The sequence below is a fragment of the Maylandia zebra genome, linkage group LG12 (assembly GCF_041146795.1).
Source record: "Maylandia zebra isolate NMK-2024a linkage group LG12, Mzebra_GT3a, whole genome shotgun sequence".
Lineage (NCBI taxonomy): Eukaryota > Metazoa > Chordata > Actinopteri > Cichliformes > Cichlidae > Maylandia > Maylandia zebra.
This window is the reverse complement of record NC_135178.1, coordinates 38,184,709-38,256,797: the sequence shown is the minus strand read 5'-3', so window position 1 is coordinate 38,256,797 and position 72,089 is coordinate 38,184,709. Positions and strand designations below refer to the sequence as shown.

Below are 72,089 nucleotides of genomic sequence, written 5' to 3'. Positions count from 1 at the left end.
TGACCAATGTTGGGCAGTTAATTATATAGTTACTTCTTCAAAAAAGTAACTGAGTTATGCAAACAAAGCTTTTTGCAGCTGTTTACCTAAAAATGCAGCCAAAGCGTTTTTAAATAAACATTTCAAACTATTTACAGAACAATCAGCTGTTCTGCATCAACTCTGATGCCACACAAATTATTTGTGCCGCTCCAAAAAATAATTTCTGTAGTCAGTGTGAGACAGTATGAGATGAAGGAGAACAACAGCCTGATACCTGCAGGCCTGACAGCAGCAGATGTGTCACTGCTGTAACACTCAGCAGGCGCCTCATTGTTCTGACACACAACAACAAAACTACACTACACACTGACTACACACTAACTACACACTAACTACACACTGACTACACACTAAATACACACTAAATACACACTGACTACACACTGACTACACACTAACTACACACTGACTACACAATAACTACACACTGACTACACACTAAATACACACTGACTACACACTAACTACACACTGACTACACAATAACTACACACTGACTACACACTAACTACACACTGACTACACACTGACTACACAATAACTACACACTGACTACACAATAACTACACACTGACTGCACACTGACTACACACTGACGACACACTGACGACACACTGACTACACACTGACGACACACTAACTACACACTGACGACACACTGACTACACACTGACTACACACTAACTACACACTGACGACACACTGACTACACACTGACGACACACTAACTACACACTGACGACACACTAACTACACACTGACTACACACTGACGACACACTGACTACACACTGACTACACACTGACTACACACTGACGACACACTAACTACACACTGACTACACACTGACGACACACTGACTACACACTGACTACACACTAACTACACACTGACTACACACTGACGACACACTGACTGCACACTAACTACACACTGACTGCACACTGACTACACACTGACTACACACTGACTACACACTGACGACACACTAACTACACACTGACTACACACTGACTACACACTAACTACACACTGACTACACACTAACTACACACTGACTACACACTGACGACACACTAACTACACACTGACGACACACTAACTACACACTGACTACACACTGACGACACACTGACTACACACTGACTACACACTGACTACACACTGACGACACACTAACTACACACTGACTACACACTGACTACACACTAACTACACACTGACTACACACTAACTACACACTGACTACACACTGACTACACACTAACTACACACTGACGACACACTAACTACACACTGACTACACACTGACTACACACTAACTACACACTGACTACACACTGACTACACACTAACTACACACTAACTACACACTGACTACACACTGACTACACACTGACTACACACTGACGACACACTGACTACACACTGACTACACACTGACTACACACTAACTACACACTGACGACACACTAACTACACACTGACTACACACTGACGACACACTGACGACACACTAAATACACACTGACTACACACTAACTACACACTGACTACACAATAACTACACACTGACTACACACTAACTACACACTGACTACACACTGACTACACAATAACTACACACTGACTACACAATAACTACACACTGACTGCACACTGACTACACACTGACTACACACTGACGACACACTGACGACACACTGACTACACACTGACGACACACTGACTACACACTGACTACACACTGACGACACACTGACTACACACTGACTACACACTGACGACACACTGACGACACACTGACTACACACTGACGACACACTAACTACACACTGACTACACACTGACTACACACTAACTACACACTGACTACACACTGACTACACACTGACGACACACTAACTACACACTGACTACACACTGACGACACACTGACTACACACTGACTACACACTGACGACACACTGACTACACACTGACTACACACTGACTACACACTGACGACACACTGACTGCACACTCACTACACACTAACTACACACTAACTACACACTGACGACACACTGACTACACACTAACTACACACTGACTGCACACTAACTACACACTGACTACACACTGACGACACACTAACTACACACTGACTACACACTGACTACACACTGACGACACACTAACTACACACTGACTACACACTGACGACACACTAACTACACACTGACTACACACTGACGACACACTAACTACACACTGACGACACACTGACTACACACTGACGACACACTGACGACACACTAACTACACACTGACTACACACTGACGACACACTGACTACACACTGACTACACACTAACTACACACTGACTACACACTGACTACACACTAACTACACACTGACTACACACTGACGACACACTGACTACACACTGACGACACACTGACTACACACTGACTACACACTGACTACACACTGACGACACACTAACTACACACTGACGACACACTAACTACACACTGACTACACACTGACTACACACTAACTACACACTGACTACACACTGACGACACACTGACTACACACTGACGACACACTGACTACACACTGACTACACACTAACTACACACTGACTACACACTGACGACACACTAACTACACACTGACTACACACTGACGACACACTAACTACACACTGACTACACACTGACTACACACTGACTACACACTGACGACACACTAACTACACACTGACGACACACTAACTACACACTGACTACACACTGACTACACACTAACTACACACTGACTACACACTGACGACACACTAACTACACACTGACTACACACTGACTACACACTGACTACACACTGACGACACACTGACGACACACTGACGACACACTGACGACACAAGATTAGTGCTAAACATTGCAAATCTCTCACATCTCAAACACGCCGTCACTCCTAAAACTTCCCCCTCCCTAAACAATAAATGCCATGTTGCCATATCATTTTGTGATTGGTCCACATGGTACATTTTTCCACCAATAGGAGAGGCTGGGGGAGGGGTGTTGTTTTTGCTCAGGGGGTTTTCCTTAAAAAACGCAGTTATTACCGTTTCTTCCTGCAGTAAATATAAACAACGACAGTATTCAGGAAGAAAAACAAACATTGCAGATATTTTATCATAACTCTGGTTTTACGTGGCCGATCAACACAATTTAAAAACTGGTATAAAGTCCACACTTTGTCCGTCAGTTGTTCGTCTGTGCTGCTCACATCTCCAATGGTTGTACACGTTGTCATTAACGTGGCTTCACTCCACATCAGCCGCTTTGCTAGCTAAACACCGGTGTCGGCACATAAGGACGCTGTCAGAGCCTGTCAGCGACGTTGATTAGCTGCGTATCTATACGAATGTGAATCGCATCATTGGCTGGACTGTGGGATAAGGTGGCATCGTTCTGATCCCATACGGGAGCAGCCAGTCACTGACTAACATGCAGAACAGGATTGTTAAAGTTTTCATTTTAATTTCAATTCAGGTTAGATTTTTTTTTCTGTGCGCAGAGACGTGCCAGCAGTGCGCAATTGCGCACGCACGCAGCTTAGAGGGAACATTGCTGATGAGGACCTCAGAGCAACCGCCCTGTTCACAGCGAGATCAAAGTGGACCTGAACCTGGACATTTCCCCACGGAGCCCTGCTGTGACACACCGTCACAGATTTAACAATTCAAGAAAGGCATGTTTAGCACCATCATAGCTAACTGAGCGGAGGAGACGACAGCTGAGCGTCAGTGTAGCGGGGTCGCTGTCTCCTGCCGTTCATGAGCGGTCCGTGCCTTTAGCAGAGAGTAGCTCTGTTGGCTGGCTGGTCTGAAACAGGACGTGCCTCTTGTTCGCTGTAATGTTCGGGTTTGCAGACACGTCATGATGAGGACTGTTTGAGTCAGGTGACCCGGTGCCATCAGCACTGTGCATCTCATATTTCATGACTTTGGGCGTATTCATCAAATACTGGCTTTTGGGGCGTGTTGGATCAAAAGAAATAAATATAACCACTTTTACCTCGAACCGGAGAAGCCACAGAAATTAAAGTAGCTACGACACACTGGATCGCCTAGCAACACAATTGTTTTTACACATGTTGGCGTGAAGGCTGCTGTAATGTGAGCCAGCTGGGTGAGTGATGGATAAATATGTAGGGACTGTAACTGGAATTAAAGACTTGTGGTTACTGCGGGGTCGAAGATGGATGTTGAGCTGGAGTGAGGGCTGGGCCATGTATCGAATATACTTAACGAGTTTGTCCACATACGATGGTTAAAATGGCGTTATCGTAACCATCGAGTATGGGTTGCCATGGAAATATTACGGTGTCTGCACGTTTTTTTTTTTTTCTCCCACACACTGCGAATGCATCATTAATCCCCCCGCCAAACCTCAAAACCTTCTACCTAACACACCGTGCTGAGCGTGCGTGTTTCAGTCATACCAGATAGGGAAATATGGCGACGGTGGGAGTTTCCACACGCCATGGGACACAAACCTGCTGTGTCGGTTTTATCATCGCTGTTTGGACTTCAGCTTCTGTCGTGTGAGGTTTTTTATTTGACTGTTTCACATGTTATAAGCACAAAGGACGACCTTTGTAACCTCAGTTGTTTGTTTTGTTTCGGTTTGTTAAAGTCGAGTGTTGACCGCAGACAGACGGTTGTGACAAGCCTCTGTGTGCAGCTGATGGTTCGTAGCGTTTTCAGACCAACAGAATCAGCCCCCGCCTCTGATACCCACTGTGTCAGCTGTGTCTCATTAATCAGCGAGTTCTTGATCGCGACTCTTCAGCTGCTCTGAGCGTGTCAGGTGCTTTGATGTTGGTCCACAGCTGGAGCTCATGGAGCTGCCACCACAGACCAAGCCAGCGGCGGCCCTCGTTTACGAAGGCTGAAGATGAGTCCTTCCACCGTCGCCGTCGTGTTTGCAAAAACATGGACGTGATAAAACCACTCCCTGTAAACTGGTCAGGGACCACCCACCCGGACGCTGCCTCCATGTTTTTACTGCCTGACAGTCAGACAGACAGAGGACACTGGGATTGTCCTCGTGTGGACACTTGTGAGGTCGGATGCAGGCTGAGCGTCTTTGAGTGTGAGGAAAACATTTAATCCATGTTTAGAGGCCCCGCCTACCGTCAAATCCTCACGCTGTGTTTGTGTGTATGTGTAGTTGCAGTATCACGCTAGCTTGGCCTCCAGTTTGTTGAACCAGCAGTCGCTGAAGCGATCAGCCAATCAGATGGGAGCATCAGCCAAGAGACGGCCCAAAGTCCAACCCAGTACTCTGGTACTGCCTCCACAGTGAGTACTATTGCACAAAATACTACAACAGTGCTACAGTAAACTATTTCACACCTTTATGCTGCGGTTCCCCTGGTTTATCCTTTCATACTAACACACGGGCACCTGTCACACCTGTCACAGGTACGTGGATGATGTCATCTCTCGCATCGGCAGGCTGTTTCCTGATATGACCATTGAGCTGTTTAGACCCAACGGGACGTCGGCTGTGCTGCTGGTAGTAGAATACACATTTAAACACACTTTGTGCCCACAGGTGTTTTCAGATCAGGTAACATGTGTCTGTCTCACCTGTCTCCGTCCCAGGTGACTCTGGGGAAGGTGCTGAAGGCCATCGTTGTGATGCGGTCGCTGTTTATCGACAGAACCATCGTTCGAGGATTCAACGAAAACGTTTACAACGAGGAAGGAAAGGTGAGTGTTCGCCTGACAGGTAACAGCTGATTATGTGTCCCAGGTAACCACGGTAACCTGTTCTTTTGTCCTCGTCAGCTGGATATCTGGACCAAGTCCCAGTACCAGGTGTTTCAGAAGGTAAGAGATCTCAGATGCATAGAAGTTGATATGTGGGCCTAGCATTCGGAGCCCTGATTAGCCAGGTGCTTGCAGGTAACAGACCACGCCACCACCGCCCTGCTGCACTACCAGCTGCCTCAGATGCCAGACGTCGTTGTGCGGTCTTTCATGGTGAGAGTAATCGGGCACCAGAGTAATCTGATTACCCTCTGTCGTTGCCTGTCTGTGTCTGACCCCTCTGTGTCGCCCTCTCAGACCTGGCTGCGGAGCTACATGAAGCTCTTCCAGTCGTCATGTCAGCGTTGTGGCCGTTTCCTGCAGGACGGACTTCCTCCCACGTGGAGGGACTTTAGGACCCTGGAGGCGTTTCATGACACCTGTCGCATGTAACAGGACACTTCCTGTTTATCTGTAAAGTTTTTCTTTATGTAAAGGTGTTTCAATAAAGTTTGTTTTGTACAGATGTGTGAGTGAAGCTGTTATTGATGTCTGCTGAGCCGTGAGCCTGTTCATGGCTTAAATTTATTTATTTATATATTTTTACAAAGTTTGCTTTCTGTATGCAAAAACCCCCAAAGTTGAGTCAAATTGATTTCTGTGCACAAACTTGGCCAAATAAAGGTGATTCTGATAATATTGCCCAGGGAAACATGACTGCCAGTATGGGCAAGACTCCAGGTGCAGGCTGTGTAAAGATGCCCCTGAGACAATCCAGCACGTAGCAGCAGGGTGCAAGATGCTGGCAGGCGGGGCATACGTGGAACGCCATAACCGAGTGCATAGTGGCATAGTGTACAGCAGAGGTGTCAAACTCAATTGCATAGGGGGCCAAAACTCAAGGCACACTTTAGGTCGTGGGCCAAACAAGATAAACATTTTTTAAACACACTAAATCGATGTTTTTTAAACATAAATATGAATAAAAACAGGCAGAAATATTATTCCAGAATAAATAACTTAAAAAAATTAACTTTAACTTTAAATATTTTGCTCTCCATAAAAATATATCCTGTCACAATTATGCAAGTTAGAAATATGAACATGCAGCAAAAACCCCAGAAAAAATAAATGAAAGCAAACACAAGGTTCCAGCCGCATGTAGACGGAGCAAAGTGCGCCGACTTGGCTCAACATTACTTGGCAACAGGGAAAGTGAGGCAGGTTGCACTGGTGCATTTGTGACAGCTTCACTTGAAACGCTTTCACCACATCACACATGTCCATGAACTGACAGGTTTCCTTGCTGAGCTCAAAAACTACTGAGAACTTTTCCCCAACTCAGCCAGCGGACCTCTGTGTGATGAGGAATGTCGGCAAACTCTGAATCTATTTCCCACATAAAAGACTGAAACTGACGGTGATTTAATCCTTTAGCTCAGATAAAATGTACGGTCTGCGTCACGGTGAGCATTACATGCTCCATTTTAAGGACTTTACTACACAGCCTTTCCTGGTGTGTGATGCAGATATGCTGTTAACTCACCAGTACAGTTCTCCTGCATCCTTACTAGATCTTACATCCTGCACAACACCAGCGCTCCATCTGTTATCCCAGCGCAGTTTCATGTCAGTTACACTTTGAAATACTTTTAAAAAATGTCTTTTCCTGTCGTTGTCCCGTGCATCGATTCAATTTCCAATATTCACTCCCCTTACGGATGAAGATGGTCAGCTGTGCAATGTCCATCATGTCTGTACTTTCATCCACAGCAAGAGAGTATGCAAGAAAGTTTTTGCTTCTTTCACACAACTGTGTTCTTAAATCAGTGGCCATCTCACAAACCCGATCAGCAATCGTATTTCTGCTCAGGCTCACATTTGCCAAAATCTGCATTTTGTCTGGACACAAGACGTCGCACACCTTCATCATGCAGCTCTTCAGAGTGGTACCGGGCTGATTTGGCTCCTCTGCTACAATAAAACTTGCTTTCACAACAGCTTCACTTTGTGATTTTGCACTGGTGAAAGTCATCTGCTGAAATGCAGAGGTGGGTAGTAACGAGTTACATTTACTCCGTTACATTTACTTGAGTAAGTTTTTGAAAAAAATGTACTTTTAAAGTACCTTTTTTGCAAGATACTTTTTACTTTTACTTGAGTACATTTATGAAGAAGAAACGTATGGGCTCAAAATGTGGTCATTACAAAGCTTTCTTTGTTATGAATTAGCATACATGTTTTTATTGAAGATTTGAAGAACTAGCAAAAAAACCAGAAACTCTTGTAGAGGAGTGCAGGTGCATCTACTACAGGTAGAGCTGCTGCAAAAACCCACAGAGCTCAGCAGCCAGCGCAACAAATTCTGGATCCTTGGCTTTTAGTTAGCAGTTAGCATTAGCAGCACATGCTGCGTCCGATGTGAAAGGACCTTTATGCTGCGCACTGTGACTCACAGCAATGGTCCCAGGTCAGCCCTGACTTTGTGTTAAACTAATCCTAAAGTAATGATGGTGTTTCTAACCACTGATATACCACAACTTTTTCCTTTCAACAGCTGCTGAAAGTTAGGGGACCTAGCTGCTATCGGATATTTATATAGAGATCCTCCAGCTTCAAACTGTATTACCCTTCAAGGACCTGCAGTTCAAAAAAAGCGCCCCTCCGACAGCCAAACCCATCTGTTCTCTGATTGGATTGTTTAATTTGTGATTGACATGACATTGACCAATCAGATGAAAGGAAGAAAAATAGGGTCAAAATTCGTACTTGTAACTTGCAGGGATTTTTTTACGGAAGCGTAGAGCTGCCACCCAGGCAAAAGAAAAATACAAGTGTATCACGTTATAACGTGAAAGGTTTATTGTTCTAACAAGATACTTTTCCTGTTTGTACAATATACTATCATGTTTGTACAATATACTTTTCACGTTTGAACAACATAATATCACGTTATTACAATATACATAATTATCACGTTCGTACAATATAATTATCACGTTCGTACAATATAAATATTATATTGTACGAACGTGATAATTATATTGTTTGAACAATAAAATTTTCACGTTATAACATATATTTTATTGTTCGAGCATGATATATTGCCGTAAAGATACGGAAGTGTAAAACATAGTGAAGTGGGTGACAGTGCAGATCAGAGTGCGAGAAAATGGCTCGTTTATTGGAATTAATTAAGTTCTATTTTATGCTTGGATTGAGGCATGGGGAGATTTTGCTGTTATTGAGCAGTTTGGACAGTATTGTGATAAGCATGCGGACACTTAGAAGAAACCTAAAACGCATGGGACTGTACAGGAGAAAGAATGAGTCCGATCCGATTGAGGTGGCACGATTTCTTATTGATCAACTGGAGGGACATGGGAGGCTCCATGGATACAAACTACATCACCTGAACTGCATTCAGGCAGGTTATGTTGTCACGCAGAGTACTGTGAGACATTTACTGAAATATCTTGACCCTTACGGTGTTGAGCAACGACGCAGAAATCGCCTAATGCGACGCACGTATGTAAATCCTGGACCAAATTTCATGTGGCATGTTGACTCCTATGACAAACTGAAGCCTTTTGGAATCTGTATAAATGGAGCTATTGATGGGTTTTCGAGAGTTATGATTTGGCTTCATGCCTATTCAACAAACAATGATCCCAAAGTCATTGCTGGATATTTCATAGCAGAAGTTGAAAAGAGGACGGGAACACCTGCTAGGATTCGCTCTGATTTGGGAACAGAAAATGTCATAATGGCCGAGATGCAACGATTCTTGCGCTGGACTATGGATCCGAACATCAGAAACTGTTTTATTACTGGATCCAGCAATCACAATCAGCGTATTGAAGGCTGGTGGGCCTTTCTGAGACGACATCATGCTCAGCACTGGATAAATCGTCTTCAGGAACTAAAAGACCATGATTGCTTTTCTGGATGTTTTTTGGACAAGCAGCTCATATTGTTTACGTGCCTGAACGTCATCGAGGTATGTAACCATGTTTATATTCTTTTAATGAGTCATTGTGTGTGTGTGTGTGTGTGTGTGTGTGTGTGTGTGTGTGTGTGTGTGTGTGTGTGTTAGAGAGAAAGAGAGACACGGAGAGAGAATAAAAAGTTTGCTTTAACACCTACCATGCACCATCCCTATTATCACTCCGTTGAGGATATGAAAAAAAATGCATATTTCACTGGCCAGAAACATATTGTCTAAAACAATTCACGTTTAATAATTACTTAAAATTTTCCAAAGTATCACGTGTCTACCACTGTTATTCTTGTTGTTGAGTATTTTTGATAAACTCTGTTTTTCCGACTGTCATTGTGTGGTGCTTTTGATTGATTGATTGATTGATTGATTGATTGATTGATTGATTGATTGATTGATTGATTGATCGTACTTTATTCATCCCGAGGGAAATTGGGTTAAGGTTGCCAGCCGTGCCAGCGCCGTTTTGGGTAACATGTTGAGCCAAGAGAAATGTGTTCTTTTACTGATATGAGATTTTTTAATTTTTAATATTTAATAGGAAGAGCTGCAGCAAGTTGCACATATGTGGAACACCCACATAATACGCAGAAGCAGAAATGCAGTTGCTCCAAGTGGACGTCCGATTCTCATGTACACCATCCCTCATCTCTTTGGAGGACAGGATCATCTGAAAGAGGTTTCTTGGGAGGCAGTGGATGCTTGTAAGCAAGAATGTCAACAGAGAGGACCTTATACCTGTGATGAAGCCGTTTTCAGCTTGTGTTGCCTTATAATGTCAGAGAACTTCTTACTTCCACCAAGCACAGCAGATGAATCCATTGAACTGTATCTCTTCCTGAGAGCCTATATACTGAAGGACTTATAAACCTAAATATAATTGGGCTTTGGGAATTTTTACGCATATATTTTTGGGTACAATGTTTTATTTGTGCAATAAACAATAGAAAAGACATTCATTATTATTTTGTTTGGATTTTCGGTTCAAGATAGTAGCAAGCAAGCATGTCTAAATATATTTAACCAAATCTGCGTACTCCAACCTTTTGGCATTTCCAATTATTTTTTAACGGAATTTCTATTATATCTGATTTCTGTTTTAAGACTGTCAAAAAAACATTTTTTAAACTGCTGATCCTATACATTATCATTCATGAAATATTGTTTTCAATTTTACTGAACACATTGTGCAACTGCTATTCATCCACGAACAGTTTCTTGTAAACTGGTAAATGTACAAATTCTGCATTATTTAATAATTAACAAATAGTGTTAGATGTTAACCTCCCTTTTATTTGTGTTCAAGGAGAAGAAAACACGGACTCTTGATAAACACTACAAAACTTAACTTATGTGCCAATTTTCTGTCTTTTATTCCAGTCAACTATTGCATCAAACACATTGCCTTCCAAAGTTATTCCCTTAAAATATGTTCTAAACAAATGACTGGTGGAAAGGTAAAAAAAATATACTTGAAAATAATTAATATTAAGTCTTTTGAATTATTACTAAACAAAACATCCCCTCTAGCAGACATCTTGTATCCTACAAAACTGCACCACAGACCTGTGGAAAAGGACCTTGACACATGATAAGAACTAATAATAAGCATAGTTCACCACTTGCTGCTAACCATATGAACTTATTAAACATAATTAGTTAACATTTAAACTAGTAAAACTTTTAAGTATGAAAATTTAAACTGAAATTTACATTTTTCATGGTGGAAACAAATTGATGTTATCCACAATTTTTGAAAATAAATTCAAATATGAAATAAAACACTTCCCTGAAATTTAAGCTCTTTCTTTTTTTATACAATGATGTGTTCCCTGTTTGTGGGTTTAACAAACTTTAGAGCTTCATAGCCAGTCATTGTTAGTGCAAACCTTTCATTCTTTGGTTTAAACATGATGGACTTTAATCAAGCTATGCTGAACTCATAAGAGCTTTTAGCAGCCAAAACATTGTCCAGTTCATTTCGTAGTTCTGGGTAGGACGTGTATGTCCATGGTAGTTCCAGAAGAGGACTGCATGTGCGTGCCACAGATCGTTGTTCCAGTCCATCCACAGGCGTGAACAGTACCTCAACCTTGTCAACACAGATGACATCTGACCCAGTAAGAAACCTGAACATCCTTCTGAGCCCTGTATCATCAAGTCCTCTGATGTACTGGTGCAGAAATCTGAAGCTCTGCTTCTCTGCTTGAGTGGTGGGAGAGGCAGTAAGCAACTTCAAAAGCTTTCTCGTTGTTGGCTTTTTATCCTCATACATTTGTAGGACATCTTGTGGGCTTTGAAAAGCTTCTTTTAGGAAGTAGCTTGCAACTAAGGACATTTTCTCTGCGGCATATGCTGGTTTTTGGATTAATTGTTTGTGTGCGACTTTCAGAAGAAGGCCTTTTAAGTTCTCTTTGGTTGGAAGCACTGATACATCCAGGCGATCCATGAGATCCAGCACTTCATCCCTGTCTTCATCTGAAAGATCTTCTTTTAGTGCCCTTGTTATCAGATCCCTATCTGATTGACTTAGGTAAAAGAGAAGACTTTCAAACAGCAGATCATCTGATACTTGATTCTCACCGAAGATGAGTGCCACTGTGAAAACAGGAGCAAGGCGACAAGGGAAATATCCATGGTCTTGAAATCCCTTCAGTAAAATTCTACCCATGGATTTCCACTCTTCTTCCTGCCATTTAGGAGACAGTGATGGCACTCTGAACTCCTCTCCTTCAGCTGTGTTGTCCACAAACTCTGACCAAAATGCAGCATACACATCTCTTGATACGCCATGTGCGTCAGCTCCTTTTTCATCAATGTAGGTGTATTTTAGAGGGTGTATGAGGAGTGTTGGATCTTTGAACTGGCTGATCATCTCCTCCAGAATAGTAACCCTGTGAAGTTTGATGGTAACACAGACAACATCATATGATCCTGCAGAGCTTATTGCTTCATTGCTTATAGATGTATCTGGACTACTGACTGCTGTGTTTGTTGGAGGAAGTGTAATGGATGTGATGACCAGATCATCTTCCTCAAACTGCAGGAATGGTTCATCTATTACAGTGTCATCAAGTTGACAAGGCAGAGGCTCTCCAAGGTAGGGTCCAATCATTACCTCAGATGTGTCTAATAATACATCTTCATCAGCATTCCTAGATTCTGATGATGAGATCACAACAGTGTGAGAAGCTTCTTCATCTCCTTGATGTGAGTCAGTCAGTTGTGTAACATTGTTTACATGTGTTTTCCCTCTATCATAAACTTCTTCATCATCTTCATCATTGGAAAATCTTCTTGTGCACAAGTAAAATCTCAACATTCCCATTTTAAGTGCTGAATAGAGTTCTCCAACTGTGACATCTTCATCAAATACGGCCTCTTCCTGATAGTCTAATATGTCATGACTGAACACTTCCCATCTTCCAAATTTGCTTTTTCCACTTGGAAAGAAAAGATCTTTAGCATACTGTAATATGTCAGCTTTTTGGAGTCTTTGGGCACATCAAAGGTCCTTGTTCCTCCTCCTCTGCGCTTTCTCACTTGCTTACCTTCATGGATCCACCCTAACTCAATTTTTCGTGTCTTTTTCTCAGCCCATTTGTTGTTTTTTGCATATGTTCTTTTTCTCTTAGAAACAAATGCCTCCTCATGATCAGGTTTCTTCTCATTTTCATTGATTCCCATCTTTTCCTTCAATTTTTCGAGCAATGAGTTTTTTCTTGATTCCTTAGTACTTGCACCACTGTTTTCCAAGCAGAACCGTCTGGCAGCTATCCGGTCACCATATGTTGGGATGTAATCAGACAGGGTCTTGTCATCCATGAAATCAATCACTGTGGCATCAATCTGTAATAACAGGGATATTTATTACTATACAGAAGTACAAGGTATACCTGCTGCCACACCACATGAGGTACCTCACTAAAAAAATGTATGTAAATTTCACATGTGTTTTGATAATTGTCTGTTATTATTTTAGTGGCAGCCATCAATATTTAGCATTTATTCTTTTCCTCTCTCTATGGCAGCAACATTAATGAGATTCTCTAACATGTTATTAATAGAAATATTACAGTATATACAACGCCCACCTTTGAAAAAGTAAATTAGTATTCACGTATCTTTCAGTTGCACAGAGCACAAAGGGTTGAACTCACTGTTTTTTTTTAATTGAAGACAAATATCAATATAAACACAGTTTAATTCATTTGTTTTTAGATAAACAAGGAAACATTGTGCATCACATAATATAGCGATATATTTAAGAAACCTGGAATCTGCATACGGGTTAAGTAGTAACATGTGGTCATACAACGACCCAGTTTTATACAGCGGGTTAATTTGTTTTACATTTTCCATTCCATATTAAAGATCCACACCAATGCAGCCTACCGTTACGTCCTTACGCAGTCAAAGCGAGAGAAGCGAAAACCGCTGTGGTTGCTAACTTAGCAATATGTCACATTTTTAGACGCTGTAACTTCGTAAAAAGCGAGTTTTACAAGTTTCCCCCTCAAGAGTGCACTTACGTGTTCTTGTAGCATTCGTAAGAGACAGTCCTCAGGTACACCACGATTCCGAAGAAATCTCAGAAGTGGGCTATCAGTGTTTGTGTCCATGTTGAAAGCAGGGCATTCAAAGTTAAGTGCCAGTTCTGACGAGCGTGCACTCTCCACAACTACCATGGATTTGGGTTTCCGAATGCAACACGTTTTACGTTCTTACAATAAAAAATGTTATTGTAATGGTATTTTTTTTTACGTTTGTACAATATATGATCACGTTCGTACAATATAATATTTATATTGTACGAACGTGATAATTATGTATATTGTAATAACGTGATATTATGTTGTTCAAACGTGAAAAGTATATTGTACAAACATGATAGTATATTGTACAAACAGGAAAAGTATCTTGTTAGAACAATAAACCTTTCACGTTATAACGTGATACACTTGTATTTTTCTTTTGCCTGGGTGGCAGCTCTACGCTTCCGTATTTTTTGGCTAAGTCCACAACACTAATCTTTTTTACACACACACAAATTCTTTTTACACATACAAATCCTGATTTACAAGTACAAAACTGATTTACAAGTACAAAATATTTATGACCACATTTTGAGCCCATAGGAAACTGTACTTTTACTCCGCTACATTTGCAAAATTCGACTCGTTATTTTTTCGTTCTTTTTTTTTAAATTAGTTTAACACATTAGATAACATGCCGCCAGTGGAGTTTCCGGTAACTTTTTTACCAATGAGATGTGGCCATGCAGTCACATGACCAGTTTGAAACTGTGGCGGGCAGAGCGGCCCAAGCGTTTCAAAGTAGCGGACACACAGAAAGAAGAAACCCATGAAAACATGGCAGAGTCTACGCTAGAGCTGAAGAGGATGAACACCCTTGGCCTCACATACAAAGAATGTTTCGCTTAAAAGCAGCACAAATGAACAGCTATATCTGCAGTGTTGGTGTCTTCAGTGAGAGCCAAAACAACAACTTTTCAGCGTGAAACAACTCAACTCGTGTAACCTGAGGAAACGGTAAGTTTTCTCTAAATATCTTTTTAGCTGTGGTTAGCTGGATGTCAGTCTTATGTTACAGCAGCTGTGTCGAGCTCGAGCTGCGAGTCATATTTTCGGCGCTACGTTGTAGTGAGATAAGTTTGTGGGTGTTTTGTGCAGCTTCAGCTGTCCTTTTAACTGCTCGCTGGTTAGCTAGCGTGAGCTATAAGCTAACAGCTAGCCTGGTTAATGACGCTAGAGTTCAACGCACATGCAAACAGCTCGTCTCTACTCCTTTAAGGTTCTTCTGTATTGGCTTCATGATAGCATTTATTTATAAAATAAATCTGACATTTCAAACAGTTACTGGCTACTTGAGTAGTCTTTTTGCCAAGTACTTTTTTTACTCTTAGTTGAGTAACTTTTTTGACGACTACTTTTACTTGAGTAATAATATTTTAAAGTAATGCTACTCTTACTTGAGTACAATTTTTGGATACTCGACCCACCTCTGCTGAAATGTCAGATTCTTCTTTAGCTCTTCTACTTTCTGTAGTTTCTGCTCTGCATTTCGGTTTTTCAGCTTGTCCTGATGTTTTGACTCGTAGTGCTGTCTTAAATTAACAGCAGCTATCTTTTTCTCATTAAAAGTAATCAAAAGTACTTTGGGGACCTTCAGCCCTCAGAACTAATACTTAGTAAAGCAACATCCACCTAATTTAAATGTATAATTGAGCACAGGGAGAGGAGCTACAGTCCATGCAACTCTGGCTGGGAACCACCACAATTCAATTCAATTCAATTCAATTTTATTTATATAGCGCCAAATCACAACATAAGTCGCCTCAAGGCGCTTCATAGATACAGAGAAAAACCCAACAATCATATGACCCCCTATGAGCAAGCACTTTGGCAACAGTGGGAAGGAAAAACTCCCTTTTAACAGGAAGAAACCTCCGGCAGAACCAGGCTCAGGGAGGGGCGGGGCCATCTGCTGCGACCGTTTGGGGTGAGAGAAGGAAGACAGGATAAAGACATGCTGTGGAAGAGAGACAGAGGTTAATAACAGATATGATTCAATGCAGAGAGGTCTGTTAACACATAGTGAGTGAGAAAGGTGACTGGAAAGGAAAAACTCAATGCATCATGGGAATCCCCCGGCAGCCTACGTCTATTGCAGCATAACTAAGGGAGGATTCAGGGTCACCTGGTCCAGCCCTAACTATATGCTTTAGCAAAAAGGAAAGTTTGAAGCCTAATCTTGAAAGTAGAGATAGTGTCTGTCTCCTGAATCCAAACTGGAAGCTGGTTCCACAGAAGAGGGGCCTGAAAACTGAAGGCTCTGCCTCCCATTCTACTTTTAAATACTCTAGGAACAACAAGTAGGCCTGCAGAGCGAGAGCGAAGTGCTCTAATAGGGTGATATGGTACTACAAGGTCATTAAGATAAGATGGGGTCTGATTATTTAAGACCTTGTATGTGAGCAGCAGGATTTTGAATTCTGGATTTAACAGGAAGCCAAAACAGGAGAAATCTGCTCTCTCTTTCTAGTCCCTGTCAGGACTCTTGCTGCAGCATTTTGGATTAGCTGAAGGCTTTTCAGGGAGTTTTTTGGACTTCCTGATAATAATGAATTACAGTCGTCCAGCCTGGAAGTAATAAATGCATGAACTAGTTTTTCAGCGTCACTCTGAGACAGGATATTTCTAACTTTAGAGATGTTGCACAAATGGAAGAACGCAGTCTTACATATTTGTTTAATATGTGCATTGAAGGACATGTCCTGGTCAAAAATGACTCCAAGGTTCCTCACAGTGTTACTGGAGGCCAAGGTAATGCCATCCAGAGTAAGAATCTGCTTAGATACCATATTTCTAGGCTTTTCAGGGCCGAGTACAATAACCTCAGTTTTATCTGAATTAAGAAGCAGAAAGTTAGCGGCCATCCAGGTCTTTATGTCTTTAAGACATTCCTGCAGTTTAACTCATTGGTGTGTGTTATCTGGCTTCATGGACAGATAGAGCTGGGTGTCATCTGCATAGCAGTGTAAATGTATGCTATGTCTTCTAATGATGCTGCCTAAGGGAAGCATGTATAATGTAAACAGAATTGGTCCTAGCACTGAACCCTGTGGAACTCCATAATTAACCTCAGTGTGTGAAGAGGACTCTCCATTTACATGCACAAACTGGAGTCTATTAGATAGATATGATACAAACCACTGCAGCACAGTACCTGTAATACCTACAGCATGTTCTAATCGCTCTAATAGGATATTATGGTCGACAGTATCGAACGCTGCACTGAGGTCTAGCAGGACAAGCACAGAGATGAGTCCACTGTCAGAGGCCATAAGAAGATCATTTGTAACCTTCACTAAAGCTGTTTCTGTGCTGTGATGAGCTCTGAAACCTGACTGAAACTCTTCAAATAAACCTCTGCAGATGATCTGTTAGCTGTTTGACAACTACTCTTTCAAGGATGTTTGATATTAAAGGAAGGTTGGAGATTGGCCTATAATTAGCTAAGACTGCTGGGTCTAGAGATGGCTTTTTGAGTAAAGGTTTAACTACAGCCAGCTTGAAGGCCTGTGGTACATAGCCGATCATTAGAAAGGTGGCTATATTGGTCGCTGATTTGTTTTTGTTTTGTTTTTGAATGTCAGAAATGTATATTTGTGAATGTGGAGATGTTATATTGGTTTCACTGGTAAAAATAAATAATTGAAATGGGTATATATTTGTTTTTTGTTAAGTTGCCTAATAATTATGCACAGTAATAGTCACCTGCACACACAGATATCCCCCTAAAATAGCTAAAACTAAAAACAAACTAAAAACTACTTCCAAAAACATTCAGCTTTAATATTAATGAGTTTTTTGGGTTCATTGAGAACATGGTTGTTGTTCAATAATAACATTATTCCTCAAAAATACAACTTGCCTAATAATTCTGCATTCCCTGTATTTAATACATTCTGATCTTTGCCCTTTAACAGGTGACCTGCTGATATGTGATTGAACAGCTGAGCATTTTCAATACAGCTTTCATATTTTTCCATGTTTAATTCCTACAGACTGGAAATCAGCAGATCAATACTTGATATTCTATGGATTCTCCTCATTGATCTAAGGCTTGTTTCCATTTACTTCATATTAATCGCAGCTGTATTACCGATCACCCAATCAATCGATCAATAATCAGATCCAGTTTATTTATACAGCACATTTAAAAACAAAGTACAAAAACAAAACAAGATTGTAAACAAAAGACAAAACCACTCACGTTAAAACAAAGCACATCAACTCACACCGATCAAACGCTACTGGAAAAAAAGTGTTCTCAAAAGAGACTTGAAAACAGTGAAGATGCCTGTCTATTACTCAAAGGCAACGCATTCCAAAGTTTGGGAGCCACAGCTGAAAAAGCTCATCCTCCTCTAAGTTTCAGACAATTTTTGGGACAAAGCAGCTGGTCAGCTGATCTAAGGGCCGCGAGGGAGCATGAGGCTGAAATAGATCAGAAAGGGACGGAGGAGAAAGACTGTTCATGAGCCAAAGTTAGGACTGCTGTGATAAACAGGAAGTCGAGGAAGAGAGGACAGGATCGGTGAGATATGTTCATGCCTGTGTGTGAGAGACGAGCAGCAACATTTTGAACAAGCTGAAAACGTGAGAGGGACGCTTGGTGCACGCTTCGTGGTCCCATATATCCCACAATTCATAGCGCGGCGGTAGGTGTGGATAATTTTGCCGCAAAATACGGCAGAAGGGAGCGGCCAAGAGTGAACTGTCAAAAGTAAGTACTGAATATGACGTCACTTATTTATGTGCGAATGTTTAATAACGAAGAACATTAAAACATTGCTGTTGGCCACATGTCGGCACAGTTATGTGACATTAGTGATGTTTGTGCTTTCAGCGTTAACTTGGTTTCAAAGCCTCTACATATATATATCTCATAATAATCGGACAATACATATAATATTGTCCATATTATATTTACATTACCACAGTGGGATGATTTTAGTCTCATGACCGACATCAGCTAATTGTTATTTACTAGCTAATCTTGAAATGACTGTTGAGGAATGAAGCCCAACAATCATGTTTTACAGTCCCGTGGTCTCAGCCTCAGATACTCATCAAAGTGACGTCATGACAAAAATGAATGACCAACAAAACATTTTTCTCCTTCATTTCTGTCACACAAAGCTGTATGTAACATTTCTTGCGGTTAGTATCATGGTTGCTAGGCAACCTGAACAAAAATGACATCACTTCCGGTTTAGGGCAGGTCATGGCGGACCTGTGATAGTTCGTGCTGACATCTATTCCAGTGTAGGAAGTGTTTTGAACAGGTGATCGGCAAAAAAAAAAAAAAAAAAAAGAACAGCTGATCGGCAAAGCCTGTTTCTGGAATATTATCAGAATCAGAATCAGAATACTTTATTGATCCCTGGGGGAAATTATTTTTTGTTATGTTATGTTATGTTTTTGTTGCTGCAAGCGCTTTTTATGCAGTTTTGCAAAGCTATATGTGGAAGGCAACTGTGACCTAGGACAAGCTGATGCCATAAGATGTAAGTACAACTTCTCCGGTTTCATATGCAAAAAAAATTATTGCGCTAGCTCACGTGGTTGCAGTGCTAACAGGATTTAAAAGTAGTTGCACAAAACGGAGCGTGCCCGCTCTGATCGGTTTTACAGGGTTAATCATACGCCCAAACAGGTGAGTCACCCGAGGGTGTTTTTTGTTATCCAGCTTCACTGAACCAGCCAGCATGCTCAGGTCATAGGACAGCGGTCATCAGCTCTGTAAGTCAGTAAGTTCAGGTAAGCATCAGTCCAGAATTTACCTGCTGCTTACCTGGATATTAAACATGAAGGACACAGGTTGATGACATAATCTGGGTGGTGTTTATGTGAGTCTAAAACTAAAAGGTCCTGAAGAAGGACTCCAAACAGATCACCTGATGTAAGTCATCAGGCTGTGATTTGAACAAAGAGGAACAAAAACCTGTGAAGGTGATGTGTTTGTTTCTGCTGCACAGGTGTCCCACAGTAACTCCTCCCTCATTCAGGTGGACTAATTCGTGGTTATCCTAAACACAGTGGCGGACTTGATGTAATTTGATCACTCTGACCACCGTCCCAGAGGAAATCCTCAACACTTTCATGCTGTTTGCATCACATCATTAATTAATTAATGTCATTTAATGGTCGGGCATTGCATTGCACAGCTACAAGCATTTCACCTCATGTCATACTGTGTATGGTTTTGTGTGTGACAAATAAAATTTGAATTTGAATTTGATCAACAATCCAAACTGTTTTATGGCTCTCTTCTCCCCTCTGGTGGATTATATGTGCACTGCAGGCAGCTCAAAAAAATGAGTGACATCTTTCAGTTAAAAACTTTAAATATAACAACAAATCCAAAGGTTTTCTGCTGAAACTGTGTGAAAATCAGTTTTATTCCATGAATCCCTGTCGTGGTCAGTAATACGATTTAAAAAGATTTAAATCCTAGGAATTAAAATAATAATAAAGAAACATGAAATCTGCTCTCGTGGCAATCATTGTGCTACAGGTTTAAATAAAGTTTCTAAAATGTTTGAAACTCAGCAACATTTTAAAATCTATGATTTGAGTTTTATGCTTCAGAAAATGTTTGATTGTTATAACCAGACAGTGTTGAAAAAAAGTAATCAGTAACTAATTACTGATTACTTCCCCCCAAAATTAATCCCGTTACTTTACTGATTACTTATTTTCAAAGGTAATTAGATACTTAGTTACCTTTTCAAAACATGATTTACAACCTGAATAGGTAAAAAGCGATAGATCTTTCAGGCCAATTCGACCTTTTCTACATATTCCAGCATATAAAATGTGTTTACACTCAGTCTTTCACATAGATGCAAGTAAAACACAGCAGAAAATAAATAAACTCAGACACAGCAGTCCTGTTGCTCTATTTTCACCTGTTTAGCAGGAGTGGGGCAGGCGGAGGTTTGCCCTGGTGCAGGTATGACACAGCCGTCATGTCAGTGGAAGGATCTGGGAGTTTCTCTGGGAATGTCACATTCCTGTGGTTTTCTTCCCACGGAGTGAACAGCAGACACTAATGTTTTTGTCACTTTTTACAGAATCAATGTAAGGTCTGTACTTCCACGTTTTAAATGCTGCACTGTCATACTCTCGCTGCACTCGATATATTATCCATTGCTGATCTGCACACAGCTGTTGCCACGAACGTCGTACTCACTTACGTCACTGTCATGAGACACTCTCACAAACGAGATCATGGTTTAGTAACGCAGTAATGCAGCATGCTTACGGGAAAGTAACAGTAACCTAATTACCTTTTTTGCAATAATAAACTTACTTTACTTGTTACTTGAAAAAAGTAATCGAATTACAGTAACGTGTTGCTGCCCATCTCTGCCAGCGAAGTAGGCCAGGTGTGCAGCAGGTGATGTGTTTGGCGGAGTTTGTTTTATGATTACATTTTTAAAAATGTAATTACAATTTTTTTTTTTTTTTTTTTGTAAAGAGAAAGTCCAAATGAAGTTTGTTAAACCTAGTTTGGACGTTCTGACCAACATCTGCTTCACAGGCGATGGAGGCTGGAATGGGGCAGGGCCAAGCCTGTCTCCTCCTAATTCTAAACCTGATCTTGATCCCTGTTCTGGTCCTCAATCAGAGCCATATGATGGGCTCTGTGCTCCTGTGCCCGGACGGTCTGATGAGGCTCTGGTCACCATTGACTCAGATGCTCTGATGGCCTCGCCTAAAGGAGAGGCTGCAGGTCGGAAAGGTCCAGACCCACAGCTGAGGGACAGCAGCTATCTTGAAAGACACCGCAGGTACTGACAATTATTGTGAAGGCCACTTCCTGTGTTGTGATGTCACTTCTACTTCCTTTCAAGGTTCATGGTTCAAGGTTCCTTATTTGTCACATGCATAGTTATACAAGTATAACACACAGTGAAATGTAGCCTGACACGCTCCTCGACATGTGCAAAAAAATTGGGGGGGGGTGTAGAGGAAGAACATTATATATATATATATATATATATATATATATATATATATATATATATATATAGTATATATATATATATATATATATAGTATATATATATATATATATATATATATATATATAATATACATACTATATATATATATAATATACATACTATATATATATATATATACATACTATATATATATATATATATATATATATATATATATATATATATATATATATATATATATATATATATATATACATACTATATATATCAGGCTGTGAGGCTCCTGAACTCTCTGCCCCCCTCTCACGGACAATAACCATATCCAACTTCTTAATAGCAATGAACTGGTCTGCATTGGTGCATCATATCTTTATTCTCTTCCCCCTCCTGCCCCCCCCCCTCTTTCTTAAATAGATAACTATCATATCTGATATCATATCTCACAGTACAATAATATTGAATGGGTTGCATTGTTGTATTTTGTCATGTTTCTCAGGTCTTTGTCTGAATTTCTACGAACATTATTGCTAAGGATTGTCTTATTGCATTGGAGTCACACTGGGTTAAATATGTACACTTGGGTTTTAAGGGGTATTTATTATTTTCTTCTTTTTTTTGGGTTGTATGGAAGCCCCAAACGCAATTTCATTGTTCTTGACAATGACAATAAATAAATAAATACTAAATACTAAATAAATATATATATATACATTGGGTGAATGTGCAGTAGTAGCAGCAAGCAGGTGAATTCTGTACATTAATATGAATAGACATCTGACTATTTTACAGGATAGACAATATAAACATATTTAAAATTAAAGGAATTGAAATGTACATTGTGCCTAACCCTAACCCTTTGAAAGGTAATGCGAATAAAGGTTTTTGAATCATGGTTAGAGGACAAAAGTTAAGGGGTAGAGCTTCTGTCCTCAGGTGACAAATGTGGATGATGTCATGTCTCTGACAGGAAACGCATCACATAGAGCTGCAGCATTGCTGTGTTGCCTGCTACCCATAATCCAAGGCAGCCATGTTGACATGGTAACAGTGCTAGAGATGACGGTGATGCTCTTAGAGACAGTTCATGAAGTAGTCCCAGCCGAGGACCCAAATGTACAGGTAAAGCAGAGGGGCTGATCGCGCGATATGGCAGTCTCGCTTCTGTTAGTCTGCCCCAGGGCAGCTGTGGCTACAACTGTGGTTTGCCTGCACCAGTGTGTGAATGTGAGAGGGAATGAATAGTGGAATTGTAAAGCGCTTTGGGTGCCTAGAAAAGCGCTATATAAATGCAATTCATTATTATAAACACCAGGAAATAGACCCAGCCCAAGATGCACAGAACGAAAACGAGCTGTGATGGTTGGGATGTCATCAGATGATTCAGTCTGAAGGATGATGACTATAATGATGAAGGTGCTGTGATGTGATTGTCAGCTGTGTCCTCCTGCCGCCCTTCATGCTCATTGGCTGTCGCAGAGTCAGAAGATCCGGGATGCCGGACACAAGATGGCGGCTGACCAGTAGCAGAGGAAGGTGAACAGGTGAGACGGAGGTCAGGTGATGTCCTTATGGTACTGGTCACTGTTATCAGTACAAAATGAACACATAACTACAGGGTATCGAACACATCTGGCAGGCAAGGAGGTGCCTCACTGATGGAGACGAAGAAGAGGAGCAGGAGACGGACAGATGGACACTGAAAGTAGAGTGATGACATCATCCTACTGTCGCCGTGGCAGCTGTCCACTTGGTTTAGTTCAAGACTTTTACTTTGAAAGGAGTAATTTCCTGTATCCTTGCTTAGAGGATGATGATGATGAAGAAGATTGGTTTTTGGTTTGAAATTAGGTTGTGCTTCCTGTTTGCGAGCTGCATGAATTCAAAATAAAAGTTTCGTGAGGTTTTCACATAGGGTCAGAGGCAATGCCTAAGCTTTGGTCTGAACACCTGAAAGATGTCCTCAGACTCGCTTTACGTTCATGAAATGATCGTCAGGTCCTCTACATAAGCAGCATTACCTCTGGAGCAGCAAATTCCATACCATAATTCACACACTGTCCATAGCAACATCAGCGTGACTGGGGAAAAGCTTCAGATCAGATGTTCATGAGGAGTGTGACGGGTTTAAACTTGAGGTGAGAACTCTAAATCACACCCTGATCTTTATGAACCGAGATCAGGTTCTATGCTGCTGCTTCATGATGGTTGTGGAGGAGGAGAATGTCAGCTGTGTGCTCCTTCTGAAAACCTTTTAAAGTGAAAGGACCAATCAGTTCCTTTATAATGAACTGATGGGTTTTTTCACTGAGGAAGGACAAAGCGGAAGGACTATTCAACTACAGACACAAACAGTCATGGGCACTCTGACCCCGCCCCCCCCGTCTGTGGTCAACTGCAGTGGTTTATCTGGGTGTTACTTTGTGTTTGTGTGTGTGCTAATTGAGCTTTCTACAGGAACTGGTACACGCTAACCATGTTCACATGTTTAGTTTCTTTAGATCTGTCAGATGATCGCAGCTCACTAACCTCCTTATCTTCATGTCTGTACGGCCCAGCCACCACGTCCAGCTTATCCACAGGACACCAAAGCGTTCCGAGGCCAGCCAGTGTAATCTCTCCGGCTTGTCCTGGGTCTACCCCAGGAGCCTCATTTCCTTGGGACATGCTTGAAACACCTCAGTCAGGAGGGACCCTGAAAACATCCTTGCCAGCAGAGATGGGTAATCTGATTACTTTTTTCAAGTAATAAGTAATTGATTACAATTGCAAAAAAGTAATTAGATTACTGTTGTTTTCCCATAAGAAAACTGCGGGGGGTTTTTTCTCTTTTTCTTTTTATTGTGTCCTGTCTGGCACTGTAGCAATCAGAATTATTGTCTAAGGCCAAGAAAAATGCCCAACAGAATTAGTTTCCCAAGTGGGCCTTTTGCTATACTGGTCCAGTTGATTGTCATAGTTTATTTGATCTTTATTAGTTATTTTTATTCTAAGTTATTGTAATCAGGCCAGACTGGATGGAAAAGAAAAACAAGAATAAAAGTTCAGAAGAAAGTTAACCGAAGGAAAGGGAAAGAAAAAGGAGAAAAGAGATGGAGAGAAACGATAATGAAAATCTGCTTCATCACCTTTGTCTTTGTGTCTTTTTTGTTTTTCCTCTTTTTCTTTTCCTGGATCACCTTTTGAGAAAGAAAAAAGAAAACAAGCAGAAGAGAACAAGAGTAATAGAATAAACAACATCACAATGATATATGGGAATATGACAGTAAATACTAAATATTAAACATTATTGTGCAGCACATAAGATCGACAGCACACAGTGTGCTTTGAGGTAGGAGCCAAAAAGGGTGTAGTTTGTGGGTGTGATCACCCGTGTGTACACCTGTGAGCATGGACGCGCTTGTTTTTAAAAGGTTCCTTCATGTAATGATCTGCTAGAGGGTGTGGGGGGGCCACAGCCCCGTCCTCCAGGGCATGAAGCAGGTATGGAGGAGATCAAAACTCCAGACATCCAGAGGCCCCCAGAACACAAGAGACCAAGGAAGACCAACAGAGGGGCAGCCGTGTTACTAAACGGTGATGTTGTTTGTGAGTGTCTCATGATGATGACGTCCAAACGTGCGACGTCCATGGTAACAGACGCGTGCAGATCAACAATGGATAATATGGAGTGATGGAGAGAGTATGACCATGCAGCGTTTAAAGTGTGGAAGTAATCACATTACTTTGAGTTTGATTGTATAAAAAGTGACACAAACATTAGCGTCCGCTGTTCACTCTGCGTGGGAAGAAAAGTTCTTTGTACAGCGAAAAAAAAATTAAACTTCAAAACTGAGCGAGCAGCGAGCACGCTGCCAGGGGAATGTGACACTCACAGAGAAACTGTCACAACGGGACTGAACGGACTCACGCGCAGGCTCTAGGTCGTGAAAGCACAAGAGTCTTTATTATGATACACCAGGTGATTATTTACAAAAGTGAGGGGAAAGCCGGGCTCCGGGGGTCCACACACGAACGGGAAAGACGGCGATAGTCACACACACACACACACACACTCCGTCCACTCCTCACGCTCCTCTTCACACTCCAATCACTCGGGTAACACAGGGGTTGGTCCAGGGAATCTGTACACAGAGACACGAAGGGATTGTAAGGCAAATCGCTGTGAAAACACTCTAGAAGTAATTGAGCTGGGGTTACACTGACGAGGGTCGGCAACGGTCCAGCAACGAGAAACACAGAGCTGCCATCTTATAAAGGAGCTGGAACACTCGTGATGAGCCACAGGTGCGTGGGCCAAGGGCAGGAGCCCACAGGTGAGCTCCGCCCAGGCAGAGGGAGGAGGGAAAGAGGGGAAGGGAGAGAGCAGGAACAAAAAAAGAATACAAAAACATATGTAGCCATATGTCTGTGAAGGTTCTCAGTCATCCAGGTCATCGTAGTTGAAGGAGCTTGCAAAGAAAAGCGTCTGGACTTCTTTAAGTTGCTTGAAGACGTTTCACCTCTCATCCGAGAAGCTTCTTCAGTTCTAAGGTCAAATGGTGGAGAGTCCCAGATATAAACCTAGTGGGAGTTTCCCCCCACAGAGGGACAAAAGGACCCCCTGATGATCCTCTAATCGCCTGAGCCAAGGTGTGAAACTGGGTGTGGGTCCCAATCAGCCAGAGTTTCGGGTGAGCTCATTGTGAAACCTGGCCCCACCTTATCATGCGAATTCCTGAGGTCAGATGGCCCAGGATGTGAGTGGGCGTTAAGGCGTCTGGGAAGGGATCTCAAAACTGGATTATAGATGGCAGAGAGTTGGTGTCGTAAACCCCCGCCTCTGTTCAAAGATGGTCGCTCACAGTGGACATAGATGCTTCTTTCACTCCTCTTTCAAACCATCTGTCCTCTCTGTCCAAAATGTGAACATTGGCATCCTCGAAAGAGTGTCCTTTATCCTTAAGATGCAGATGGACTGCTGAGTCTTGTCCTGTGGAGGTGGCTCTTCTGTGTTGTGCCATGCGCTTGTGAAGTGGCTGTTTGGTCTCTCCAATGTAGAGGTCTGGGCATTCCTCGCTGTACTGTACAGCATACACCTGCATCATCAGCAGTTTTGGCTTGCGTAAAAATTACCGTATCATCCGCATACATAATCGTGTCCACATTTTTGCACACATTAGGCAAGTCATTTACATAAAGTGAAAATAACAGGGGGCCTAGAATTGAACCCTGGGGGACACCTTGCGTACAGTAAAGGGTGACTTGCTATTCTTTATTTGCACGCATTGTTTTCTATCTGATAGATAAGATTGTATCCATTTAACAATGTGATTACTAAAGTTAAATGTCGACAGTCTAGACAAGAGCTTAAGATGATTCACAGTGTCGTACGCACGCTTGAAATCAAGAAAAACAGCCGCAACATAACTGCTCTTGTCTAAGTAAGACTTCACTCTCCGCAATCCGAATTGCATAGGGTGCAAACCCGGATTGGAGTCATTAAGATGTTTGATGATAGAGTTAGGAACCCACTTTTCTGCTATCTTTGAAAAGATTGCTAATAGGTCAATAATTAGCAGGGTCTGTTTTATCACCCGATTTATAAATTGGTGTAACTTTTGCCACCTTCCAACTCAGAGGAACGACTGCCTGCGTGATTGATAAATTAATAAGATGGGTCACAGGCACCAAAAAACAAGATTTATAATGCTTCAAGAAATTGGTATCAAATCCAAACTCATCCCTTGTGTTAGAACTTCTTTTGGAGTTTGTACGTGCTGCTTTGTCTGTAGGGGCCACCGTAAATATACTTTTATTTATTCACTCCACATAAAATGTAATAAATAAATCATATAATACAAAAAACAACTAATCACAGTTCAACTTTTAACTATTTAAATTTTCAGCTTTTTCCTTTTAAGCAAATTTAAAGTGAAACAACACAAAACACCACAAACCACAACACAATTAAATATAAATTAAAATATGAAAACAAAAAGAAGATGCACATTCTCTGTCATATGGACCTGCATGAATAAACTTTCTGAATCCTTTATCATCTGCAACTGAAAATAGTTGTGGATGATTACTATACCTTTCTAATGTGACGTTGTTGTCCCTGGCTCTCTTTCTCTCTCTCTCCCTCCCGCTCTGTTCCTGTGCTACTGCGAGGGTAACTACTGCCCCGCCCCCCTCTACCCAGCACAAAGCACAAGGCTTGCGTGCAGAGTGAAGCGGGAAAAAAGGAGCGAGAGAGAGAGAGAGAGAGAGAGAAAGGGGAGGGGGGGAGAGACAAAAACCACGGCTCCCAGTAAGGAGCCGGCTCGCGTCGTTCACTTCAACGAGCCGGCTCTAAGAGCCCTTTCGTTCGCGACCGACACATCACTACAAGACAGCGAGACCAAGACGAGACTAAGACCAAGACCACGTAAAAGTGGTCTCGAGACATCCAACTCTAAGTAATAGTAATAAATTACACAGCAAAAGTACATTCATGTAGTTGTAAAAAGCATGATAATATATCAAGTAATCCAAAGTATTCAGAATACATTACTCTTATTGAGTAACGTAATGGAATATGTTACAAAATACATTTTGGGCCATGTAATCTGCAATTTATAGTGGAGTACATGTTAAAAGTAACCTTCCCAACACTGTTTAATAGATCTCTCTGCTCTCTTCCACAGCATGTCTTTATCCTGTCTTCCTTCTCTCACCCCAACCAATCACAGCAGATGGCCCCGCCCCTCCCTTAGCCTGGTTCTGCCGGAGGTTTCTTCCTGTTAAAAGGAAGTTTTTCCTTCCCGCTTTCGCCAAAGTGCTGCTCATAGGGGGTCATATGATTGTTGGGTTTTTCTCTCTATGTATTATTGTAGGGTCTACCTTACAATATAAAGTGCCTTGAGGGATTGTTGTTGTGATTTGGCGCTATATAAATAAAACTGTATTAAATAATTCTTCATTCTGCAAACCCAGCATGTGATTTGATCATGTGTGTGTGTGTTGTTTCCATTGGGTTTTGAGAGTTATAAACTTATTTTGGAAATCCTGCAGTCTGACCTCATCATGTGTTGCAAAAAATAACCTCTTCTCTAAAAGGAAGACATGACGTCATCAAACAGGAAGTATAGTTTAGTTATTGTAAGAAGAGCGCCCCTGCTGATCAAATATCACCATGAACATGTAACGTCAGCTGCAGGTAATTTCGTCACGCTTTGCTTTGTGCAGAGGCAGGGTGGGCCTGCTACTACGCATGCGCACAACTCTCGCAATCTGAGCATCTCCTCACTGATGACAAAGGGTGCTCCGGGGACGTGCTGCGCGTGACCGCGTTCTTTGCTTGCTCAGATGCAGCAGAGACATACAGGTGGAGGTGAGACTGACGGAGCTCCGTGTGTGTAGGTCGGTGAGGTGGAGGATGCGTGCCGTGGGCTGCAGCAGCTGATCACCGGTACCGAGACGAAGAGCGCGAGGAAGGACCAGAGGAAGAACCATGAGCTGCAACTGGGGCACCGAGCTGTGGGTATGTGCACGAGCCGCACCTGAGAGCTTCGCACCGGTAACCTGTAACCGTGTGTGTGTGTGTGTGTGTTTGTGTGTGTGTGTGTGCGCGCGCGCGCAGCCTCGTTCTTCTGTCTGCTCTGCCATAGCAACACGATGAATGACGACAGAAGCGCGAGCTACAACCTCCATGATGGTGCAGCACGCGACTCTTACACACACGTTTTTATATCATAGTGAGGACATCTAATTGACATAATGCTTTCCCAGCTGCTTCCCACCCTAAACATAACTCTGACGCTAAAACCACATCTTCAGTCTCAAAAATGTCTTCAAACTCGTGGGGACGGGTGCTTTGTCCCCGTGACTGTTGGCCCTCACAAAGATATGTAAACATAGTACACACACACACAGTCTAGACTCTAGAGAGGGTCCGGTCCTGATCCTTGGAGCAGATTCTGCTAGTGAGTTACCATGGTAACAGCATCTGTGAACCTAACCTGCTGACAGGTGTTCTGCCTCCCCTCCTGCTGCACCAGAAGCAGCCGACTGACCTTCTGTTTTATAAAGTGGCCTCAGTTCAGTTCAGTTTTATTTACACAGCACCAAATCACAACAGCAGTCGCCTCAAGGTGCTTTATATTGTACAGTAGACCCTACAATAATACATACAGAGAAAAGCCCAACAATCATATGACCCCCTATGAGCAGCACTTTGGCGACAGTGGGAAGAAAAGCCTCCCTTTTAACAGGAAGAAACCTCTGGCAGAACCAGGCTCAGAGAGGGGCGGGGCCATCTGCTGTGATTGGTTGGGGTGAGAGAAGGAAGACAGGATAAAGGCGTTGGTCGTGTCCAAATTCATGGGCTGCATCCTCCTGAGGACCCGGCCTTCGCGGTCTACGTGGGCCGGGTCCTCAGAAGGTCGGGTAGGCCGGAAGTAAACGGCTGGGGAAATTGGACGGTCTAGCCTTCTGATTAGCGTCACCGCTGTCTCTGTGGAGTTTAATAAACTCGGCCGACTGCTCCTTGCTATCTAAAATATAACAGGACACTGGTGTAAATTCTCGACCATCTCATACTTCTGTTTAATCAGATTTCTTTTTGACGTTTAGTCAGCTGTGTAAAAACCAAGGAGGAACCCACCCGGGGGATTAATAAAATTTTATCTAATCTAATCTAATAACTTTAATCTCAGCCAAACTGATTTACTCATGAACAAATAAAACACTGAAAAAAGACCAACAATAACATTTTTAGGTTGTCTAAGTGACTTATATATTACGTTTAACCTGAGTAGCGAAGGTCCGCGGTGATCTGAAAATGATGTGCCGGGAGTTGTGACGTTCTCGGCGGCTTCAGTGACCCTCGAGCTCCCGGCTCGCTATGGAGCTGGTGGGTAACAGACGTCTCCGAAAACGTCGAAGCGCTTTTGCAAATATGCGATATCTTGATAAACCGAGCAGATATTTGATGTTTACACAGCTACTTTCTCGCCTGAAAATATGTTAAAAGTTTATTTTGTGACCCAGAAAGATTAATAAGAGTAATTTTAAAACTTAGTAGCGGCCGCCATTGTTGGAAACTTTGGCTGGGCCGCGCTATGAATTCTGGGATATGGTAGGTCACAAAGGACACACCCGACTAGGGCTGGGTATCGTCACTGATTTCTAGAATCGATTCAATTCCAATTCACAAGGTCCCAAATCGATTCGATTTAAATCTGGGAAATTTTGACAGTCAGAAATATTATAATTCAGATCAGCACATTTACATATTTTTGTATCAATAAAAAGGAAGCTGACACACGCAAGACTTTATCACAGGTGTGAGCGTCACAGCAGATGCTTTTGTGTCAAAGTAGCTGAAGATAAAACGCAGAAAAACATGAAAGTGGTTTTCCTGGCCTGGGATTTTATAAAAATATTCTGCAGTACATCAAAAACGAAAGAAAATTATTAATCAACATATGAACATTGCCTCTGAAGTTACAGCGGTTTTATTAGAGACACGGCGTTTTGCATTTTGAATAATTTTAAAAAGTTTAAATTTGTTCAGTATTGAACAGCAGAAATGAGGTTTTCTTTTCGGAAAATGTAAAAGGGAAAAAAACAGCAGCCGACAGCCTGTAAACAACAGTAGACTGGTGCGTAACAAGCAAGCGAATAATGAAGAAAGCGAAACTGATCTTGAAGTACAGAGAGAGAGAGCTGTGCATCGCGGTGGAAGCAAAACAGTAAAAGTCAGAGTGAATTCATGACGATGTTTATGTGAAGCGTTTGGATCTTCTTTTGCTGCTGGTTCGGTCAATATTGTTTGGAGAGACATCAAACTAACAGCTTTAGAATCAGCGCATAAAGGGCGTGAACACAAAGCGCCGACCCGCCGACAGATCAGAGTCAGCGAGCTGTCGGCTTTCAGCCCCGACCGTGAGAAAGGCGACATCTAACTGATTCTGATCCGCGGGTCGCGCTGTGTGTTTAAGGCTATGTGCAGAATTCGTGTACCTTCTCTCATTTACTGTCTTAACTGTTTGGTGGTTCTTGAAATTTTGTAAGATGTCACCTGAGATTCTGGCATTTTGGGCAAAATAAATTTATATTAAAAAATCGATTCAGGATTTTAATGAATCGATTTTACGTTATCCAAGCCAGAATCGATTTTAATCGATGAATCGATTATAAAAACCCACCCCTACACCCGACCCATCCTTCAAATTCGGGGAAAAGGAGGACGCATTAGTCGGCTGCATTCGGAGGAGTCTACGAATTTGGACAGCCTTCGGCGCGTCGCTGTGACGTAATCGGCCTACAAATGCGGCCTCGGGAGGATGCAGCCCATGAATTTGGACATGACCGTTGTGTGTGAGCTCACAGGATCAGGAAGTTCAGATTTGATGGTCCATGTTTGTTTTTCCCATTTCTTTGAGGGCCTGTGAGACCAAACTCACAACACTACTTGTTGGAGATTATGTATCGAAATTTCAGGAGTGGGACCACGCCTCCAAATATGCTCCTTCCGGTCCTCATCTGTACAGGTTCCCCCAGTTCTGCAAGCTGTCATTCTCGTTTACGTGCTCCTCCCCTTTTCAATTCTGTAACTTCTTCACTTCTGTTCAGTACGTGGGGATCTGCCGGGCCCGGGAGCCGTCGCCAGTCCGCCTCAAAGCCTTCCCCAAACCGCAGCTCAGATCATGCCCAAGCATCACCTTTACCTACTAAAACGCTGTCAAACATAAAATGAGGACGTGGGTCCAGCGAGTAAATTGTTATTTATGCTGTGCTTCAGGTGAGTGTCAGAGGTCAAAGGTCACACTAACATCAGTCTGCTGTTTCAGGATCAGTTTGATAACTTGGAGAAACACACGAGCTGGGGGATCGACTTCCTGGAGAGATACACTAAGTTTGTAAAAGAGCGCGCCGACATTGAGCTGAGCTACGCCAAACAGATCAGGTATAGTCCTTAAACCAAGACCTGAACCATCACGACCATGTAAAACTCCTGGAAAACCTGAATTTAGTTTGTCACATTTGTTAAAGTCAAACTGTGAGGAGGTTTGGAGACAACTCTTTAAACTCCTTCAAATAAATAACAATACCTGATCAGTCAGTTTATCATTAGTACCTGGATTTACTCACAGTGCAGATGATGTGTGTGTAAAACTGATTACCTGAGTGTTACCTTAATGTCTCATTTCAATAAAACCCGAAACCCCAAAAGTCTGTACTACCTGTGTGTCTCACCTGTGTGTGTCACCTGTGTGTCTCCAGAAGTTTGTCGAAGAAGTACCACCCCAAGAGGAACAGAGAAGATGAGAGCAGGTGAGTCTTTACCTGTTTGTACCGAGTTCACCCACGAGTCAAACTTCGTAGTACGGGTCAGTCAGGAACGCTGCAGAAAACCGCAGCTTTGGCAAATACACGATCGCGTTGTGTGAAATCGCAGTTTTGATCAGAAAATGCTGGTTCAGATGTTTCTGCTTGCAATGAAAACACTTGCACTTTGCTGAGCGTGCTCCCTGAGGAGTGGTCGATCGGCCCATACTGTCTACAGTAAATGGACTCACTCCCGGAGTCTCTTCAGAACCTCTTCAGAAATTTGTAGGCACAGGCAAGGGGCGGAGGTGTCCCCTGCCTGCAGAGGGTGGTAGCCATAGATTGGAGGGTTCTGTGGTCGCCGCATCTCTGCTTGTTAGTCCTGCTGGCATCATCAGGCACCGACCTCCACCTCACATTGACAGACTCGAGGTTAAAGTCGGCACCTGCAACTCTGAGGAAATGGTTGTCAGCTGGACACGGGTGCAGTGCTCGGTCTGGGTCAGGTTTGAGTTCCGGTGGAGAGTGACGCGCATGCACCATCAAACTACGGCCGCGCGCTTTGACCGTGAGGTGAAAATGTGCTTCCTGTGAAGTGTGTGTGAGCTGAGCTGGCCAGCCGACTGGTTGTTTCAGGTACACCTGGTTTGTGGCGTTTGCGGCGACTCTGCAGCAGCTGAACGAACTCGCCATCCAGAGAGAAGATCTTGCTGAAAACCTGAACGCACAAATTGTCTGCGAGCTGACACGATACACTCAGGAGCTGAAGACTGAGAGGAAGTCTGTGAGTGCGCGCACACACACACACACACACACACACACACACACACACACACACACACACACACACACACACACACACTCGTCAAGTCCAGTGGGTTTATTGTCACAGTGGTACAGTACACAGTGAAGCAGCTTCCACATCACTCTACCCACTGCAGCGTGTGTATACATGTTGATGATCATGTGACCTGTGTCTGTGATTTTCATCAGAAGGTTCAAACAAACTAAAATAGAAATAAACTCTAGGAAGTAAAATTTGATTCACTTTGATTTACTTTAAGTCAAAGTGAGAGCTGATGATGAGGATGATTTCTTCAAACCAACAATGTGTCTGAGGGAAATATTGACACTGGTATTCAGTGACTGATTTACTGTTTGATTATTGCAGTCTGGACTGGAATCAGGCCCATGGTCACCAGGGTTGGCCACGTCCACACTGTGGCTCTGCAGGATGTATGTTGCCTCCTAAGCCGTACACAGAGCAGTGATGATGCTCTGTCCGTGAACGTGCCCGACCGTGTTTTTATGCACCAAAGTTATTGCGATGCATTGCTAGTGACATTGTGAGTTCTGACATCCAAGTTCCAGGTATCGTGTCATAAGCCCGCCCTCTCTGCTGCTCAGCAGAATGTGGCGGTTTGAAGGAAGCGTGCTGCCCAAAGCTGAACATCAGACACATCTGCTCAGTTACCCAGCTCCCAGCTGCTCTGCCACATGGAGCCCACACATCACCCCACATTTGGCAACGTGTGGTGAGCATGGCTGAGGCATGCTCTGACATAGTCCCGTCATTCCGAGAGCTGCAGATGTGCCACATGTGGGCCAAACTTATGTCACTTCCTGGTCAGAAACTCGTCCTTAACCCTCTCTCACCCTGATGGCACTTAAATGTGCGACAATGCCAATAACACAGATGTAGGAGTGGGACTCGATTAAAAAAAATTATCTAATTAATTAGAGGCTTTGTAATTAATTAATCTCGATTAATCACATTTAATTGCACAAGAACATTTGACCCAAAACACAAATGTTTTTTTTTTATTTAAAGGGTTTTAATGGGCGACAGAATGAATTAATAGATATGGACATGAATATTATAAAGTCAAGCTCTTTTAATTTATGGAAAAAAACATTTAAACTGCATGTCAGTCCTAGCAACGCACTTCCTTCTTCTGTGTGCATCAGTGTAATCGGTATACCAGCAAATCGTGCATTGACAAAAGTTCCCCTTGGAAGGCAAAGTGCAATTAAATGTCTTATTTTTTTCAAATTAATTAATCGCAATTAACGCGTTAAATTCTCACCCCTAAATTAAAGATGAAGTTACCATAGTAACTTAGTCACACTAACATAGCTGATTTATGAAGTTCTCTTTAAAATAAAAGACATTAGGCACAGACTAATAAGCTGGACTTCCTCTTCCTGGGGAAAGTGCACGTAACACTTTCCACCCCCCAACCCCATTGTCCTTTATTGGATACGTCTGCAGCAGGAGCCAGTTACACCAGGCTGATCCTTCCGTCCACCAATCACATCCGAGCCCCTGGACAGGTGAATTGGCATATGCAAATTCAGAGATCACGAATAAACAACACACAGCAGCATTTTGGATTAACTGCAAATGGAAGAAAGCAGTCTTACATATTTGTTTAATATGTGCATTGAAGGACATGTCCTGGTCAAAAATGACTCCAAGGTTCCTCACAGCGTTACTGGAGGCTGAGGTAATGCCATCCAGAGTAAGAATCTGCTTAGATACCATATTTCTAAGGTTTTCAGGGCCGAGTACAATAGTCATGGGATTTCTGGCTCTTTTTAGAGAACCAGCTCTTTCGGCTCCAAACTGGCTCTTCAGGTTGTTTTGTTGCTTTAATTAATTTATTATTAACAATAATATAAAATTATGCACAAAAGGAATTACTAATGTAAAAAAAGTGGTTTTATCTATATATGCTTATATATAAATATATGTGGTGGCCCCTAGAGACAAAGCACGTACAAACCCCAAAACACATTTCTAGCGTTATTCAGGGCCGAGTACAATAACCTCAGTTTGATCTGAATTAAGAAGCAGAAAGTTAGCGGCCATCCAGGGGTCCATTCTTCATACCTCGCTTACTACACCCAAGATCAAATCATCGCGCTAACTTTGAGCTCACTATCCCGGTTCTCCGAACACACCTGTTGTTGACGATTAGTATAGCTGGATGAAGTAATGTGAGATCACTGGGTGGCTTAACAGGGGCTACGCATCGATAGTAGAAACATTGATCGGCAACCCTTTGATTGGTCGGCAAAAAGTATTTTTCCGCAGCAGAGCAAGAACTCTTGATTGAGGGATTTCAGGAGTTTCAGAGTTTAATTAAAACGCAAGGGAACACTGCAAAGGCTGCAAAAGCAAGGAGAGAGGGCTGGCAGAAAGTTGCTGACAAATTAAACTCGTAAGTAATTTAATAATAATAATAATAATGGATTGGATTTATATAGCGCTTTTCAAGGCACCCAAAGCGCCTTACAATACCACTATTCATTCACTCTCACATTCACACACTGGTGGAGGCAGCTACAGGTGTAGCCACAGCTGCCCTGGGGCAGACTGACAGAAGCCAGGCTGCCATATCGCACCATCGGCCCCTCTGGCCAACACCAGTAGGCGGTAGGGTAAATTTATTATATTATATTACATTATATCCTCTTTCACATTAGAGCCACGACAGGACCCACTAGAACATGGGAACAAGTAAAAGTGAAATATAAGAATATTCTACAGAATGGTAATATTTATCACTTATATTGCTTTTAGTCTCTTGAAAAGAGAGCCTGAAATAATCTGTTTGTTTGTTTATAACAGCAACCAAGAAAAGGGCAGAGCAAACAAAGACAGGTGGTGGTCCTGCACCCCCTCGTCAACAAGTTGGTTAAGTAAATAATACCCTCACGGGAAAATCGATATCTCTCTATGAGCACACTGTCGCGCTGAGCTAAAGGATCCTGTCTGTCCCGCAATATACGCTGAATTCTGAGGACTCTCCTTATCAATCTTGCACCTTCCGCAATGGGTGGCTCGCGTATACGGACAGGACATGGCTGCGACAGACTTCCCAAATCCACCTTCGCTTTTATAGCCGTGGTCTCTCATCTTGATTACATGAAGTAATTTACTATTACTACTCTAAAATATGAATTACATCTGAAATAATCAAATACATGTAATAGAATGATTAATAGTACATTTCCCTTTTTTTACGAAATGACCTGTATGTATCTGTGTGACATCAATAAAAGGATCAAGTGCTGCATTATCTTTAGTTACATTGATAATATTTATTTATGGTAAAACAGTGGTAAAATATCGCTGTTGTTTTCGTATAAATGAAGCGGACATACCTGAGTGGCCGCGATCTAATCCTGTTTACATAAAGTAAGCCTGCTCCCGAGCAGGTTTACGCTTACGGCTCTGTTGCTATGGCAGCAAGTCCCGGATGAGCTTCGGAGAACCGAACGATCCAAGATCACGCGAAATCGTCAACAATCAAATCCAGCTTAGCGCGGTACGAAGAACAGACCCCAGGTCTTTAAGACATTCCTGCAGTTTAACTCATTGCTTTGTGTTATCTGGCTTCATGGTAAATGGTAAATGGCCTGTATTTGTATAAAGCGCTTTGGGGTCCTTAGGGACTAGTAAAGCGCTTTACACATCCAGTCATCCACACATTCACACACTGGTGATGGCAGCTACATTGTAGCCACAGCCACCCTGGGGCGCACTGACAGAGGCGAGGCTGCCGGACACTGGCGCCACCGGGCCCTCCGACCACCACCAGTAGGCAACGGGTGAAGCGTCTTGCCCAAGGACACAACGACCGAGACTGTCCAAGCTGGGGCTCGAACCGGCAACCCTCCGATTACAAGACGAACGCCAAACTCTTGAGCCACGATCGCCCCACCATGGATAGATAGAGCTGGGTGTCATCAGCATAGCAGTGTAAATGTATGCTATGTCTTCTAATGATACTGCCTAAAGGAAGCATGTATAATGTAAACAGAATTGGTCCTAGCACTGAACCCTGTGGAACTCCATAACTGACCTCAGTGTGTGAAGAGGACTCTCCATTTTTATTTAGACTCTTCTTTGCCAATTGATCTTTCCAATTTAACTTCAGTACTTTCTCCAAACCATCAATGTGTCTTATAGACCATCCTAAGACTGCTTTGAGCGCCTTGAGACAACTGTTGTGATTTGGTGCTATTCAATTTAAACAAAGCAAATGGTGGTGGATGGAGCAGCTACAGAGATTTTTCTTTTTCATGTTTGAAGTTTGTTGATCAGGTGCTGATGAAGGACTTCTGTCAGCTTTTTCCCAGTAAAGGTTTTAATGGTGATTACAGGAACAGCTGCTGTTTTGGACGCTAGGAAACAAAACTTTCACTCCACCTGAGCTCACTCTTTGCTTTTTGCAGATGGGCCACGGCTCCATGTTAAACTATGACAGCGTCATCTTCACTACTGCTGTATTATCAGTGTTCTTGTTTAAAATTGGAGGCTGTGTAGGCTTAATGCTGTCTTAGTTTTTATTCTCACACGTGCTCCTAAATACGTTGTTTGTTTTTAGACGCAAATGTGGGTGAGCACTACAGAGGCATGCATTAAAACAAAGCATTGAAGCAAAGAGGGGGCGCGAACATTTTTCTTGTAAAACGAAGGGAGGCCTAGCAAAAAAAGTTTGGGAACCACTGAGCTAAGCTAGCAAAACCCTGCAGACACAGTGAGGGAATGCTGTGGATGCATTTAGCGAGTTAATCAACAAAGAGTGTGCTTCAGATCAAGGACGTGAAGATTACACTGTGAAATAAGGAGTTATCTATAAGTTTTTAATTAAATTGGTGACACAAAAACACCACTGTGTGTTGGAACAGAGAGTGACACTCTACAGCAGAGAGAGTCAACGCCAAGTGGCAGCACCTCCACACACACACACACACCTGATTTACTGCAGTTTATATTGTGTTTTATGCGCTGCTGTGTAAACATGTTCGATGTTTGTGATTGGTCAGATGCTACAAACACCGCCCCTTTCAAGTGAACACTCCTGTAGCTAGTAGGGGTGCAACGATACACAAAATTCACGGTTCGATATTTTTTCGATACAAAAAAATGTTCATGCTTTTTTAATTTGCTATTTATTAAAATTATAAATATATATTTTAACTCAAGCGTTCAGTTTTTAAATTTAATGTTGCTGAAACAACAAAGGGATAAAATAATAAATCTATCTGATGGAGAAATCACTCATCTTTGGAAAAGAGAGTTTATTACAGAGAAATGGCTCTTTCAAAATAAAAGCTATACTACGCGCTTCTTCTGGGCTATATTCTCAGCAGCATATTAAACATATCAGGTCCCCATAAGGAGAATCATGTGCTAACGGCTGTCTAAATGACTCGGGTAAAGTTTGTAGCGTGCGTGCTTGTTGTTTTTGTCTGCTTCCACTTGTCTTTGCACTAGGATGATGTCGGAGTAAATGTGCAGTCATATTCGTTGTGTTCCCACTAGTGCTGTCAGCGTAAATCTGAAATGACGTTAACGCCACAACACGGCAAATCTCCGTTAACGAGCTACCGCGGATCGCCCCGTGCGTGGGGCTGGACGGGGTCATACTTCACATGAAGACCAAAATAGTTCCAAAGGCCAGATCTGAATGAGGGTGGGGGAGGTTCAATTTGCCATGTTGCAACGAGCTTAGCTTCTGTCTTGCTAGCTTGCGCTGTGCTCAGTGGATCTGCGCTCGACAGTACAGCCTAGGCGGAGTAGTCGAACGCAGATCCACTGAGCACTCAACACAGACAGCATCGTCAGAAAAAAAGTTGATTTAATAAATTTAAAAAATTGTATTGTTCGATTGCGTACCGAACCGAAAGCACTGTATCGAACGGTTCAATATCGATACGAGTATCGTTGCACCCCTAGTAGCTAGATCAACAAACCGTGGTTAACTTAGCAGCAGACCGCTTCGTGTCACTGTTTATCCCACTGCCAGCCTGAGTCCAGGCCACTAGTGATGGGTCGGTCGCAAACGAAATGGCTCTTAGAGCCGGGTCTTTGACGTGAACGGCGCGAGCCGGCTCCTTATCGCGAGCCGTGGGTTTTTTTTTTTTCCTTTCTCTTACCCTCTCTCTCGCACTTTTTTCCGCTTCACTCCACACGCAAGCCTTGTGCTTTACGCTGGGTAGAGGGGGGAGGGGCGGTAGTTACACTCAGTAGCACAGGAACAGAGCGGGAGGGAGAGAGAGAGAAAGAGAGCCAGGGACTAGTGATGTGCGATACCACTGATTTCCTTTCCGATCCGATACCAAGTAATATTCAGGGTGGTATCGACAATACTGATCCGATACCGATACTTTGTACAAAAACTTATTTTATTTATTGTATCTCAAATTATAGCATCATAATGATTACAGGACATCAGATTACTTGTTCTTATCACTTAATAATGCAGAGTTCATCACATAGAAATAAAAAAACTGAAGTTGTGCGCATTTTGAACACCTTGCCTGCCTGCAGCAGTAAAGGACTCCGTGAGAGACGTCTGTCTCGCCCTGGCAGCACCTGTCCCTCTCCTCCTCTTCAGTTCACCTCAACATACGCTCGTCATATTCTGTGATATGATTTACTCTGAGGTGTTTGACAGGGTTAGTGATGTTGCCACAACATACATGCCAACCCTGCCGATTTTCCACCCGGACAACAAAATTGAAAAACCATATTGCAGAATTCATAGCGCGGCCCAGCCAATTCCAGTTTCCAACAATGGCGGCAGCGACTTAGTTTTAATATCACTCTTATTTCTCTTTCTGGGTCGCAAGAAAACTTTTAACATATTTTCAGGTGAGAATGTAGCTGTGTAAACTTCAAATATCTGAGCCGACCTACACATCGTTTACAAACCCCCACGGTCTTTCATTACTCGGGTTAAACATGATATATAAGTCACTTTGATAACTTCAAAATGTTATTGTTTGGCTTTTTCAGTGTTTTATTTGTTCGTGAGTAAATCGGTTTGGCTGAGATTAAAGTTATTAGATTAGATTAAATTAAATTAAACTTTATTAATCCCTTGGGAGGGTTCCTCCGGGGTTTTCACACAGCTGAATAAACGTCAAACAGAAAATTAATTAAACAAAGTGTGAGATGGTCGAGAGTTTATGCCAGCGCCCGGTTATATTTTAGATAGCAAGGAGCAGACGGCAGTTTCACTCCACCAAGGGAGCTCGTGACGTACTACCCGGCTTTCTTTAGACCGCGAAAGCCGGTCCTCAGGTGGAAGCAGCCTCTGAATTTGGACACCCCCGCTGTTTCCGGGCCGGCCAATAATAACGGTGACATTTAACATATTTTACCCGATAAATAAACCCTGTAAAATGCATTTTGAATGTCTCCCTAATTCTAAGGTCTCAAGGTTGGCAAGTATGGCCACAACACCTCACTTTTTTGCCACATGTATTGCAAACCACGTCTCAGCTGTTTGTGGAGGTAAAATACGTCCGCACATGACTCCAATTACGCTCAGCCATTGTTGTGAGCGCGCACGCCAAGGGGCTGCGAGACTTTTATACAGCCGTATTTCGCACATGACTATGAAAGGCGGAAGAGGAAGTAGTTCCTTTGAATGTAGACAATCTGAATTTTATAATTTCTTTCCACTGTGTTTCTGTTAATGATAAACTACAAATTTACCCTAAATTACTAAAATATCGATATTTTAATGTGAGAATCGATTCTAGAAGATAAATGTTTGGTATCGGAGGAATCGATATTTCAGGATCGATCCGCACATCACTACCAGGGACAACAACGTCACATTAGAAAGGTATAGTAATCATCCACAACTATTTTCAGTTGCAGATGATAAAGGATTCAGAAAGTTTATTCATGCAGGTCCATATGACAGAGAATGTGCATCTTCTTTTTGTTTTCATATTTTAATTTATATTTAATTGTGTTGTGGTTTGCGGTGTTTTGTGTTGTTTCACTTTAAATTTGTAAAAGGAAAAAGCTGAAAATTTAAATAGTTAAAAGTTGAACTGTGAATAGTTGTTTTTTGTATTATATGATTTATTTATTACATTTTATGTGGAGTGAATAAATAAAAGTATAAAAGCTCGCACTGGAACAGTTCGCAGCCGAGTGTGAAGCAGCGGGAATGAGGATCAGCACCTCCAAATCTGAGGCCATGGTTCTCAGCCGGAAAAGGGTGGAGTGCCCACTCCGGGTCGGGGATGAGTTCCTGCCCCAAGTGGAGGAGTTCAAGTATCTCAGGGTCTTGTTCGCGTGGTGAAGAGGGAGCTGAGTGTAAAAGCGAAGCTCTCAATTTACCGGTCCATCTACGTCCCTACCCTCACCTATGGCCACAAGCTGTGGGTAGTGACCGAAAGAACGAGATCGCGGATACAAGTGGCAGAAATGAGCTTCCTCCGAAGGGTGGCTGGCCTCTCCCTTAGAGATAGGGTGAGAAGTTCAGCCATCCGGGAGGGGCTCAGAGTAGAGCAGCTGCTGCTCCACATCGAAAGGAGCCAGCTGAGGTGGTTCGGGCATCTGACAAGGATGCCCCCTGGGCGCCTCCTGGGTGAGGTGTTCCAGGCATGTCCCACCGGGAGGAGGCCCCGGGGCAGACCCAGGACACGCTGGAGAGATTATATCTCTCGGCTGGCCTGGGAACGTCTTGGTGTTCCCCCGGATAAGCTGGAGGAGGTGGCTGGGGAGAGGGAGGTCTGGGCCTCTTGGCTTAGGCTGCTGCCCCCGCGACCCGGCCTCGGATAAAGCGGATGAGGATGGATGGAGATTTACGGTGGCCCCTACAGACAAAGCACATACAAACTTCAAATCACGTACGAACTCCAAAACACGTAAAAACACTTAAAAACTCCAAAACACGTAAAAACACATACAAACTCTGAAGCACGTACAAAAGACAACAGAAGTGCTCCAGGATGCTAGGGGGCAGTGTTGAGCTTTTGTTACCTAGTGGCTACACAAGCCAGCAAGTACCAACGACCGGATTTGGTGTGTGGTAGTAACAGGTAAATGAACTTTTTTTTTTTTAAATTATTTGACTATATATGAATGCTTGTGTATAAATACATAAACAATACACATATGCTTTCGTGCTTTCAATTGTGTAATTTAACTGATCTAGTAGCTCTGTTTTGGAAGTTCAGTTCATGCTAGAAATGTGTTTTGGAGTTTGTGCATGTTTTGTCTCTAGGGGCCACCGCATATATTTATATATAAACATATATAAATATTATTGTTAATAATAAATTAATTAAAGCAACAAAACAACCTGAAGAGCTGGTTCGGAGCTGAAAGAGCCGGCTCTTTTTAGTGAGTCGAACCGAAACAGCCAGTTCTCTAAAAAGAGCCGGAAATTCCATCACTACAGGCCACAGAGAAACAAACTGGGTGTGCTTAATTTGCTTTGTAGTGCAGACCCAGTTATTCTCAGTGTGATTTCGTCAGTTCAACCGGTTCGACCAGTCTGACCAGTCTGTTTTATTGTCGCAGCATTTCCAAGATGGCCGCCGTGCACAGCAGCACATTGAGAGCTCCTGGAAACAGCTGGAGTCTGTAAGTGACCTTTGCCCCTGCCCACCAACACACTGTCCCCACCCCAAACTCTGTAGAAGCGGAAACTTGTTTGGACTGTTTATTTTTGTTTGTTTGTTGGTTTTTTTTACTTATTTTTCAGAGTAAGCGGCGGTTCGAACGTGACTGTAAGGAGGCGGAGCGAGCTCAGCACGTCTCCGACAAAATCGACCTGGACAATAAAACGGATGGAGAGAAGGTCAGAACACTAAGCTCTTGTCAGGGGGAGTGTGGGCGAAGCTTGAGCACCCCTGCAGTGATATGATTGGACATTATTTATCAACTATGACCCAGGGGTTGAATAAAACAGCTGATTGTGGTCCATTTTAATCCCTAACATCATACTTAGTCCTGTCTGTCTGCCTGTGTCTCTCTCTGTCTGTCCGTCCATCACAGCGCTGCTCGCTGAAGGTGCGTCTCTTCTTCACTGATAAGCATATTTTGAGTCGTCTCCCGTTGGCAATCGTCGGTGTGAAAGTTTTCTCTGTTTTCAGGCTCGTCAGACAGCTCAGCAGAAACAACAAGCTGCTGAGGAGTCCAGGAAAGACTACGTGACAAGTTTAAACCAGTTTAACCAGGATCAGCACCAGCACTACCACACACTGGTACCAGTAATTTACCAGGTAGGACTTCCTGTTATGCAGTGATGTCATCAGTGAGTGTGGCGATGTGTACTCAGGCATGTGCCTCTGCCCTGCAGCGTATCCAGGACATGGAGGAGCGGCGGATCGAGAGGATTGGGGAGGCGATGCGTTCGTTGGCCGAGGCTGAGAGAAAAGTTCTTCCTGTTGTGAGCCGCTGTCTGGACGCCATGATGGAAGCTGCTGAAAGCATACAGCCAAGAAAGGTGAGAGTCCCGGGACTTTGCCCACAGAACCAAACACCTGATTTAGATTAGGCTAATTTGCCCTGAAGGTTATTTCCATGTGCACATCTGGATATCTAGTTTTCTCCCTAGAAGTTCCGATGTGACCGTGTTGATGTCCTTGAGTCCATCGACCCTTCAGACTGAATTTGGTTAGATGAGTAAACTCACAAGAAACACGCCAGCGAGCATGGCGGGTGGAAAGGGAATATCTAACGCCACCATCTGGCCAGGTTGTGTGCTGAGTTTGCACGTGTCTCTGGGTTCTCCGACTTCCACTCTGGTTTTGTCTGTTCCAGAAGTCCTGTGCTTTGTTCTGATGCAGCTTTGCAATCCTAACCCAATTCTGCCACGCTCTTCTTAGAGGAGAGGCTTTCTCCTTCCAAACAGCCACACTTGTTCAATCTCAAAAGGCTGATTCTGTCCATCTGGTTCTGTTCAGTGAGAGAAATGTTTCATCATCATCAGATGACGTCTTCAGTCTCAGCTGACTGCAGGTTTCAACCTTATAAACAGGACATTTGCACAATGACTGACACTAGCAGCACTGAATGAACAATGGGCTGTGAGGTCAGTTTATGATCATTTACCATTCACAGAGAGTTGGGGAATGGCTGCAATCACAGAATTGTAAGATGGTGACAGATGTACCCTTAGGCCCCCTCCTGGATACAGAGATCAAGGTCAAGGTAACTTTATTTATACCCATAGGCAAGGTAAATTTGCTTTACAGACAAAATGATAGCATTTGGCATCCCTTCAAAAACAAACATACCTAATAAAGATATAAACCTCCCTGTAGCACATATATAGTAATTTAATATTTCGAATCAAAAACAGTTCTTATTTAATTCAGTGACAGCAACGGGGACAAAGCTATTTTTATAACGCTTTGTCCTGCATCTCGGAAATAGAAACCTCCGTCCTGAGGAAAGAAGCTGAAATTCACCCCTTAGAGGATGGGAACCATTTTTAAGGATTGATAAAGCCATCCTCTGTACCTGCTTGGAGTACAGGGAGGCTAAACAAGACTGTGGCTCACCTATCAGACGACTGGACCATCTCACTATCTGATTCAGAGAGTTTTTCTCTGTGACAGAGGTCTGACTGAACCATGCCACCAAACAAAAGGACAAAATAAAAGAACGAAACTGATCTAAAAGTCTTTTAATTAAAATATGGGGCTGTTTTGTATTAAAAGCCGAAGAAAAGTCAATGAAAAGAAGTCTTGCAAAAGTCCCTTTACTCTGTACATGTTTAAGAATCAGATTTAGTGAAGTCAAAAGTGCGTCCTCCACTCCTCTGTTGGGCCTATATGCAAACTGCATTGGATCCAGCTGATGTTCAGTCTCTTTCATAATCACATTTCTGATGATTTTTTCAAAGACTTTCATGACAACTGAAGTGAGGGCAACAGGCCTGAAGTCGTTTAGAATTGTTGGACGACTAGATTTAGGGACAGGAACCACGACTGCTTCTTTCCAAAGAGAGGGCACATGTTGTGTTTGCAAGGATTTGTTAAAAATAACCTGAAATATAGGACTGAGTTCATCAGCACAAGATTTAATTAGGCGGCCACTAATATTATCAGGACCCTGGCTCTTGTTCACATTGACAGTATGAAAGGCCTTTTTAACATCGCTGAGTTCAATGATAAAGTGCTGAGTATCTCTCAGTTTCTGTTTCAGTTCAGAAATATCCTCGCTGAAATCAGAAGAACTAAAACGAGCATAAAACATGTTTAAAGCGTTTGCAAATCTCTGTCTGAATTAAAACCATCTAAGATGATCTGACTGCTGCTCTGGGGATTTTGGAACCCTGCTATGGTTTTCATACAAGTCCAGGCAGACCCAAAATTTTTTGCAGCACATTTGCTTTCAAGAAGGTTTTTGTAGTTCTGTTTTGCTTTCAAGAGCTCGATTTTCAGGTCCTTGGTGGCTGTCTGAAAATCAGTAACAGCCCCCTCTTTAAAGGCCTGTCTCTTTTTCCTTAAACAGGATTTGACGCTTTTAGTGACCCACGGCTTATTGTTAGCGTAGACTTTAACGCGCTTACGGGGTATAATCATGTCTTTACAAAATATTGCATAAGAGCTAGTAACATCCACCAAAGCGTCGAGATCATCTCCACAAGACTGAATAAAAACTTCCCAATCTGTAAGCACAGATTCTTCTGACCATATGTCAACATCCTTAGTCTTTGTCTTCTCTCGTTTTAAGACTGAGATGCACACAGTTATGGTCAGAAGATCCCAGAGGAGGAAGCGGGAGGGATTTATAAGCATTCTTCACCGATCCGTAACAAAGGTCCAACATTTTATCCCGTCTGGTAGGACAGGATACATATTGATACAGATTGCCCAAAGTTGATTCAAGAGAGACATGGTTAAAGTCCCCCATTATAAAGTTTGGGCGTCAGGAGAGAGCGCCTGCAGCTTCTGCACTACGTCTGAGATGATGCTGCAGGTGGAGGCGGGGTGAGCCCTGAATGTAAGCTATGGTAATAAAAAGTTGTGGAAACTCACGAGGGAGATAAAAAGGGCGCAGCGACACGGATAAAAGTTCAACATCTGGTGTACAAATACACTCTCTAACAGTCACAGCGCTACAGTAACGTTTGTTCACATACAAGCATACTCCCCCTCCTTGAGATTTCCTTGTTACCCGTGCATCCCGATCCTGGCGAAAGGGAGCTCCAAAACCGTCAACTGAAAAATCGGCGTCCTGGTCCTGGTCCAGCTCCAGCTCCGTCGGCCATGTCTCGGAAAAAACCATCACTCAGCTGTCCCTGAAGTCTTTCTGGAACCTGACGTTTCCCTGGAGTTCATCCAGCTTGTTCCTAGGAGACTGAACATTTCCAAGGATAACAGACGGCAGGGGAAACCGACTGACCTGTTGTCTCCTCAGACGCAATTTAACACCTCCACGTCTCCCTCTTTTCCTCTTCTCACTCGTTCTGTTAGAGTCTCTATGTATAAAATCCGGCATACATGAGGTGAGGTCCTTACCATCATACGGTAAGTTAAGTTGTAACAGCTCGTCGCGGGAGCAAACAATCCTCAGCTGACTCATGGCCTCGCCCACATCATCGGAAACAAGCCAGCACAGTAGAAATCCAACCACAATGAAGAAAAAAGAATCCATGACGTTCTCACTGTTGTGGAGCGTCACTTTGTAAGAAAACTGTCACTTCCTTCAACCAAAACACATGCCAGCGATAGAAACAAAAAGAAACGATAAGAACTTAAAAACGTAAAAACTTAGGATGCCAAGCTCTCACTCACTGCCGGTCGCTGCGTGCGCATTAGCCCTGGTCTTTCCCTTTTCACGTAAATGGCCTCCTTGACTCTGCCCTCAAACCAGCGTTCCTCCCTGTCCAGGATGTTACATCCTCATCCTTGAAAGAGTGTCCACTGGCCTGTAGGTGTAAACAGACTGCAGAGTCCAGGCCTGACGAGGTGGCTCTTCGGTGTTGTGCCATCCTCTCCGCCAGAGGTTGTTTGGTTTCCCCGATGTATAAATCCTGGCAATCCTCCTGCACTTAACAGCGTGCACCATGATCCTTGGGGTCGACCAGTTTTTGGCGCAGCGTGTTTTGAGTGTTTAAATCACAGAGACGTCGTGTTTAGAAAAAGTGTGTCTCAGCTGCTCCGATACTCCTGACATGTATGGGATCACTACAGGGTTTTGCTTAGGCAGCGGTCTTTAGGAGCCTTCCCGGCTTTGACAAAAGTCCAGCTTTCTTACTCTGCTGTCATGAACTTTGACCTTTAACCTTCTAACTGAGGTGCGGGAGGGTGTGCATCTGCAGATATGTTTCTAATGAAGGAACTCCAAAATGTGCCTTCATAAACACGCCAATATGGGATGTAAAGGTCAAAGGTTAGCTGATGTTATGTGGTGAATGTCCTTTCAGGACACCCGTCAGGTGGTGGAGGTGTATAAATCAGGATTCGACCCCCCGGGTGATGTCGAATTTGAAGACTACAGCGCCACCATGAGGCGGAGCATCTCTGAATCCAGTTACCTCGACAACCGGACAGAGGAGCGGAGACAAAGCAGAAAGCTGTGGCCCTTCATCCGAAAAACCAAGGTATACGCGCACACACACACACAAGGTGCAGATGAGACACACCTGGAGGAATCACCTGGCTGTACTCAGGTCCTTTTCTCTCCTTTCAGTTGCTGACCCTCCTGTCCTCCCCCCGCCAGCCTCCACCCCCACCCCCAACCTCTCCTTCACCCGGGGGCATGGCCAACAGTCCCCAGTCCCCACCCACAGCCACAGCCACCCGAGAACCAATCACACAGCGGCTGAATGACCTCATGACCTCTGGCTACAGAACCAGGAAGCAGTGTCTGCGCAGCCTCAAGAGAGGGGTACAAGATGTACTGCATACTGTACTACATGAAATACTACGTTATATCTTAAATACTATAACACATATTGGAGTCCAGCTGCTGTGAGGTTTACACCACAAACTAAAGTCATATTTATGTCTCTGTGATGGTTAATCCAGCAGCATGCACTTTAATCTACGTGATATTTTAATGCTACAATATTATAATCATCATCATTATTATGTTTATAATTGATGAAGAAACCAAATGACACTCAGATGTTTATTTGATTGCCAAATAATAATAATGGATTGGATTTATATAGCACTTTTCAAGGCACCCAAAGCGCTTTACAATGCCACTATTCATTCACTCACTCACTGGTGGAGGCAGCTACGGTTGTAGCCACAGCTGCCCTGGGGCAGGCTGACAGAAGCGAGGCTGCCATATCGCGCCATCGGCCCCTCTGGCCAACTCCAGTAGGCGGTAGGGTAACATGTCTTGCCCAAGGACACAGCGACCAGGACAGAGAGCCCGGGGATCGAACCGGCAACCTTCCGGTTACAGATGCGCTTCCCAACCCCCTGAGCCACGGTCGCCCCTAGCAGCTTTAAAACACTGATTCAATTTCTCTAAAAAAATAAAAAATAGTTTCAAACACATTGATCACAAATTTCTAAATTGTTTGAGTTTTTATGACTAATAATTGTGTTAGGCACTGTCTACTACGTACTGTTTCCTACACTAACTGCTGCAGTGCAAGCTGTTGTGCACGCACACATAGTCGCCTGGCACATTCATGATGACATCTGTTGTCTTTCTTTCTGCTCGCCTCTTTGACCGGACAGCTGTCACTCAAACTGGTCAGTATCTCACCTGTCAGAGACGTCCAGGTGTGTTTGAGCCTTCGACTTACTGATGTTTAACGAGTGTGTTGATGCTGCAGGGCTCGAGTCCGGCCGACTGCAGCCATCTTCCTCCTGAACAGAGACGCAAGAAACTTCAGGGCCGCATCATTAACATCAACCAGGAGATACAGAGAGAGCGCGAGCAGAGGTGACACACACACAGACACGCACACACAGACACACACAGATACACACACACAGACACGCACACACAGACACACACAGACACGCACACACAGACACACACACAGACACGCACACACAGACACACACAGACACGCACACACAGACACACACACAGACACGCACACACAGACACGCACACACAGACACACACAGACACGCACACACAGACACACACACAGACACGCACACACACACACAGACACACAGACACGCACACACAGACACACACACAGACACGCACACACAGACACGCACACACAGACACACACACAGACACACACACACAGATACACACAGACACACACACACAGACACACACAGACACGCACACACAGACACACACACACCGACACACACACACAGACACACACACACAGACATACACACACCGACACACACACAGACACACACACACCGACACACACACAGACACACACACACAGACATACACAGACACGCACACACAGATACACACAGACACACACACACAGACACACACAGACACAGACACACACAGACACAGACAGACACACACAGACAGACACCCACACAGACGGACAGACACTGCGCACACACAGACACACACACAGACAGACACCCACACAGACGGACAGACACTGCGCACACACAGACACACACACAGACTCACACTCACACACAGACAGACACGCACACACAGACACACACACAGACACACACACATGGACAGACACCGCGCACACACAGACACACACACACACACAGACACACAGACACCCACACACACACAGACAGACACTGCGCACACACAGACACACACACAGACACCCACACACACGGACAGACACGCACACAGACACCCACACACACACACACACACACACAGAGACACCCACACCCACACACAGACACCGCGCACACAGACACGGACACACACACACACACACAGACACCGCACACACAGACACGGACACACACACAGACACCGCGCACACACAGACACACACACTGATCTGATTCCATTTTCTGTTCAACTCAGTGTTATTTACACAGCACCACATCACAGCAGCACTCTTACAGTACAAGTCACAGTATGAGGTGGTGACTTAGCTAGCGCACAAACGTTATTTGCGTTACCCACGAATAACTTGAAACAACTCTCTTATTCACTTACCATATAAAACAAGAATTACACTCCAAACTTTACATAAATATATGTAGTGCTTGTATATTGCTATCACCTGAAACACAGCAAAACAGTTCAGTGTTATTGACGGCTTCCATTACAAAAACTGGCCTGCGTTACTTTTGTGAGGGATAATTTTGCCAGTCACCCGTTTGAACCGCCACTGCCACCTACTGGCGAACCTAAATATCGCCCCATTTGCTCCCACCTAAACATCACATCAGGTGGGAGCAAATGAGCTTTTCCCTCTGTGCTATGATGCAAACTAGTGTCACAACAAATAGCAAAAAAGATGATATGGGGGGGGGCGCTGTACATGAACACACAAGGAACGCATCTCAGACTTGTTCTTGATGCTCAAAATACTCGGGGTGCCACACCTCCATATTTTTTAGATCTATAAAAAAAACTTGTGAGACTTTATCAGAGGTGTGAACATCACAGCAGATCTCTTTGTGTCACTGAGGATAAAACAGAAAAACGTGAAGCAGATTTTCCTGGCCTGGCTTTTTATAGCATATAACCAATATTCTGCAGTAGAACAAAAACAGCAGAAAACCATGAATCAACATGTGAACATGACCTGATGCTGCTGAAGTGAAGCAGAGCAAAGTTACAGAGGTTTGATTACACTGTAAAATGTAATTCTAGATGTTTGTTATTGTAACATATTATTCTATATCAGTTTGATGATAGATGACTGAAGTTGTTGTTATAGCACAAAATTACAAGTTAAAAATGTCCCAATTACACCAAAAAAAGCTGACTCGAAAACTCATGTCCAGCTAAATCAGCAACTTATGTGAACTTGACAATATGGGGAAGTTGAGCACAGCAGGATTCAAAACTGCCTCATGTGACTGCTATCGAGGTGCATCATGGAGAATTGGCGGTTAACGACATGCTCACTTTACTTGGACATTTTCTAATCGTCTTCTTTGGAATCTGCTTTCAAGGTGAGTAACATTGGTTATAATTACAAGGAAAGAGAGCTACAAAAGTTGGAACATGTTTTGAATTTATGGCATGATGTGTGTTTTTTTCTTTTACCAAAATCTTTGCTTTAGCTAATATAACTTTAGCCGACAAGGTCCAGCTTGTGTGTCATGACCAAACTTAACCTAATAAACTGAAATATGGCCTTTTTATGGGTAGCACTGACCAAATCAAAAGTATTGTGCCGCTAGCTTTAAGGTTGTACACTCAACCACTGTTGCGATATTAGCAAGCTAACTCAGCTAATTAATATAGCTTATTTCACATTGTCTCTGTACTTGTAAATTTCTTTGAAGTTCACAGGCTGTTGTATTTTGGTGGAAGTTCATTTTGGTAATATTTCCAATAACTGGCTGGGTTCAAAAAGAACTATTTGGCAGGACTCCTGTGCTTGTTGTTATCTGTTTACTCCTATGTAATCACTTAAGTTGTTATTTACTGCTGCATGCTAAGCTGTGAAAGTGCATTGAGGACTGAGACAAAATATTGTAACGTTCACAAGAACCAGACGGTTGGGGTCTCAGTTTGTCCGTTTATTTGGCACATAAGCCAGCGGGTTGTTAACTCAGGGGGAAGCGCTCTCGAACTCCACCTCTCTTCAGCCTGGCACACACACAGAACAACCAGGTCCCACCCACCCCTTCCTGTACACCACAACCAAACATGAATCTTAAAGGAACAACAACAGTGTGCAGAGATCACCAACATGTCACTGTACAATAACACTTAACCATCGTTACAATATGATCTACAGACCAGCATTATATTAGTTTTTTATCAGATAGTCCTCCAGTGTGTTTATTTCTTGCAGTAATTATATTGTGCAGTTATTTCTTACCCTGAAATGCTTAATGCTTAACAACAGCTCCATTTTAACTTATTTTTGAACTCTTGTGATCAGTTTGACCAAATTGTGTGAGTTTCCATACTAAAAGAGTTGTAGTGATAAAATAATTGGCATCAGAGACACTGATTTTTGGAAGTCCCTTGGGTTGTTTCTGATTTTTTGTTTGTTTGCATAATTTAACTTTTAATTTAACTGCATTCCCCGTATTGTAACAAAACTAACATTGTTTATATGTCAGAAAATTAGCAAACAGCATAAATGGCAACAACAATACAATTATAACATATATTTTTATTTTACTTATTTTAGATCTGTGAAGCCAAACTTGATGCCGGGCATTTGTTCTTGCCAATGGAGTCAAATGGTAAGTTACCTTTTGTGGGGGTTTTTTCATACTGGAAACACCACAGATTATATTGTAATTTAATAGCTCTGTAGAACAAATGATATAACGATTTTAGTGTCAGGGTACTTTATTTTCACAGGTCTAGATGATCACATCTGTTTTTGTCATTTAAATGAGGTGGACTTGCAAACTTTGCACTTTTCTGTGGAAATTGCTGTCCACTTCCCTGCACATACACAGAATGTGGACAGTATTTCAGATCTAAAAAAGCCTTACAGGTTAATTTAAGAGATCATGTGGTCACAGAAGGAGTATGTAATGGACTTGCTGGCTTTAATGTAAAAAGCCTGTTGTGTAACTTTGAGGCAGTATATTGCTCATCAAGGTAAACATCTGAGGAATAAGAAAATTGTTACTTTTAATCAGTGTTCTTTTACATCCCACATTTACTAAAGTTTTACATCACATAAGAGTTGTTTTTACACTCATTCTACTTTAAAATATTTCAAGACAGAGCTTATTGTTCACTGAACGGCAGGTAAAGTGCATCTTTTTGTTTATTTGCTTTTGTGTGTTTGTGTTTTCTCTAATGGGCCTCAGATGATGGTTTGCTTAAATTTGAGTCTCAAAGCATTTAAAAAAAATTCTGCCTGTACTCCCCACTAGGGCTGGGCAAAGCGATGATTTTCCTAATTGATGAATCTAGCGATTAATTTTTACATGTATGCTTTTCCTCACCAAATGTGTTATTATGAGATCTGTGACATTGGATTTGGTCTGGGTTTCAGAGAAACTAACTGACAAACTAGCATTTATATTCTTAGTTTCTTGTGTTTATTCATGTCTTCACCAGGGTCTTTGACATTTCGCTGCTGTACTGTTCTGCTTTGTGTTTGATTTCTCACATTGTATATTGTAATGCCAGAGATATTAGGATATTTAAGGGGTTGCAGTGGCTGCTACAGCTGTGGGGGGCAATACTTTGGTGAAATGTCCTGGACCCTGGAAAAGAGACTGTGTAAACTGGGTAAGCAATTAAAGGTTACTGAGAGTCAAAGTCATTGGACAGCTGGGTAAAGGTGGATGCTGATATTCAGTGCCAGTTATGCAACCTGTCCATCCATGTCTATATGCTCTTTTTTCATGCTGTTAATATAAGGGGAAAAAATAAACTCTTACTGATTAAAGAAGCATTGTCTGTGGAGCCACATTCTGATCCTGTAGTTTAGCTCCAGTTTGCACATTTCATGTATTCTCAGTCACATTTGGCTCAGAGCACAGCCAATATTTCGAATAAGTAAATTTAAATTTACATTTTTGTTTGCATTCTGCAATTGAAGACATGCTCTGTTATTTATGAACATGGTCTTTGTTTAAAGCAAGAAATGGATTTGTAACATGGTGGTGCATATCTCATTCTGAAAATTTTTTAACAACTAATAAGTGTTACCCAAAGCCAATCAGCATCATCCAAAGCATCAGTATGGCTCTTCTTCTATTGTGTATTTGTAATTGTGTATATTATTTTTTTGTCTTTGAACCCTTTCATAGCTGACGGGTATTGAAGACACATTTACTAAGAGGATGAAGGTTGGCATTGTGATGGTGAAAGAAGAAGACATCATCGATGTGTTGGTTGTCATTGAGGCGGCAGTAATCCTGTCTAATCTGAGGGATGTCTCGAGTGTCATTTCCATGCCGATGGGCCTTCTTTTTGCCCTCAACATAGACTATTCAACGGAACTTAAGGACACCTTTGAAGTCATTCAGAACATCCTATTGAACATTGGTGGAAGGCAGTGCTCCTCACTTGTGCATGGTCTAAGAAACAGACTCTTGCGGAAAGCCACGCAGAACTGTAATTGTATGCTCACAGCATACAATTGCCTTAGTGTTAAGGACAGTTTTTATTTTACTGTTTGTTTTTTTTATACTTGCAAGCTCCCATTTTCACTTTTGTATATCAATAAATGACCAGACTTTGCATTCCAGATTAGACAATCACTCCATTGTTCATGGTTTAAGAAACTTATGTGAACAACAATACAATGGTGGACTCTGCACATGCTTATCTCATGCAAGTCAGTAGTTTTTCCTTTGTTTTGCAATTGAGCAGACTCAAACGATGTTTCTGAAATATTCATATTATCAAATGTTTCAGAAGCATGTACTCATTTTCAGAGCAATTGGTTCTGTAGAATTTGTTGCAGTTGTAAATGAAGACAAATACAAGAGTTTGATGTCTACATGTTATAAACTGATCTTTACTGTCACTTAACAGTAAAGGTTTTGTACTATTTTAATATTTCATGTTTTATGCTAACAGGTGTGCCTGAGCACAATGAAGTTTAAACATTTTGCAAATGTAAAGAATAATTTTTCTAATATAGCAAGTGTCCCGTTGATACATTACAATAATGCAGACTTTATGTTGTTAATTTTAACAGTTTTTATCTCATCCTGTTGAAAGTCTGATGAGTTCATGCCATGGTGAGGATTCTGTTGACCAGCTGTCCACAATTCACAAGAATCGCTACTGCTTCTAGAGTATTGGTCAGAATTTATTCAAACTTAATCACCCAATCTGTCTTCACCCAAACTGGGCTCAAGACCAAGTTCAAATTTATTGTTTCACAGGGAGCAACCTATGAGTTTTGATGGATTGTGAGCCTGATGAGCTATGTCACTGATTTTTCTGTTTCTCAGATGACTAAGATGGCACAATAAATGTTGAATGTTGCGTGCTCATGAGTAATTGTCTTGTCATGTTCTTAGAACAAACTTTCTGCATGAATTGATCAGATACACTTTAATGGAATCTGTGGGTTTTAATTTTTTTCTGTAAACAGAAGTATTTCAAGTATTTCAAGTATTTATTTATTTATTGTCATTGTCAAAGAACAATGAAATTGCGTTTGGGGCTTCCGTACAACCCGTTAAAAAAAAAACAAATACCCCTTAAAACCCAAGTGTAAATATTTAACCCAGTGTGGCTTCAGTGCAATGAGACAATCCTTAGCAACAACACGAGAACAAGACAGGTAATGTTCATAGGACATTCAGACAAAGACCTGAGAAACATGACAAAATGCAACAATGCAACCCGTTCAATATTATTGTACTGTGAGATATGATGGTTGTCTATTTAAGAAAGAGGGGGGAGAGAGAATAAAGATATAATGCACCAATGCAAACCAGTTCAGTGCTATTTAAGAAGTTGGATATGGTTATTGTCCGTGAGAGGGGGGCAGAGAGGGGAGGGGGGCAGAGTTCAGGAGCCTCACAGCCTGTGGATACAGGCTGTTGGCCAGTCTGGATGTTCTGGCCTGTATAGACCTGTACCTTCTCCCTGAGGGCAGCAGGTGGAAAAGGTGGCGTGCAGGGTGATGTTGGTCCCGCAGGATACTGTGCACCCTCCTCAGACAGCGAGTGGGGAAGATATTACTGATCTCTGGCAGACTTGTTCCAATAATTCTGCCAGCTTCTTTCACCACCCGCTGGAGTGCTTGCTGGTCGGCCTTGGTGCAGCTGGGGAACCACACTAGAAATCCATACGTCAGGACGCTGCTGATGGCACAGTTGTAGAAGTTCAACATCAGAGGTCTGGGAATGTGTGCGCTCCGTAGTCTCCTCCCTTAATTTAAAGGATAGATATTTAAACCTGAGATCTAAGATAAACCTAAGAGATAGTTTTTAATTGTTCAGTAGTGCAATTAATCATTAATGTGATCTGAAATTGATTACAGCCCCTCTACTGTTTGCCAGCGCAGGTTTTGTAGAGCAAACTTTCTAGTGCTCACACTTTTGCTGCTTCAGTGTCAGACGTTTAAATCAGGAACACAGATCGAAATAATCCGCTGTGACCAGAAACAGAACTGAGCTGGACAGGATGACCTGGAAATGACCAGAGCTGAACTGGATCCAGCCCGATCCCATGTGAATCCATGATCCTGTTATGTTTTGTATCTGTCCCAATCTTTAACTGGACTCTGATCTGGTTCATGGCAGCCTATGATTGGGTGGATCCGATTCAGTGAGCAGGTCAAGTTCACAGAGTCTGTTACAATGGTAACTGATGGTAAGTTAACGCTCTCTTTGGAGTTTGATATCACAGTTTCAACTGAACCTGTTCCCTGGATCAGCGAACCTCAGCAGAGTTTCATGTTTTTAGTGGCGCCAGAGGTGGAGCTAGCTCAAAGGAAGAACTGGGTCTGGAGCTGATCCAAAGTGCTGTCTCATTAGTGAGACGGGTGTTGGTCCTGGTGGGGGACTCTGTGCGTGTGTGTGCATGTGTGTTAATGGTTCTGTGTCATTTCAGGGACGCTTTGTTGAAGATGAGGGAGGTTTATGAACGAAGTCCTCAGATGGGCGATGCCAGCAGTTTGGAGCCTCGACTGGATGAAGTGAAGCAGAACCTGCAAAGGCTGGAGGAGGAGCTGAGGAGGAACCAGGTCTCTGTAAACACATAGCACGTACACACATTATTTTATGACTTAGAAATTGGATTAGTGGGTGAAGAACCTATCGATAGGAAGCTCACTAAGCCAGAGGAGGATGTGCTAGTTAAAAGGCTCAGTTTTGCCACGACAGCAACAGAAACAGCAATAAGCATTACAAAAGTAACACAACCTGAAGCAGAGCAAATCAGGATGTGGGTTTCAGGGGCCTTCTCCAGTGCGAAATACCTCTTTCCAAAATCAGGCTGTGACGGGCAGCAGCAAGGGAGGGGGACGCACCTGAGCAATCACGCCTCGCCGGCTTAAAGTCTGAACTGGGTCCTGTCGGTCTGTTGTTGTTAGTGTGTGTGACGGGAAAGCTTCGGCCGGTATTACTGAAGATGCTGAAGAGCGTGAAACTGTGAATATTTCACAGTGGTGCTAGAACCTGGGATGGGGGCTTGGCAGACGCGGTACCGGGCGGAGGAGCTGGGCCAAATGGTGGCTGAAATGGCGGCCACATGGAGGGAGCTGGTGGCAGCGTCTCGTGCATGGGTCCTGGCCACCGCCACCACCCACACCCACCACCCTCGACCGCGTGGGAGTGGCTGACGTCCAGGCAGCTCCAGCACCCGTGCCAGCCCCCAGGATGAGACCACGCCCCGCCACACAGGCCATCATGTCCGACAAGGGGAGTCGCACCGGAGGAGGGAAAGCAAAGGAACACAGATTTGTAAAGGAAGCTCTAAAACATTCCAGCTGGGCCTTTATCAAATCAGTGATGATGGGACACTCTTTGGGGATGTTACTGATTTTGGGAAGAGAAGACTGATGGTTTGAAAAAAGAATAAAACACGCCGTCAACAGTGAATCCAAAACATTGTTCCACTTGCTCTAGGCTTAGTCCTGTAGGTTGGTCCTTGTGACGTCAGCACTCTATTTCACATCATATGATGATCAATATTTGAAGAAGAAGCAACCCAAAAGGGGACCTGGGAGGAAGAAGATGAAGAACCCACCTTGATGATCTTCACAAACTTAAAGAATCAGAATTAGAATCAGAATACTTTATTGATTCCTAGGGGAAATGATTTTGGTTACAGTGCTCCAGCTTAACAGTAACAAAGACAGACACTACACTAAGTAAGAAATAGACACAGTATATACAATGTATATACATGCATATGTGTATATATATATATATATATATATATATATATATATATATATATCACATATTGATAAATAGCTGAATGAGAAGAAGAAGAGGAGTGTGTGCGAAAACGGTGTAGCTATATACAGTGTGTTAGATGGAGGAGTTGTACAGGGAGATGGCCACAGGCAGGAATGATTTCCTGTGTCGTTCAGTGGTGCATCATGGGTAATCTCAGTCTCTCACTGAACGAGCTCCTGTGACTGACCAGCATGTCATGGAGTGGGTGGGACGGATTATCCAACATTGTCTTTATTTTGGACAACATTCGCCTCTCTGATACCACCTTAAGGGAGTCCAGCTCCATCCCCACAAACATTACTGGCCTTACAAATCAGTTTATTGAGTCTGTTGGCATCTGCGGCCCTCAGCCTGCTCCCCCAGCATGCAACGGTGTAGAGGATTGCACTGGCTACCACAGACTCCAGCCACCTTCTTTTTTCAAACCCATGACTGGTTGAGAGGAGTCTTTATGTGACCCTGTAAGAGGAGAGGGTCGAGGGGTGTAAGCAGTGTGGAGTGCTTTTTTTCTGCCTGTATGTGAACCAGGGCTGGCTCCTCAGAGAGACTGCCGTCAGCATGGACGCCATGGCGTCTCTCTCCCAACCATGCTCGTGTTTATTAGAAGGTGTTAGCTCATTGTTGTCTGTAGGCTTTGTTAATTATATTTCCATAACAGTTTGCTGGATTCCTCCTTCCTCAAGATGATTTTCCTCCTTCTGACTTGGTTTCCATCTGCTGAAGAGATTTCCTTTTTCCACACTGACAGTCTCCCAGATAGTGTCGATCACTGTGAAAACAACCAAAGCTGAACTCTTGAGTATCAAAATATTGCTGTGGCGGAGAGCTTTCATTCATTTGAAATGAAACAACAAATGAAGAGAGAAAAGCGTATCCATTCTGTACTGAGCACACACCCTGGGCTGAGTTTGATCAACTTCCTGTCACAGTGTGTGTCAATGTGTCTGTTTGCTTTGTAGAACAGACCTTAACTGTCCTTGTACATATACAACAAAACTGTGGAAGCCCCACCCGATTACTGTGGGGAAAGTAATGAAGCTGTTACAAAGTGGCTTGAGTGCAAAACACCAAAATGCACTTCAGTAATGTCGTGTGCATTTTGTAAATTGTGTTTCTGTGTGTGCGCACAGGTGTGGCTGTCAGAGGCCGACAGCAGGCTGTCTGATCACAGCACCAGGAGACAGAGCGGAGGCTGTGGGTTAAATTCCCAGGCAACTACACCAGGCAGCACCAGCCTCAAACAGCTGGACAACCGCAGCCCAGCCAGCAGAGAGAGGTAGTTTCTGACGATGATTGACCATTAATGACATCATTACTGGGATTTCCTTTTTTCATACCTGTCTCTCTCCTCACCTCTCTGTGTCTCTGCCTGACGCTCCTCAGTCCCGATGGCAGTTACACTGAGGATCACAGCGCTGAGCTTCACTTTAAGTCTCGTAGTTCAGAGTTTGATGATGACTTCGACGATGAGGAACCATTGCCAAGTATTGGAACCTGCAAGTCTCTGTACCCATTTCAAGGTATTTAAACATCAGCCGTTCCACTTTACAATGACATGTAAAATCTCATAAATGTCACAAACTATAAATCCAATCAGTCCTTTGGGATGTTAGAAACCTCTTAGAACAAAGAAAGTTGCAGCTGAAGCAGGCTGGGAGAGAAGCAACAAACACTGAGCAGCAGAAACACCTGCAGACAGGTAAATGGGCTGAGGATAAAGCCCATGCTTCGTCCTCAGCCAGATACACACAAGTTATACATGCAATGCAATTAATACATAGTTAACATGTTTTCATATAAATCACCGAAATCCAACAGCCCAGCGCCAAAACTCCAGAAAAGTTCATTTATCTCCCTGTAACAAGCTTCGTTGATAGATGAATCTCCTCAGATAGACTCAGATTTCCACGTTAGAGTCAAAGTGTATTTTGCAGATCTAATTTTCAAGCAATGATCCATTCTGATTGGTTGTGAGATTGGCGAGCCACTCTGGTGTGGTCCAGGTGAAACACTTCTGTTTCTCTGTGGTATCAGCATGTTGTTGATCATCCTCAGGTCAGAATGAGGGCACTCTGTCGATGCTGGAGGGGGAGCTACTTTCTGTGGTGGAAGAAGACAAGGGTGACGGCTGGACCCGAGTGCGCAGGAACCTGGAGGAGGAGGGATATGTGCCAACCTCTTACATCAAAGTCTTCCTGGACAGCAGCGCCAAAGGTGCCATGACCTACATATGACCTCTCAATGACCTTTAAATTACCTCACCTGACACCAGGTCGGGTCACATGACCTCAGACCTTTGACTCATGAATGTCACCGTGCTAGTTCCTATGGTAACAGCAGCCTGCCTTGCTGTGCTTTGCCTGTCTGTGTGCCAAACTTGAGCTGTGTGACACACCTGTACAACTCCAGGGCAGGTGTGTCTCTGAGGCTCACATCAGACACCGATGATGATCAGTTTTCTTTGTGTAATGCTAATTTAATGCTAACTTGGAAAGATATTTAGTCTGAACAGTAATGTCTGAAACGGAGAAAAACAAAAGGATCGGTAATCTGGATTAGTGTCATTTGTAGATTTCAGTTTTTACGTTGACTTTTTCAAATGTTTGGTTACTTCGGTTTTAATATTCCAGACGATGACATGTTTAAGGATTAAAGTTTGCAACTCTCTGCTAAGTTAGCTGCTAGCATACCATAACCTCAGGCCTTAGCTTTTAGCATAGCCTTGGCAGCTGCTGCAATAGTTGATTTCCTGAGGATGCTCAGGGAGGCATGTCAGTGAGAATGAATTATTAAAGTTTGTCTATATTACGTTATTACTGCCGTGACAAATAATCTGAAAGCGGATCTCTTAACAACACCTTTAGCTTAGACTACGTCCACACTAGAAGCGATCGCAGTGGCGTGGCAAACAGGCTGCAGAAAGCAAATGACGTTCCACGACTTCAAGCGACTACAGGCAAAATAAGCGACTGGAATCTTGAGTTAAACCCAAGATAAACTTTTCCTACCTCCCAGTCAGGAAATAAAGTGACTACCAGTGTGAGTGAAGAACACGACTGATTGATACTAAGTGACTAAGGAGTCACCCGGGGCCCCGAAGTGTCTGTAATTCACAATGAGCGAATTGCGTCGAGTGTGGACGCAGCTGGAGGCCGAACTGTCGTTTTCTCATTCAGCCAGACTGAAAGCGATCATCAGACTGCAGCTTTTCCAGGGAGGACTGTGGGGTTGTTGTGGCTTTGAGAAGACTGCGCTCAAACGCCGGCACAGTTGTCATAGTTACCTCATTTAAAAGGGGATGAGATGTTTTGCCTTTTTCTGTTCGAATCCAGCAGCTTCTCTGTTAACGAGTAAACAGATCTTTGTGATACGTCCAATCAGAGAGGACTGTTAGCCAGTTAGCACTGGCGAGGATGTTATCGTGCTATACGTCTACTATATTGATATCCAGGGTTGGGCTGAAACAGTAATTAATGAATTGAGATGATGCCTTAAACCAGAAGTCAGCTGAAGTTTACACAATTCATTCAGTGCGTTCTGTTTGTCGTTTTTTATGTTTCGCGTTTTATGTTCATGTTATCGTTGATAAACTTGCCAGAGTTCACCTTTATTGGTTCATGTGCTGATTATTTTCTCACTTGATCGATGATCTGAAAAAAAAAAAACTTAGTTCAAACTGTAATCTGTTTTTTAAATCAACATGATTATTTTCAGACGAATAAAAACAGCAGAGGAACTTCAGTTCACCTCCTGTCAGGGCCCGAGTGTCTGCTCCCTTTATTATTATTTCACGTCTTTGCTCAAGAACAAATGAAATTCTGCATGTTCGTCAGGTCTGGCGAAAATGTTCATGGTTCATTGGTTTGACATACAGAGAGTCGGGAATGGCTCACCTTGGATAGTACTACCAGCACATGGTTTGAGCTGCATGAATGAAATTTGGTACACACGTGTAACATGTTGAGATGATCGAAGAAGTCTGCGGGCCAATTAAACCCAAACCCAACAGGAACTTTGAATTGAAGATGCCATTTTGGCAATTTCCTGGCACTTTTGCCAACTCCTCCTGGGGATTTTATCGGTTCACCTTAATATTTGGTCAGTCTAAACTACAGACCTGGGCCTATTTCGTTTGTTGAAATGAACATATTTCAGCTGCCATATTTGAAACTGGTCACAGTGCCATCTACAGGGAACAGGAAACTGCATGTTCTGCACTTTGGGTTAAGGAGTTGATCTTGGGATACATTGAAAACTGTGAGCTTTCATCAGTGGGCATGACCCTGGCGGCATGGTGAATTTTTGTGTTTCGCCATGAAGCACAGACTTGCTATCACTTACAGACATGTTTCAAGATGTTTCACTGTGAAAATTGTGAGTTTCATTGAGCCGAGCGATCTGGTGCCATCGCGATTCACTATGAAACAGGAAGCAGCTTTTGAGGGCCTTGGAAAGCTTGAACACTCGTGATATTTGGCACACACGTCCATGTGAGTCCGCTTTCCAGGTCTGTAGCTCTAAACACTTGTTGGAAAATGGCTCCGCAGCGCCCCCTGCAAAATTTCAAACACGCAGTCTCTGCACTATGTTTAATGTATGAGTCTGAAATTTGGCAGCCTCATGTGCAACATCAATATATACAACTCTAAATCCAACAGGAAGTTTGCCATTTTCAGGCCTCGTACTTTAACAAACTCCTTCTAGGGCCCTGATCAGATCAACGGGATCTTTGGTGAGTGGAATCAAAAGATCTGGTGATGTTAAACTGTGAAGCTTTTTAGTTGTTGTGAAGTGCTGCAGTCATGGCAGCACACCGGGTTTTTATCATTCACCACAAAGCACAACGCTGCTGTAACTCCAGGATACGTTTTCCAGTTTCTCCCAACCTTCACAGGCATGATGATAGTCTAGGCTTGAACACAGTGATATGCTATTTGTCAGCTATATTTAGAGTTTCGGCTACTGGGAACAGGAAATACGCAGTAGGATAGAACCATCATCCAATCTGGGTGAAAGTTTAGTCTGTGTTTCCCACGCATGCTATATACAGTGTGACATATGGTTATGTCGGATTCTCTGTTTTCACCTGGTGGGTATAGGAGGTTTTCAGCATGGCTCAGCGGGGCGGGGTGCGAGGGCCCTCCCATCGCTGCTTGCAGCTTTAATTACTATTGCTATAAAATGGTGGTGTTAGGGTTAGCTGACGTTCTCAGCAGCAGTCTGTCTCACTCTGTCTGTTCTAACGTATCTGCCTGCCTGTCCACCTGTCTCTCTCTCTCTCCACTCTCCCTCTCTGTCTGTCCTATAGGCTTTGTGCAGAATAGTCGGCTAGTCTAGCGAGTTACTCGACCAGTGAAGACGTCTCTCCACAGGAAGTGATGTAAGAGCTCAGAGGAGGTCTGGTAACAATTTTTCATTGAACAGTGTTGTTTTTCAGGATCTCAACCAACCAGTCAGCTGGAAGACTGCTTTCTTCTTCTTCTTTTTTTTTGAGAGACAAAAACCTCAGAACCTAATCAAAGATCCATGAGAAACCAATCAGAGATCAATGGGAAATCGGATCACAGATCCATGAGTAGCCAGTCAGATCCAGAACCATTTGGAGAGCCAATGCAACCCAGTCAGATCAATTAGAAACCATCTGAGATCCATGTGAAACCAGTCACATCAATGAAAACCCAGTCAGAGACCAATTAGAACCCAATCACAAACAAATCGGAGATCAAGGAGAAACCAATCAGTTAATAAATCAGAGGAGATGATTGTAGTAAGAAATGATTCACCGTTCCAAACATTTCTGATGTATAACTGAACGCTGACTTGTGTTTGTGGAAAAGATGAAGATGTATTTCTGATATTTGAACTTTGTTCTTCAAACTCTTCATGTGAGGACTTTATTGATCAGCTGAATGATCGACTATGTTGTGGTCACCACGGTTATTGTGAAATCACTGTGGGCGTGGTCTCTAAAGTGACATTTAAACAGACAGGTCGACTGCATGTAAATACAAATTGTAGCTGCAGGAGTAGCCCTGCCCCCTATCGCCCTGCCAATATTAGCCCCACCACAGGCAGTAACAACCCAGCCCCTCCTATTAGCCCACCCATTGATGATGATGTTATTGACTGTGTAAAATGTGAACCTTTTTTTTTATTTTATAGTGAAATACTGATCAGTTATTTATTGTTTTAGTTTTTCTTTTTTTATTGAGATGTGAGTCTGCTGATCATGCTCTTTTCAATTTCCCGTATGTTAAACTTTCAAAATAAAGTACACTCAGAATCAGTGTGCCACTTGTCTTCATTCAGACTGCTCACACTTGTCAGCTTCTGAGGTGTGTGACCTCTGACCCCTGTAAACTCTGACCTGGACACTGAGACTCTCCTGCAAAGTTTTTAAATCAGACAGAAGAGGAAAAAGAGGAAAAACTCGTCTGTGGTATGCTCAGTCGTAAGTGACATGACCACCCAACAGATCAACAGATTTACATCTAATGACATCAGCAGGTACTTTAATCAGCTGATTAACAGCACTTCTTCCTCTGGAACCTGTCGATGTTCCTCAGGTAAAGACACAGACTTTAGATGTTCTATAGAAGATTCCTTAAAGCCAAATACAAAGTGCAGGAGGAGATTATAATCCAATGTTTCCTTCAGGAAATGTAAAAGGACAGTAATTATGTGTGAGTGTAATCAGGGAAAGACCTGACCTTAAACAGGAGACCGTGACCTAACAAAGTAAAACAGTGAGTAGTGTGGAAGTTTGGAGAAACTGTGGTGGGATTGCTGCTGTCAGGACCTTCAGAGAGCCAGACAGGAGCACTGGGATTGTCAGCTTAAATCACTGAAGCTGTAATAATCTGCTTTGAACTGAAGTTGGATCTAACTTATGTGAAAACATGTTGTGTTTGCAATATCGCATGTCCGTGCTTTAAAATATAGACAGTCAGTGGCAAAAGGATGGATAAATGTATGCTGTTCCATTTCAGGCAGAGCCTTTCCATTCAAACCCACTAACGAGACTGATCAGTTTCAAAGGAATCATCTCTTTACCTGTTGAGCACCAAAGGGTTTTCTGAGCTTCCTCCTCAAAAATGACTTGCCCAAAACGGATGGAGTATTTTTCTGCAATTACAAACTCTGTATAAACAATACTCGTTTCAAAATAACGCTAAAACTTGATTCAATTCAATTCAGTTTTATTTATACAGTGCCAAATCGGCCCCAGTGCCAAAAAGGCCCGACAGCGTCTCTACCACCTCAGACGCTTGAGAGACTTCCAACTGCCCTCCAAGGTGCTCAGGAACTTTTACTCGTGCACCATAGAGAGCATCCTGGCGGGAAACATCTTAACCTGGTTCGGGAACAGCACCATGCAGGACAGACGAGCTCTACAGAGGGTTGTGCGGTCAGCTGAGCGCACCATCCGCTCCGAGCTCCCTGACCTGCACTCAATCTACAGCAGGCGGTGCTGGACCAAGGCCAGGAAGATCGTGAAGGACCTCAGCCATCCCAACAACAGACTGTTCTCTCTGTTGAGGTCAGGAAAGCGATTCCGCTCCCTGAAGACCAACACAGAGAGACTGAGGAGGAGCTTCTTCCCGCAGGCGATACGGTCTCTCAATCACACCACCACACAGTACTGACCCACACATATGGTTCTTACACACACACTGGACTTTCTGGACATTGTTTTTGCACAACACTGGTCACTATATTCTTCATTTCCAGTTAATACTTGTACAGCTGCTGTTATTGTGTATATATTTATTTATATTTAGATTTCTTCATACATTCTTATATAGTTCTATATTGTGTATTTTGTTGTACAGTTATTTTATTTTCAACTTTAATTTATATATTTATCTTTATCTTATTCTTCCCAGTTAAATTTACCCTTCATTCTAATTTGTGTTGTACAGTTATTTCATTTTTAACCTTAATTTATATTTTATTCCTTCCTAGTTAAATTTACCCTTTTTAATTTTGCATATTTATTTCCTATCTTATTCATAGACTTTCCTTTTTTGTTTTCTTTAGGTCACGAGCAGTTGTCCAAGCATTTCACTACATATCGTACTGTGTATGACTGTGTACGTGACAAATAAATTTGAATTTGAATTTGAATTTGAAATCACAACAAAAGTCGTCTCAAGGTGCTTTATATTGTACAGTAGATACAGAGAAAAACCCAACAATCATATGAGCCCCTATGAGCAAGCACTCTGGCGACAGTGGGAAGGAAAAACTCCCTTTTAACAGGAAGAAACCTCCGGCAACCTTCCTATTAAATATCGAATTGATTTTAAAATTTTATTGTTTACTTATAAAATCCTAAACAATATGGCACCTGACTACCTAACTGATCTCCTCTGTCTGTATAGCCCTCAGAGGGCACTAAGATCATCGGGCCAACTGCTCTTAGTGCAACCTAGGTCTCGGCTGAAGACCAGAGGAGGCCGTGCCTTTGCCGTTGCCGCACCCAGGTTATGGAATATTCTTCCTCTTCATATTCGCGTATCAGATTCCATTCAGTCTTTTAAATCACATCTAAAAACGTATTTGTTTAACCTGGCATTCAAGGCTAACTAGGGTAATTTACATCTGGCTTTGCATTTAGATTATGTAATTATTTTGTATTTTATTTATTTTATTTATATCTGTAATTTATATTTTATATTGTGATTTTTTTAAATCTGTATCATGATTTTACTGGAAAGCACTTTGGTGTACTTCGGTCTTTAAAATGTGCTATATAAATAAATTTTGATTGATTGATTGATTTTTTTGTTTTTCTTTTATCTAACGTGGTGAGCTGCAGATACAGTTAGATATGCTTCTACTTACATTATTTACACTTTCACACCAAGAATCTAACCTGAAATATACTGAGTTTAACAGACAGAGACAGAAAGAAATAAAGCCCCTATATAATACATTTTAAATGTTCACCTGGAAAAATTATGGTATGTTTTTGGTAACTGATGAGAAGGCAATGTGAATAAAATCTAAAATGAAATCATTGATACACTGAAGCTGCTAAAGTCATGATCGAGCCGTCTGATTTAAGTAGAATGGGAGGGAGAGCCTTCAGTTTTCAGGCCCCTCTTCTGTGGAACCAGCTTCCAGTTTGGATTCAGGAGACAGACACTATCTACTTTCAAGATTAGGCTTCAAACTTTCCTTTTTGCTAAAGCATATAGTTAGGGCTGGACCAGGTGACCCTGAATCCTCCCTTAGTTATGCTGCAATAGACGGAGGCTGCTGGGGGATTCCCATGATGCACTGGGTGTTTCTTCTTCAGTCACTATGTGTTAATAGACCTCTCTGCATTGCACTCCCTGCTCTGTCTCTCTTCCACAGCATGTCTTTATCCTGTCTTCCTTCTCTCACCCCAACCAATCACAGCAGATGGCCCCGCCCCTCCCTGAGCCTGGTTCTGCCTGAGGTTTTTTTCCTTCCCACTGTCACCAAAGTGCTTGCTCATAGGGGGTCATATGATTGTTGGGTTTTTCTCTGTCTATTATTGTAGGGTCGACCTTACAATATAAAGCACCTTGAGGCGACTGTTGTTTTGAGGTTATTTAAACGTCTCTGTGTTCCAGACTTGCTTTGCAGCGACATCCCGTCAGATTTTGGAGCTAATGCTGCAGAGCGGGATGTTTCGCCATCATGGTTTTAACACATCTGTAGACAGGAGCAGAGTGATGGTTTCCATGGAAACCCAGCACATGCGAGCCAACTTCCATTACTTGTATCATTATGGAGACCAGAGGAGCAAGAATGGTGGAAGCAGCAAGTAAATAATCTGCTGACCTGATAAAACAAATGCCAATCAAATCTGATCAGTTATTGACTATCCATGGTATGAAGCACAGACACAGCAAACTGAAATGATCAATAAAAAAAGAGCTTTCCAATCAGACTGCCAGTTGTTTATTTTTATTTCCAGGAAACACAATAATAGAACACCTTCACAAAAACCTATAACCCATTAGTTATCTATTCAATATGAAAGTCAGCAAGTTAAGAGGTCAGTAAAATTAAGGTGAAATTAAAAAAAGAAACAGATCAGATGAATCAGAAGTATCAATCATGTCTTAGTGATGATGAATAATGACTAATAATGCTGATATCAGGGTTTCTCAGAGTTTAAATATGAGTTGAAAAAGAATCATTTTAAAATTAATCAGAATAAAACTGTCTTTATTCGTGTCTAGTACTTGACTTTAACCAGCAGGGGGAAGTATTTTCACTCAGCCATCATAAGAGACTCACTGAAACAATATCAATAAAATAATTACAACAACAGCTGATGATTGATACAATAAGATAGTCTTTATTATTCCCAGATATGTGAAATTCACACTGTACAGTACCAAAGTAGACGGCAGGGCAGGAGTAAATAAATACACGCAGCATACCTACAAACAATACTATGCAAGACTGCTCAAAGAAGTCCTATCTCTAAGCTTTATGTTTTTGGTAACTGATGAGAAGGCAATGTGAATAAAATCTAAAATGAAATCATTGATACACTGAAGATGCTAAAGTCATGATCGAGCCGTCTGATTTAAGTAGAATGGGAGGCAGAGCCTTCAGTTTTCAGGCCCCTCTTCTGTGGAACCAGCTTCCAGTTTGGATTCAGGAGACAGACACTATCTCTACTTTTAAGATTAGGCTTCAAACTTTCCTTTTTGCTAAAGCATGTAGTTAGGGCTGGACCAGGTGACCCTGGATCCTCCCTTAGTTATGCTGCAATAGGTGTAGGCTGCTGGGGGATTCCCATGATGCACTGGGTGTTTCTTCAGTCACTATGTGTTAATAGACCTCTCTGCACTGAATCACTCTTGTTATTAATCTCTGGCTCTCCTGTTTAAAGGGAGTTTCTCCTTCCCAGTTGTAGCGGCGGCACTCCGTCCCTATTTCACTCTTCTGTACCGCCGTTAGGAGTCAGTCCGGCAACATGCATTGAAACGCGAGCAAGTCCAAGTATCCTTCTTGCAAACAATATGTTTATTGACACTTTTAGTTTACATGGCAAGACTCGGTCAAAAAACTGTGTCGCTTCCAGCTTATCCAACTCCTCAACTACGTAACTACAGTGCGCCGGAAGCCCAAAATACTAAAAAGCGCTTTAGAATGTTGCACTTCTCTATTCTATACATTTAACAAACAGTATTTTAAAATCAACTAGAATTATACTCTTAACATCAAACATATATATTTGTCCTCTAATCATTTTACCAGTACCAATAAAATTAACCTTTAATAGTTGGGTTGCGGTCACGTGGTTCTGATGACGTGCGGAGGCAGCGCGATTTTTGAGTGGAGGGCGGAAGTAAACATGGAGGACACTGTGGAGAGTCAGGAGAGCAGCTATTGTGCAACTTTAGACCCCGTTTCTCGGGAGAGATATAAACAGATAGTTAAAAAATATATCGGACGTGATCCGTATTCTTTGAAAATGTCCGAATACACCACAGAAGTAAAGGATTTGCCTACTATCGAGGCTGTGGATATCACCAACTACTTGGTCCTCCAAACTTCTTACTACACTAGGCAGCAAATGAAAGCTTTCAAGAGTCTGGAGGCGTACAATTTTTTTGTCAGCGGGTGGGTCCACAACCTTGGAACAAAACGTCTCCGTGATGGATACAGTTTGGTGTTTGCAAGGGTGAGTGTTTGTTCTTATATTGCTTTATCTTAAACACGCTAACAGTTAGCGGTAGCGGCTTTAACGTCAACAAACATGCCACATCCTTAGGACTTCGTTAGAGTGACAGTTGTTTGTTTCAAGGTAAACCATTCTCAGCGGTCTAACGAGACACCTCTGAAGACTTGGGTAATTGCAAAGGAGGATGGAGAAGTGATTGCAGCTCATTGCAATTGTATGGCAGGGTTAGTAGCCTGTTCTCCACTGTCACTAGGCTCAAATCCGGGCTCTCAGCCGTCTGTTGCATATCCAAAATCGCCTCTGCACATCGATGCTGTTCTGCCTTAAGCTTCATTCTTTTCTCTCGTTTGACAACTGATTCCGATCTGGGTTTTCGTTCGTAGCCGAGATTGACCGTCGGAGCCCAGTCCTCCGACTCTTCGTCATCCAAAGCACTTGGGCAGCCTATAGTCCCAATCAAGTCAATATTAGACTACTAACTTAAAAGCACTAAGTAAACGAGAATTTAACGACAACCTAATGCTAATAAGTTCGTTTGCAAACACAACATTACCTCTGACGAAGTGGTCGCTGCAGACACGGGCATTGGCAGACTCTGCTCCTCCCGACTGTAAACGTAAATTTAAAATCCATTTTTTCCTACGTTTTTCGGTTAGAATTTTCCATTTTTCTCCTCTTCGTTGGGCTATTTTTGGTACCCTAAAATACCGTTTATCAGTTTCTCTGGTCGACCTACTGGAGCATCCGTAAACACAACAGGACATAGGCATTTTGCGTACTGTCTGTCTGTGATTTTGCGCTTATCTTTTTCACTTCCGACCGCCAGTCAAATTTCGCGCTTTACGTCGACGTCACGTCTACGTCAAATGAAACCTAGCTATTGGCTCTTACATCATCCGGCCCCTAATTGGTTAGGCGAGAGAACTAAACAATTACTAACTTACACATTAATCA

At 42.6% G+C, this 72,089-nt stretch overlaps 2 protein-coding genes across 4 annotated transcripts in view; both read left to right on the top strand.

Annotated features, from left to right (window-relative positions):
* med27 (mediator complex subunit 27) overlaps positions 1–6,381 on the top strand; it is a 7,942-nt gene extending 1,561 nt beyond the window's left edge. Inside the window, exons 3-8 of the mRNA XM_004571661.4 lie at positions 5,272–5,402; positions 5,526–5,619; positions 5,709–5,816; positions 5,895–5,936; positions 6,012–6,089; positions 6,174–6,381. Coding sequence (XP_004571718.2) covers positions 5,272–5,402; positions 5,526–5,619; positions 5,709–5,816; positions 5,895–5,936; positions 6,012–6,089; positions 6,174–6,308 — 588 coding nt within the window. The 3' untranslated portion in view covers positions 6,309–6,381. The remainder of the gene's footprint in view (positions 1–5,271; positions 5,403–5,525; positions 5,620–5,708; positions 5,817–5,894; positions 5,937–6,011; positions 6,090–6,173) is intronic.
* Positions 6,382–29,640: 23,259 nt separating this feature from the next.
* LOC101471546 (formin-binding protein 1) lies at positions 29,641–65,745 on the top strand. Of its 3 annotated transcripts, none has more exons than XM_076891222.1 (18): positions 29,641–29,918; positions 33,232–33,347; positions 33,665–33,715; positions 34,346–34,493; positions 44,055–44,117; positions 44,239–44,334; positions 44,532–44,546; positions 44,630–44,758; positions 44,836–44,982; positions 48,916–49,092; positions 49,182–49,388; positions 50,189–50,203; positions 50,287–50,396; positions 58,107–58,239; positions 60,589–60,734; positions 60,842–60,978; positions 61,514–61,672; positions 64,767–65,745. In XM_076891222.1, exons 1-18 carry the CDS (start codon positions 29,889–29,891, stop codon positions 64,793–64,795), a joined length of 1,908 nt encoding a protein of 635 aa, XP_076747337.1. In that variant the 5' UTR covers positions 29,641–29,888; the 3' UTR covers positions 64,796–65,745. The 3 variants fall into 3 exon arrangements, with proteins under 3 accessions (XP_076747337.1, XP_024660365.1, XP_024660364.1); XM_024804596.2 differs by having other exon boundaries at positions 29,643–29,918; positions 49,182–49,379; XM_024804597.2 differs by lacking the exon at positions 50,189–50,203 and having other exon boundaries at positions 29,642–29,918; positions 49,182–49,379.
* Positions 65,746–72,089: the final 6,344 nt, after the last annotated feature.

What these genes read in the sequence shown, in the direction of transcription:
- LOC101471546 (XM_076891222.1), top strand. Translation starts at nt 29,889, where the DNA reads ATGAGCTGCAACTGGGGCACCGAGCTGTGG. An exon ending in TGAAGACTGAGAGGAAGTCT is followed by an intron (nt 34,494 to 44,054) that starts GTGAGTGCGCGC and finishes TTATTGTCGCAG; the next exon opens with CATTTCCAAGATGGCCGCCG. An exon ending in GTCTCTGTACCCATTTCAAG is followed by an intron (nt 60,979 to 61,513) that starts GTATTTAAACAT and finishes GATCATCCTCAG; the next exon opens with GTCAGAATGAGGGCACTCTG.